The sequence below is a fragment of the Eupeodes corollae genome, chromosome 3, assembly GCF_945859685.1.
Source record: "Eupeodes corollae chromosome 3, idEupCoro1.1, whole genome shotgun sequence".
Taxonomy (NCBI): domain Eukaryota; kingdom Metazoa; phylum Arthropoda; class Insecta; order Diptera; family Syrphidae; genus Eupeodes; species Eupeodes corollae.
The window spans coordinates 15,212,227-15,284,315 of NC_079149.1; the positions used below are offsets into that span (position 1 = coordinate 15,212,227).

General features: G+C 36.4%; 3 protein-coding genes across 6 annotated transcripts; 2 read left to right on the forward strand and 1 right to left on the reverse strand.

Annotated features, from left to right (window-relative positions):
• Nucleotides 1–786: 786 nt before the first annotated feature.
• LOC129949294 (transmembrane protein 131 homolog) lies at nt 787–12,238 on the reverse strand. The gene is made up of 4 exons (XM_056060666.1): nt 11,045–12,238; nt 4,354–5,694; nt 1,601–4,283; nt 787–1,537 (listed from the first exon to the last, which is right to left on the reverse strand). Exons 1-4 carry the CDS (start codon nt 11,702–11,704, stop codon nt 1,101–1,103), a joined length of 5,121 nt encoding a protein of 1,706 aa, XP_055916641.1. The 5' UTR covers nt 11,705–12,238; the 3' UTR covers nt 787–1,100.
• Nucleotides 12,239–14,738: 2,500 nt separating this feature from the next.
• On the forward strand, nt 14,739–43,626 carry LOC129952712 (ATP-citrate synthase). Of its 4 annotated transcripts, none has more exons than XM_056065500.1 (10): nt 14,739–14,969; nt 20,943–21,128; nt 32,769–32,954; nt 33,019–33,468; nt 33,542–33,815; nt 33,903–34,229; nt 40,621–40,804; nt 40,872–42,105; nt 42,175–42,515; nt 42,639–43,626. In XM_056065500.1, the coding sequence occupies exons 2-10, from the start codon at nt 20,976–20,978 to the stop codon at nt 42,805–42,807; spliced, it is 3,318 nt and encodes a 1,105-aa protein (XP_055921475.1). In that variant the 5' UTR covers nt 14,739–14,969; nt 20,943–20,975; the 3' UTR covers nt 42,808–43,626. The 4 variants fall into 4 exon arrangements, with proteins under 4 accessions (XP_055921475.1, XP_055921476.1, XP_055921474.1 ...); XM_056065501.1 differs by lacking the exon at nt 14,739–14,969 and adding an exon at nt 20,561–20,712; XM_056065499.1 differs by lacking the exon at nt 14,739–14,969 and adding an exon at nt 20,593–20,738.
• A 5,026-nt stretch (nt 43,627–48,652) lies between these two features.
• LOC129951316 (dymeclin) lies at nt 48,653–58,619 on the forward strand. Its single transcript, XM_056063411.1, has 8 exons — nt 48,653–49,094; nt 49,310–49,456; nt 49,522–49,863; nt 49,929–50,033; nt 56,878–57,505; nt 57,576–58,073; nt 58,135–58,257; nt 58,320–58,619. The coding sequence occupies exons 1-8, from the start codon at nt 48,952–48,954 to the stop codon at nt 58,467–58,469; spliced, it is 2,136 nt and encodes a 711-aa protein (XP_055919386.1). The 5' UTR covers nt 48,653–48,951; the 3' UTR covers nt 58,470–58,619.
• The last annotated feature ends 13,470 nt before the right edge of the window (nt 58,620–72,089 follow it).

A 72,089-nucleotide genomic window follows, 5' to 3' on the forward strand; every position in this document is an offset into this window, starting at 1 on the left:
GTTAAAGAAGGATGCTCCTAGGTAAGTCTTGTGTTTCGAGCTAGAGCAGTACATGTACAGAGAAGGTGCAGAATTCTTTCCACCTCTTCATCATCGATACAGCCTTTGTAAGTCATTTGAGAATACGCCTAGCAGAGTGGCTTGCTTTCATATAAGACATTGACACCAATTATCTAAATTATATGCGATTTACTTAGACATAACAAACACCTTGAACGCTTAAAATCCGTGATCTGACAATTGATGATGTTATTCGACCTGATGCTTGCCTCCTTCATAGCGTCTTTCAATAGCAACAATTTACATGTTACGATTGATATGCCAGCATTAGCGAAATGTGGTAGAATGGACTCTACTCTACCATTTGTAGAGATTTCATAAGCCTTACAATTTTCTGGAATGTGTCTATGGCCAGTCAGCCAGCACAGGTGAATGTTAGATTGCTGTGCCATCTTTAGGAGAAACGATCGGCAGTTATGGACTGTTATAGAGTTTGTAGAGATAGAGTCCAGACCTAACTTTCTCAGAAGTTAGTATAAGATGTTGATATCGTTTATTTTAAGCGAACACAAGACTTCTCTTAAAAATTTCACCTGGGACACGCTACAATGATTGGGATTTGGGAAGGAAAGAGAATGACAAAATTTACTTTTGAAGGATTTTTCAATTGCTCGCAAGAGGCAGTAACTGTGAACAGGAACCTAACACCTTTGGCTACTACTATTAGACAAACTTAACCTTTTTATTGGCTTTAAGCAAGTTCCTCTCCTTGAAAACTAACCCAAACATTGAAACACATTCTTGTCCTTGTTACTTCATTTGTTTTTATTTTTGTATATTTTTTTTTTGTTTTAATTTTTGTTTGTTCATTTTGCTTCCACTAAATATGACACAATGATTAAAATAACAATTGTATGGTAGTTAAATCTATGAATGATATTTTGAGCATCTAGACTTAAACTTGTATCAAGGGATTCCGAGAGCACAGCGGGGTGAGAGGAAAGAACTATTAAGAGTGTCCTGTGTTTTATGAGTTAGTAATCAGGGGGGTCAGTAAATTCTTCTTCAATTTTTTCGTGTTTTGTTTTATGTGTTTTCATTTAATTATTGTTATTATTGTTCTTATTTTTGTTCCAATTGTCCGACCAAATATTACTCAAAGAGCTAAAAATCGGATTGAATGGTGGATCCGAATCGGGTTGAGTTTGTTGTTGTTGTCCAAAAGGCGTTGGAGACATTTGATCTTGCAAACTTACAATGGGACTATCTCGTTTAGGGAACTCCAATCCTGGTGGAGGGCGAATTGGTGGTCGTTGCCATGTGTTGGCAGCATTACCTGCTTGCTGATAGCCCATGGGATCCCAAGTCTGACCGCCGGAAGATCCACCATTGCCGTTTGACCAATTTGCTGTTGGATGCTTGTGAGATTCTGCAAGTTGCTGTTGTTGCGAGGCAAAGTATTCATTGTTGGGATTCCATTGGTTCTGCAAGTGTCCGGGACCGGAGAAGTCCTGTTCATAACTAGCTTGGTTTCGTCCTACAACAAAATAAAAAGAAGTTATTAGAAACAACCTAAAGAGAAGAAGAAAATTAAACTAACCTAAGTACTGATTTGCATCTCTATACATATAGGTAGGTATGACATTCGAAAAGAAGCTCGAATTGTTGCAAGCAGTCGGTTTGAGAACGTTGAAGGGTTCCCAGTTGGGAGTGGAAGCAGGCGAGCGCTTAGTTCCAATCGGTCCCAACTCATTTGAACCACCCATCTTGTGTATGCCATTTGAGTTGTTTGCCATCGGGGGAGTAGGCACAATCATGCTATCACCAAAAGTCTCATCGTTCTTTAGATCGGCATCGTTCCATTCTGTATTTTCCATCGGCAGATATTCGCTCATGAAGTCATCGCAGTATAACGTTGCCATATCATTTGTTGAAGGTACCTTGGCGGCAGCTACGACATCTGAGAAACTTGCCTGTTGATTGGGATCCCACATTGACATCGGTGCTGGGCCGGTATTTGAAACAGGCGAAGAGAAATGGAATGCATTGGGCTTGAACTTGGACACCTTGCGATCGAATCTCTTTGACTGACTGCTTCCATTGGATTGTTCCTTTTTGCGTTCACGGCCTGGTGTTTTTCCATACTTCTTTCCACCTCCTGATCCACTGCCACCTCCTCCACCAACAGAACTGTGTGTGCTACTTATAGGCGTGGAGGAACCATTTATGGATCTACTATCCACGTTGTGGATCTCAGGAGTTGTCTGTAGTTTTACTACTTGTTCAGACTTCTTTTCAGCCGAGGTTTCAGTCTTGTTTGTCGTCTTGGGACTCTTTGTTCGTCTCACTGGCGTCGGACGATCATCTGTCGGCTGCTTGGACTCAGTCACCTCTTTGACAGGTGAAGTTTCACTCGGAACTGCCGATGTCTCTTGGGAAGATTGACTTTGGATCGAGTTTGCTTTGCTTTTCTTTGCGCTTTGCTTCGGAATCTTTTTGATGTCTGTTGATGGAGTCACTTGCATGCTGCTGCAGTCAGACTTTGAAATGATCTTTGGCGGAGAAGACTTCTCCTTATCGACTGGACTGCTCTCGGGAACCGTGGAAGCTGGACTTTTCTCCGACTCTTTTGGGGAACCTTTGGACTTCTGGAGTTTGTCTGTTGGGGAAACGCGATTCGGAGCCACTGGTTGTTTGGATGGTTGAGGGGTGGAAACAACTTCTTTTGGCCTCACTCCAAGTTTGGCGAGTTCCTGAGCCCATGATCGATCGGGAAGATTGTTGTTCAAGACTGGGAAACCTTTCTTATTGGAGCGCTTCCTAAACGAAATCGCATTATTGATCCCTTTGCCCATGGCAACTCTACTATTCCGGGCTGTGTCACCTGCCTCATCGTACGAACTCGCTTGCATGGCGATATTTCGCAGATTAAGCGTCGGCTGGAGTGGACCCTTATCCCGCGATATATTCTGAACGTGGTCGGTCAGGACCTTATCCGAATCCAAGTGCCCGGCGATTAAAACAAACACAAAAGCCGTCGCCAGCATAAATATGGCTATCTGCTTGATGCGCGACTCCCACGGCGGCCGCTGAATTGACTTGGAACAGTGCTCCAATACCGCTGGCGTCATGGACGCCATTAGAGTATAATTAACTAGGTAGGATAGATTTGTCCTTATGATCAACGGCCGCATTACCCGTGCCAGTGTAAAGTCTGGCGTGAAAGCGATATCGATCTTCTTAGAAGAATTCGATTTAAGTGCGAATCCATGGCAGTCTATGACTTTGAATCCGTAGCCTTCGCAGTATTGATCGTCGATCATGAATGTCAACACCAAAATCGGCACCTCGCCCGTATTTCGAGCAATAAATGAGCGCCGTATACTCACAATCTCTCTGGTCGTGTCGGGATTTTGTTGCTCTTTCAACAAACACCCGCTCATGTGTTTCTCTCCGACATCGAAAGTCAGGGCAGCTAAGGAGCCTGGCTTCTTGTTGCCAAACTTAAATTGAGATCTCACAGCCTTGGCAGTCACCCAAACCGCTTCGTACAGTGTCAAATTATTCCTTATGTGCATAATAGTAGAAAAAACTCCCGGCTCCTTGGCCATAAATTCAATGTTCGCTGAAAAGCTGGATTTCGGTTGAATAACTCGAGGCTTATGAACCCCGGCCAAGCTAAATACGTGCTTATCGGTGAGGTAACAATGCGGACATATCTCTACCACCTCCAAGGGAAGCGAAAGCTTTGTGTTCTTTGAAACCGTCGGATTTGATATGAAAAAGTCTACAAGCAGCGGCGTATCGGAGGGATTGTTGAGAACAATCTGCGCCACATACGCCTGACCGATTTCCACAGTGGGCAACGTTTGGACGCCACTCACCAGCTTCGGCCAGATTATGTCGACCGTTAGGTTGAACTTGAACAAGCGTACTTCACTGGTGTTCACGGTGAAGGTGATTGTTTTCAGGTAATACTTAAAGTGGCGGAAGATCTCGGTTCGTCTGCGAAGCTCCGTCTCGTCGAAATTCAAATGGCTCTCCAGGGAGGTGAACAACGGCGCAAGAGTCTGATTGAAGGGGATGTAGCAGCGAGACTGACACAACGACCTCGGATCGAAGTAAATCTTCCCAACATTCGTCACCGTATTCGGCATGATCCAAGTCCCCTCCGCATCGTTATCTTCGAACTGAAGCCCCGAATCGCTGAAGATAATCGAGTTCACTCGCATCGGTTTGATAAAGGTCGAGTGGAATGATATTTCGGCTGAACAGCGTTTGCCCTAAAAATACAAACAAAATGTGTTCAAGAGAAATTCAGGATGAAATTTAAAAAAAAAAAAAAAAACTCACTGGAAAACAATCACCAAAGTGTAATTTACTCTGATCAATCTCCAGACGTCCCATGATTGTGTCAAACTTCACAGTCACCACAATCTGTTCGTGTTCAGTCCTAATCTTCAGATTTCCCGATAGCGACTTCGCCTGATAGGACTGTATACCAATTTGGTATACAGCCACATCGCCCATGTTCAACTTGAAGCACAGCTCAAACTTGGACTCACTCAGAGGCTTGTTCTCCTCCTTTTTGGTCTTCAAACATCCCAGGAACGTCGAATGGAAATACACACCTTGCGGACTGGAAAAATCCCAATACACCACTTCCAGTGGAATGGGATTTGAATTCTTAATAACAACATAACCTGAATGGGACATCTCTCCAAAAGGAACCGTCCCTAAGTCTAGCACCGAATTTGTTGTCTTCATATTAATATCATCCGTGTCAATTGTATAAAAATCCAGAAGGCCAGTGCAAACGATCACTGGAAGTCGGTAGGTCGTCACATTGGTAATAATTTGTAAAAGCTTTAGATCATTTGCCGTCTCATTGAGCAGCGTAATTTCAAATATTGTATGATTTTGCCCTGGCTGTAGGACAATCGGCACAAAGTTCGATATTTTGAAGGCCGCCGATGTTTCATTTCCATTTGGATTTGGATTTGGATTTATTGTTTCACTGGTGGTGACATTTAAAATTGCCAGAGGCTCTGAAAAATTATTCACCACCCAGAAGTGTCTATGGGGCAATGTGAAGTTTTGTGACTTCGTTATGAATCTTGTTATATTCTTGTTGAATTCAAGAGCACCATTAAAGACCTCTGCTCTCACATAGAGCACCAATTCCATGATCTCTTTGGGACTTCTTGCAAATGCCGATTTCACAACCAGCTCGCCATTTATTATTGTGCTTGTTTGAAATGTGCTTGGATCGAGGGTGATCTCCGAGAATAATCGATTTATGCTAATTGGAAATTCAATGTTGCGCAGTTCGTAGTCAATTATATTCACTGGACTTTTGCCTGAATTTTTAAGCTCTACTTTAAATGTATGCATCTTTTCTTTGGTGGTTAATCGACCGAAGTCGATAACCGGCATTGGGGAGAACAAACCGTAGGTGGTTAGTATTTCAAATTCCACAGGAATTACCAGAATATTATCACCACCCAGGCCGTCGTCGTCACTGCCGGCTATTTTGATGCGGATGTATGCTGTGTGATTGCCCGGATTGATGCCATTGAATCGAATCCGAATTATGGGCTTTGTTGAGTGCGGTGGAATCTCCCATAAGTCTTGGGGTCCTTCTTGGCCACCACTGGGTAATTCCAGTTGGAATTGACCACCACTGCTATAAACCTGAGGAAAGCGAAAAAAAAAATCAAATTTAATAATTGATATATTTGGTTTAATTTGTATTTGATTAAAATATGTTAATTACTTTCGAGAATTAGCTTCAGTTGATATTTTTTTGGAAGTGGGGTTTGTCGTCCTTACAAATATCGGGTCATTTTTACATTTCTTCTCTTCTTATAAAGATAGAATTAATGTTGATTACCACATTGCAAAGAAGGGGAGGTACATTGGCACATTCGTCTTTAAGTTTTGAATATGTAAGATTTGGGTTAGTAATTCTACATTCGTGTAGTGCGACAAAAAAAAAAAGAATCTCCGAATGTTACAGTACCTCTGATATTGGGTTCAAGGGTAAACGGTCGAGCATTCCTAGAAGATCGGGTATAACAGTTGGAGATTATTAAGGGAAGAAATGCAGCTGGCTATTTCGGTAGAGAATTGTTTATTAAAATAACGATACAAATGAAACCTTGCGGACGCTGCACGTTAGGTTTTAGGTTAGGTTAAAGTGGCTGCGAACCATTTTGAGGTTTTAATAAAGCGAAGAAGATATTTATATCTTTTTTAGCTAGTTCACTGGGATTTTCAAAAGAGTAGTCTCCCAGATAAAGTTTGCGTCTTAGTGAAAGAGCAGGGCAAGTGCAGAGAAGGTGAGAGATTGTTAACTCTTCTTCCTCGTCCATACAGCTCCTGCAGAAGTCATTTGAGGCTACACCAAGTCGTATTGCGTGTCTGCCTATAAGACAGTGTCCCGTAAGGACACCTATTAGGGAGCTAATATGAAGTGTGCTTTGGGATAACAAGTCTTTAGAGCGCTTTAGGTCCAGTGAAGGCCATATGAGTTTTGTGGCTGCGCATGTTGGTAAATTGTGCCACCTATAGTTTGTTATCCTAAGAGCTGTTTCTTTTAGCAAAAGTTTACATGCAGCTATCGGTATACCTATCTTCTCCCTTGCATGTGAAATAGGTATGACGGTTCCATTTTTAGCGATTTCAACGGCTCTACAATTTCCTGTGATGTCTCTGTGGCCCGGCATCCAACATAGGTAAATGTTAAATTGCTGCGCCATCTCCATAAGAGACGGTCGACAATCGAGGGCCGTTTGAGATTTGCTTGAGACACCGTCAAGAGATTTAATAGCAGGCTGACTATCAGAGAAGATGCGGATATCAGAAGTTGATATCAGGTTTTCTCTTAGCCAGGGGAGAACCTCTTTAATCGCTAAAATTTCCGCTTGGAAAACGGTACAATGATTAGGGAGGCGGAATGAGATGCTTAGATTAAGCTTTTCTGAGTAAACACCACCACCAACTTCCTTATTTGTCTTGGATCCATCTGTATAAAAATTAATGCTTTTGTTATCCAGGAGTTTTTTGTCTTCCCATTCATCTTTCAATGGAATGGATACCTGGAAGTTTTTTCCAAATTCGGGTTTAGGAATACTGTAGTCTGTGTACTTTGATATAGAACCAAAGAGGTTGGTCCATTAAGATGAGGCGTTGATTCTTATAACTTTACTCGCTGCCACTTGTTTGCTGAAGATGTCGAGGGTTGTCAGATGGAGGAGAGTATCTAACGCTGCTGAGGGTGTGGTTCTCAATACCCTGCTTATGCAGAGACATGCAGTGCCTTGGACTCTTCTGAGTTTTTCGTAGTATGTGACTTTCTCCAGTATAGTCCACTATACTGCAACCCCGTACAAAGTATTGGTCGCATGACCGATGTGTATAGCCAATAGGTTATGCGAGGTTGAAAACCCCATTCGTCCCTATGGCTTTCTTGCAAAGGAAAAGAGCTACTGTAGCTCTTAACTCTTTCCTGCATATTAGGTTTCAAACTTAGTTTTTTGTCCAATATCATACCAAGATATTTGGCTTCATTGGTAAAAATTAGTGCTACACTTTTTATTAAAGGAGGTACAATTAGTGGGATCTTGTAGGCGGCACGTAGGTGGTGCTCAAATGTTTGAAATCATACGCTTCTTTGATGGTCCACCTTCAATAATATAACACTTAAACTTAAGGTACCTCGGTCAGAACAATAATTGAGTTGATTAAAAGTCTCAGACATAAGGTGATTTTTAAAAATAATAAGAGAATAGTGTCGGACCAAAACCGATCCCTGAGGCACACCATCGATATTTTCTAAATATCAGAATTTAACCCGTCCAAAATTCTTGTGTCTGTAAGGTAATTTCTGAGCAAACGTAGAAGAGATTCATAGAAAGCAAATGCACGTATTTTCAATAAGATAGCAAGATGCTAGACTTTATCAATTGCTTTTTAAATGACAAAAGGAATAATCTTAATCTACCCAAAACAACGTAAGGATTAGGTTAGGAAATAAACTAAGAGCAGCTTCTTTCTTCAATTTTGTTATGTTCAACATTTATCAGCGTTTTTTTATGTTCAACATTTATCCATGACATTGGAAAGCACGGACGTAAGTGCAATTGCACAATAGGTAGAGGGGGAGGAAAATTCAATTCTTTTAGGGACAGGCTGGACAAATTCTGCTATATATCCACTCGGAAAGATATCTGTAGATTAGGACAGATGGAAAAGCTTACGCAGTGGTTTAACCAGCGTCAAAGAACACCCTCATTAAAACAATGAAAATTCGGGCCAGCGAATTTATGTAGGCCAAGATCGAACTCTGGCAACTATACGAGTGCGAATAGAGAAATTGAAGAAGTGTGTCTGAAATAGATGAAAAGATTTATTGAAGGAGTCAAAACAGAATTTTGTTGGACGAGAAGTAAAAGATGGTTTTAAGGGCCGATGTTGAATGCTAACCACACCTAAAAGTCAAGGTTTTGTCTGCATTTTATTTGATATTTCTTAAGTTCAGACTTCCTCTATTTGAACGATGACACAAACGAACAACGCGTTAAAGTTATTCAGGCTTATTAAGAAAATGGTGGTTGAAGTCAAAATGCATCATTTCATTATTTGTTCGCCCAATTGTGCGTAAAACCGTAAAAATCCTGCATAAATTTGAGCAAACCGGTTCTGTAGTCTGTAGATGTGAAAACACCAGTGCATGCTCGTACATCTCGTGTTGCAGAAAATATTGCTGCTGTTCGCGATCGGAATCGTGTGGCTGTGGCGAGAGCTATCCATCTCAATTCGACGTTGCGGATGTAGTTTAGAGATTTTTTGTTTTGATACGTTTGTAAGGTATTGAGGGTAGGTTTTATGTTCGTTAACTTTTTTATAATGGTGGTGGTATAGGCTCCATTTGATTTCTTGTTTTCTTCTCAAGGTGTTCAGTATTTGAGTTTTCAGGTCTTTTTTGGTATGTATATTGAATTTATACACTGATGATTTGTTGGAAGAGGTTGTTACTTTATCATCTTCTTCGTTGTCACGTATATTAGAATGTCCTAGAGTCCACATCAGTTTTATTTTATTCGTCTTTATTATTATCTTGTTACTTATCGCGGAAATAAGATCTGATTGTTTGGATTTTTAATTGCTTTCAGGACTGATATGCTATCAGAGCATATTACGAACTTGTCGTTGGAATTCCTTATTAATTTAGCTGCTTGCAGAATAGCAAAGGCTTCTGCGGTGAAAATAGAAGCATATTCCGGGAGGATGCCAATATTGAGGATTTTTAAGTTCTGATGAGATACTTGAGAACAGTGATTGGTATACTGCATTGCTTGCATTTGTTTTACTGCAGTGAGCAAGTCTCAATACAAATAAATCGGCTTTTATATTCCATGGAGGATATGATAAAGTTGAGTATTTTGGAGTTTTTGTTGGTATATCCATTTCTCGAGCTTTGTTGAGGATTGTTTTCAAAGCAGATGGAATACGTTTCTTGCACTTAAGGTTCATGGCTTGATGAATGTCTTTATCGATAACTGAATTTCTGGAGAAGACCAATTTTACAACTAAGTTCGAGATGCTTTGTTGGAAACGTTGCACAACAGAGGTAAGACCTGTTTCCACAAGAATATTTTTGAGTGGTGTTGTAGGAAAGGCGTTGATGCTCCTTCTAGCTTATTGGTGGTAGCTTGGATGTATTATTCTTAGAGTTGTTTTTGGGGAAATGCCGAGAGTGGTTTTCGAAAAACAAGACACTCACAGGAAGTGACTGTTTGGTGCAGTTTTTGGTCTGGTGAAATTATGGGGCCGTATTTTTTCCCAAATAAAGCCGTTCAGGCAGTTACTGTGAATGGTATTTACTATCGTGAGATGATAACGAACTTTTTATGGCCCCAATTGGAAGATATATGGATGTGGACGACATGTGGCTTAAACATGGCTTTCTTATGCAACAGATTCAATGGCTGCGTTGTCTCACGTGGAGGTCATGTCAATTGGCCGTCAAGATAATGTGATTTGAAACCATTGAGCTTCTTTCTTTTGTACCCAGCAATTCAAGAGCTAAAGGATAAGATAATTCGGTATATATCAACGGCATAGAAGCTCAATTACGCCTCAGCGTCCGAGGTCACGGCGGCCATTTGGCCGATAATTTTGTCCACACATAATTAAACCGTACCAATAAAAATTAATGACAATAAAGTTCAAAATAATTTGTGTTTAATTTAGAAAAAACAGCAACCCCGAAAAATTAACCATCCTCTAGAAGACGAAGATTTCTACTTTGAAAAATGATTTTGAGATTTATTGTTAATAAATAACTATGTTAAGTTTAACCTTAATCTTAGAAGCACTACGTTTGGTTGCTCTTAAAAAATCATACGTCAGAAAAATTCTAATGGCAGGTTCGAATTAAGAACAAGTTGATTTTAAAAAAAAAAGTAAAGGTTTTAGTTTGTGGAGCAGAATACAAATAACATTTTTCCGACAAGTGTTTCTACTTAAAGTTCTCAAGCTTTTAAAAAAACACCCACTACAAAAACACAGCTCAGATTTTATGATTAAAATCTCAAGATCGATTTTGTTTACTTATCCAAAACAAAAGAAGAGAAGTCATCGCATAAGTCATTGTAATTGGATAGCTCTTAAAAATCATTTGATCAGCAATGGTCGTTCTTTAAATCTATAAGCAACCAAATACAGTCCCAAAAAAAAAAACAAAATAACACACCACAAACATTTTTCACAAGACACATTAAGCTCTGATAGCGTTCGTCGTCGTAGTTCATTTTGGTGGAGTACGTTATTATTCTTTGAACTGATTAAAATTTGTTTATTATTAAAGAGATAAGCTAAAGCCCAGAACTCCATTTCGGGGAGGAAGAACAAAAAATATTATCAGTAAAACCAAAAAAGACTTGAAACGACCCCAGCAGACTACTGCTACTCTTCTATTTATTTCTACATGTATATATGTATATATATCATATTTACAACAATACAAAAAAAAACTCACCTCTACAATCTGCAGTGGCTTCGTATGTGGATTATACATATGAATCTCGGGCGATAGCGTTGAATTCAATGGGGCACGTATGCCCACCAACGGCTTCAGTCGATAGGGACACTCTCTCCCTTCGCCCTTGACCAGTAGCCTGGCCTGGCCAAAGGACGTGTGAATGAGTAGATTCGTTTCAACGGCTCCATGTGACCGCGGCAGAAACACAACATTAAATGTGGTATTGCCCCGAGGCGGTACGACTTTGTCTTGAAAGAACGAACTATAGAAGTCGGCAGTCTTGCCCGACACCGAACTCAGGTAGACACTGCTGTTTTCGTTTTTATTAACTAAGGTCACAACATGTGATTGGGCTGTCCCTATTGACCACGCTCCGAAGTCGAGGCTTGACGGCTGAAAGGACAAACTGCGATACAATTCGGAGGCTATGTCGGTGGTGACATCTATCGTGGAAGATGAAGATGACGACGAGGTAGCCGCAGCACCGTCTGTGTTTGAGGATGAGGAGGAACTGAGAGGAATATTTTCGACATAAATGTCCTGATGGTGGAGAGGTTGATTTCGGTGCTGCTGCTGTTGATAACTATTATCAACCTTGTCCAGTTGACAATCGATAAGTGCACTATGCAAAAGGCATAAAAGGGTTAGCAACAGCATGATTAGGGCTATGGGCTTCTCCAACGCGTGGGGTCTTTCTGCTTGCTTTTTTTTTTCTTCGCCGTTCGCCGTTTGTCTCTTCGCTTCTCTTCTGTTTTAATGCTGGACTATTTTGAAGGCTCGATTTTTGGAATTGAATGTGATGAAAAGTTGTGCGCTTGCAAATTGTAATATCATTGCAGTTTGCAGACAATTTCAGGTTTTAAATTTAATTTATATTTAATGCAATATATTGAGAGTTATTTTGTAAATAAATTTAATTTGGAAACTGTTGGTTTTTTCAATAGAATTTGTATATTTTTATTTTTATTTTCTGAATGCGTTTCCGCAAATTCTGCAACAACTAATTAGCACTGTTTGTTTTTTCTTGAATTGAGATCCAAAGCAAAGCTGATATTTCGCGGTGACGCAAAATTTTAACTTGTGTGACAGCAGCTGTGAGATGAGTGTGTTCGATGAATAGGAACCAAATTCGATGTTAATGGGTAAGTAGCACTTACTGGGACTTTTGTTTTTTATTTGACAGAAGAAGAAGAGCAACTATGAATGAGGTGTATTAAAATTTTATTTTATGTAAATTTGAAATTTCGTTTAGTGTTTTTATTTTGTTTTTAGAATTTACGTTAGTTGGAGTGTTTTTAAAAGAATGTATGTCGAAAATATATAATATAATAATAATGTTGGGGTTAAAATTAAATTAATAAATTGGGCGCCGCAACAAACTGTTTGAGAACTAGGGCCTAGTGACTGACAACTCTCAACCATTCTTGTGTGCGAGTACTGTTGTAGGGGTTTACTTACTTGGGGTAAGAACTGGTGAAAGGTCTTTGCATTTAATTAGACAATCGTGAGTTTTATTTAAAAAAAAGTCAAATTTTCTGAATCCTCAAGAGTTAAATGTATAATTTTCTGAGAGAGAAGGTAGATCCATATTAGAAAAATTGATTTAAACTGGGATATATTTTTTGAGGACGAAGAAACAGTTTGTACAAAAGATGTAAAAGAAAACAATTTCAAAAAATATCAACTTAAAGTCTTCGAATTACTTTTTCACTTGTGTGTTGTATAATATGTAACAAATTGCTTGTTAAATTAGATTTTCATTTTGAATTTAAAAATAGCATGTTTAAACACCTATTTCAACAACAAATATGATTTTTGACGTTTCTATTATTGTAAAAGTGTCAAAAAATCATTCAGAAACCATCCACAAGATATTTACGAGATTTTTAGATGGGCACGTGTCTGAAACTTTACTAAGAAAATACTTTTCTGGTGATTTACAAAACCAAAAGAATATTACAAATATTTGGATTTTCTTTTCTGTGGGTACAAAAACCAGTGCAAACACCATGTTCTACGATTTCTTTAGGCTTCAGTGTAATAGAATGTTCATAGTCAAGAATTTCACAAATGAACTTGTAGTTTTTTTCTTTATAAAGGCATAAGTAAACTTAAAATGTATTGCAAGGCTAGAAAAGGGAAAAAAGCTTTTCCTTAATTAAGTAATACATAGGACAATAAAATGTAAATTTTGTCTGTTTTTATGAAAGTATATATCCCCTTAAGCTTGAGTTTGAAATTTTTGCAGTAATTTACGAGTTTTGTGTTCATGTACCGAATCGGAGCCATTTTGTTCTTGGGCTCGATTTTGTATTGCAAACTTAAGTGATCCCCTAGAATCGCAAAAGTGTTGGTCCAAAATATTATGGTCTGGAAAAACCTTTGCGTTCTCAGTATTTGAATTTTATTTTAAAAATCATTTGTTTAGTTGTTCGAGTTTTGAATATAAAATAATATTCACCCAAAGGTGAAAATGTGCCTCATGGCTGAAGGTGATTTTCTTCGAAAATTGATCATTCATTGTTGCCATTTCTTGCCACCATTGACTTCGGCTTAAGTTCTCAAGTTAATTTCACCTTTTAAGCGTGTTAAAGCTTTATGTATAATGTTTATCAACGATGAGCACGAGAAAAGCAATTGTGGGGCACAATGAAGAGGAATTCCACGCTGTCCCGTTCGCAAAAAACAGCAATATTTTCTGCAGTAAGATCATACAGTGGTGTTTTCACATACCCTACTGAAGCGGTTCACTCATATTTTTTCTCGATTTTTCTGATTGTACTTGCATTTGGACAGTTAAATTACCCGAAAAAATCACGAAGTGCCCGATATGCATTTTGATTTGAACACCCATTTTTACAATAAGCCTGAATAACTTTAACACGTTGCTCGATTGTGTATCTTTTCAGGATTTTAATTGAGTTAGTCTGAAATTGAGAAATGTCAAAAGAAATGCAGGAAAAAACTTGATGTTTAATGGTGGTTTACATTCAACATCGGACACTATTTTCGAAAAAAAACTTTCTCTTTGAAAGTATGTAAAGGATTTTTTTAATTTTTTCATATTTGATTTCGTTTAGACATTTATCTGACGATTTTTAACTCAAATGCACCGTTTGTCCAAAATCAATTCATCGCAAAAATTTAACTAATTATAATATACAAAAATGAAAAGTTACATGAGCTATTTTTCACCTCCACTATGCACAAAAATTGTAGCCATCAGTTTCTCTTATGTATCATATAATCCAGTTTTGTCAATGTCGACTTATTTTGTAATGTCTGTTTCAAAAAATCCCTTAAAAGTTTACTTTTTCTGCATCTAGGGTGGCACAACCCCTTCAGCCTTTCTACAGTGAGATTTGCTGGGCAACTTTGAAATTTCTATTAATTTTACAGAACTCATGAATTGGCGTTTAACTAATCCATTTATTTGAGAAATTTGCTGTTAAATGTGTAAAGGTTTTTATAAAAAAAAAAACTAGTTGAATACATATTGAGAGCACAGAGAGAATACACTCAGGGCCTAGTTGGTGCTCGCATTTATTTACCTATCTGTTTCGCTCATGTAAATAAACCACAATTTCGCAAAAAGAATTCAGTGCTCAAAACAAATCAATGCTGCCAATAAGTCCCAAAATCCAACATCAGAGATGTCAGAACAGGTGATGACAGTTCAATTTGGTGTTTCGTCGAAGTCTGTAGTGTAGTGGATTTTCCACAAGAAAAAGAAAATTCCAAAAGATATCTTAAATAAACTCCTTCAAACAAAAATTAAATAATTTACCCTTAAACTAGTTTTTGATCGGCCCAAAATTATAATATTCATTTCAAGTAAAAGCTATTAACTTACGAACTTAAATAGTTCTCTCTTCCATACTAAAAAGAAAAGTTCTTCAAAACTTGAAAAGGATACAATAATGTAAGTATTCAAATAAATGTATAATTATAACCCATCCAAAAGAAAATACTCATGTTTTCATAACCCATAAAGTCTATAATATTATTCTTCTATTGGATTTTATGGGAATGTTTTCATAAGACCCTAAAAATATGAATAAAAGATGCATTCTGCATATTGATTTTGGTCAAAATTCACTTTCTCTTTTTTTGTTGTTGTTACATCTTAGGTAGGTATAAAGCTAATTTATTATCCGATCCGATGTCCGATTAGCTCATTCTTTTGTTTTTTTTTTTTATTTTGTATTTTTAACTGGTCAGCGATTTTCACTTTCACTTGATTCGTTATGAATTGTATTTCCTTAAGATCAACGAATATGTAATTAAATCACCCTCATGTTCATAGGTGAAGAAATAATAATATAAAAAAACATCCTTCAAGTAGGAAAGGATAATTGAGTTTTAGTGCGCAGTTAATAATATCCTTGTCCTATGAAAGTACCCAGAAGCATTTAGTTGAATGCCTTGTCGCCTTTTGCTTTTTTTTAAATTTGATTCGATATCATTTTAATTGATTTCAATGTTCACCAAATTTGTGCGGCATTATTACTTATTAACACGCATTAGTTGTTTTTGTTATTTTGTTCTCTTTTTGTTTTGTAAGCAAAGGGTTACCACACACCGGTATTATGTTATGCACCAGAGATAGGTATAATTATGTGGGAATGAGGTAAATGGTTTTCAATTCTGATAAGAATTCTTTTAGTTAGGTAAATCGTTTATCGGTTAGATTTTTTTTTATGAACGTTAACTTTAACCCTTTTACAAGTGTTATGTAATAAGTTTTCATAATTCAATGGGGCATTTTCACAATGACTGGTTTTGTTTCTCAATGAACTAACACCCCAATAAATGCAAGTTGTTGTGTAACAGCTAGTTTAACTGCCTTTTACGTAAGTGAAAACCCATTCAAGAATAATATTTTTTTTCATGAGTAAATAGTTATGACAAAAATATTCAGAATCTCTGTTCATAATTAGGTATTTAGATCCATGAAATGCTGACAATAAAACGTCATGCTTCCAACAGTATGTGTCATACAACAGAGTTATATGGTTTTTTGTATACAATTTGCATTGATTAAAAAGGTTATAACCCATAACATATTAAAATGTTAAAAACATTTCAAGCAATAAGAAAATAGCTAATTTACTTTATATAAAATTATATCTTAGCTGTAAAGGTTAAAAAAATGACCTAAAACTCTACATACAAATATATTTTGAATTTGAATGTAATCTAGACTTATAAAATGTAACTAATAAAACTTTAACTTTAACTTAACTTCTAAAAAAAAATAGCTAATTATTTAAGGAGATATACAGGTACACATAGGTCTTAAAGTTTTGAATATCCAAATGCTAGGGAAAAACAGGCACACATTCTTATTGTGTCGTAAAAAAAAAATAGCTCAGGGGTAAACTAATGAACATTTAAGGAATTGCGAGTATTACATTTTTTGTAATAATATCTGAAAACAACGTATTTTAGGATTAAATTATTTAGAATGTTTTTGAATTGTGTTTTTTTGTTTTAACAGTTAAAAATAACAAAGAAAGATAAATTAAAGAACCTGAAGTCGCCTTCTGTTGTTTCGCTTCATTTGTTGGCCATTGAGGCTGTCTTTTAAACCTTTGCACCAAAAATATGTTTGTCTCACAGTCCTAAAACAACCAGGGCCTAGTGACTTAGAAATATCAACCATTCCTGAGTGCGATTCATGTCATTGATGGAGACGACCTACAGTTTAAATGACGAATCCAAATGGTTAGTTTGAGAAAGCACTTTTCATGACAATTTACTTGGATAAGTTGTCAATTCCTGACAGGAGCCAGTACCCGTGAAAAAAAAAGTTTTAAGTGGCACAAGCAGGAATTGAAACCAAGAACTCTTACATGACTTTCGTATTGTGTTTTCTGTATCTTTAAGCAATTTAATCAAACTTTAGGCAGTTCAACATTTATTTATTATGTAAATACACTTTTTGAGAAAATTGCGATTGGGAAAAATGGAGAGACTTGTTGAATGCCCCACATCCCGGTTTTCGAACCGATGATACCTATGGTTAGGTAAAGCTAGAAACTTCGTTATGGCTTCTATCAACAAGTTTCTCTACTTTACCCTATAGCAAATCAATGTTATCGATGGTTGTCTGAACTCTAAGTACAAGCATTGTATATCAGCTAAAATGTGTCCCTTTTCGTGACAGAGTTAAGTGACTAATTGTTGATACACAGTTCCTAATCTGGTTTTTTATAAAATTATTTCTTCTCTTGTACAAGGATCCTTAAGATTTTTATTTTGAACAGCTCAGAATTTATAGATAGGTTTTTAGATTTAAACAGCCTAAAATTAGATGCTGCCTCAAGAAATTATATCTTATTGGAACTAAGTAAAATCTCTTCAAACTCGAATTGTATTCAAAATGAATACATAAGTCTACTTATTTTATAGATGCTGTAAAAAGAATTTATTGAAAAAAAATATCCTTATTCCCACCCAACCAATCGCATTTTTGTTGCTATATCAAATTTAAAGAATATTAAGGGTATAAGGTGCATTCGTTTTGCCTGAATTTTTAGTACCGATTTCTTTCAATTTTTTGGACTTAAGACAAAACGAACTGATCTTTAGATAATAAACTTTCCCCTTAAAAATAAATTGAGCATACATCGTTGTTTTAGACGTTATGTTAGAAAATGTCAGTAAAAAAGTTTCACTTATGAAAATAAATGAAATCCACAAAATGCATGTTCAAGAAACCCTTAATTTAACGAACTATTCTCTAAACAGTTTAATAGTAATACAGGATCCGGCAAAAAAAACCTCCCGTATTTTTAGACGTTTATATTTAAAGCTTTCTATAGATAAAATGGTATTCCGGGTAGAAATAGAGGTCTACATGCCGTTTTTAGGAATCATAATGGCGTGGCCCTTATGTGACAGTTTGGTGTGCTGCTGCTGAATTTGGTGTGTTAGGTCCGTATTTTTTCGAAGACATTTTTTTTTTTTAATCACTTTACTAGAAAACACAAAGAAGTCTGGTTCCCATTGAAAAAAAATTCAATACAATCTTTCTATTAAATTGTTTATTTATTTGTCATTGTCCTTTAAAATATGGGAGATCTTAGAGCTGTCAAAGTAACGTTAAAATGAGTACCCGTATGTATACGTTACTTTTGGTATAAATATTCGGTACAAATGTATCGTTACTAGTTACTTTCGTTGAAATTGGTATTTTCGTTAAAAATGTATTAGGTACATATTTCAGATGCACAAGAGCACAAGCCAAATGATACATTTTTGTTAAAAATTGTACATAAACACAAAGATAGTTTGTGTATGTGTTAATTTGAATGCAGCTGATATCAGGATATTAGTTTTCTCAGCACAGTGAGCGGAAAATATGAATAAATATTGAGAGAAACTTAAATAAAAGATATTAAATGTGTTGCATTGCAAAAATATATATTTAAATTTTTGTCATTTTATCTTTTTGATATTTTTTCTTTTAAAGAGCCAAATTATACTTAAATTGCATTGGCTATTGCATTTGCATTACATTCGTTACCTGATATATTTGGAATTTCTTGGACATCTTCGCACGTTTCTACGTCTAGAAGGCATTGGAGAAGGTTGCACATTTGGGATTGAAATAGATTCATACGCCGATAAATGTTTAGACAGTAAATGTTTTTTTAAATTTGTAACTGAACCACCTATAACAGAATAACATGAATGGCACAAATCACGATTGTCTTGAATTGGACTAAAAAAGTTCCAAAGTTTACTTCTTCTTCGCTCCATTTGAATGCACTTACTAATTTAAATTTGAGATTTTCCACTTAAAAAACAACGACGCCAAAGTACCTAAATTCAGTTAGAGATTTCCCACTAACTAAAAAAGTAACGACGTTCAAAGTAACTAAATTCAAAAAATATCAATACTGACACAAATAACAATAACACCAAAAAAAGATATCAATACCACATATCAGAGAAAGGTAGATAGAAAACCAAACTGTCAAAATAAATTTTTGCCTACAATTAGAAGCTAGTGCAGCGGAATGTTGTTTTTTCTCATTTCAATTTGAACTCCGCATTGTCTATCTCTCATCCTACAACCTATAACAGATACGAAAAATGAAAAGAGACGTTACCCTACAATAAAAACGCACACATAACTTATACTACTCAACTACTTAGCTATATGTACATGTTAACTCAACTCACATATGACACACACAGTTCACAGAAAAGAAACACAGCACACTATCACAGGATACATTATCACAGTGTAATACCACTTTCTATGCTGGTATGTAATGCGTCATTTAGTATGAAATAACTATCTAAACAAAAGTAACTAGATCATAAAAGTAACGACATTTATTTCAGAGTACCGAAACGTTACTCGGTACAAACTAAAATACCCGTTACTAAGTAACGAATACATACGGTATGCTACAGCTCTAAGATCTATTTGATGGACCCTGTACTACCGCTTTAAGAAATGAAAATCAATTTAACCTTCATCCCAAAGTTGTCCATTCTGTAAAGTACAGTAATTCGTTTTCTAGACTTATTTCGCGAATGTGCAATGAATCTGATGCAATGTTTAAGAATTAAAATCTACATCAACACCTCTCTAACCTGTCCCTTTTTCCTAATGCTGAAAGGCCTCATAAATGTAATCTTTCCCAACATCAGGACTTTTCAAAAAAATATTGTCAATTTTGTATGTCAAATACTGAAGACATTAGAAAGCTTGCTAAATATTTGATATATATGCTCTTACCCAGTTTTTTTTTTATTATTTATTATGATAAAAGAGAGAAAAGTCGAATTTTTGAAATTAGTTTAAAAATATCTTTCAATATAGATAAGACTCAATAAAATCTCAAAACAATTAAAAAATGACGGTTAAATATTATCTATAATTAATTGAATAAGTTGCTGAATGTAATCTTAATTAAGGTATCTTATTTTTATTTCTTTAATCATCTTTTATAAATATAATTCATTTAAATCTTAACCATTTCGCTATCGATTTTTTGACCATATTAAAAACATTATTTTGATAACAGATCATAACCACAGATTCGATATCTAAGAGATTCGTCAAATTCATATCAATATATCATCAAAATCAAATTCGCAAATAATCTTAAAATCTGCACGATCACTTACCTTGAGCAGATAATCATTATTTGTAATGGCAACCCTGTATTTAATAAACACAAAAACAAAAAAACAACTTAACAACTTGCCGCTTGCCGGCAGAGCAACAATTAAACCCCCAAGAGAGCCAAGCCAACAAAAATGAGAGATTCAAAGAAATTTCATTATAAAAAAAAATATAACAAACATCATGCGATAATTTTGCAAAAGCTTTTTTATTCTTCTTCTTATAGGTTCTATAAATTCAAAAGCGAATTGATAAAAAAAAACTCTTCATATCAATTTTATTTTTTGCAAATTCTGTTTCCCAACCAGATACCTCTAACGCTCTACCTCAAGCCCTCTAGCTCTGCCTCTTTGCAAGGTATAAATATACTTGGAACACTTATTTCCCAACTAACTGAGTACATTTCGGCAGAGAACCTCAGCTTAGGTAGAGGTACACGCAACAAGCAAATTATTCACGTAAAAAAAAAAACACCTTAGGGAAGCAGACGGTTTATACGTACATTCTTGGTTCTCTGGTCAGTAGTTAAGTTCAAATCGGCAAGTGAGTAAGGTGTTTTTTTATTTTGTATTCGGTTCCACTAATTCCAATTCCAATCGTTGATTTTCTGTCCATATATTTTATGATTTTGTGTGCTGTTATATTATTTTAGCTGTAAATTCGTCAGACCATGTGTCTGTTCCAAAAAAAAAAAAAAATTGAAAGAAAAAGATTAACATTTTTTGTGAATATCTTGTCTCGTTTCAGAGGGTGTGTTGAAGATTGCATAGTTTTGAAAAAATGTCAGCAAAAGCTATTTACGAAGCAACTGGAAAGGACATATTAAATCGTCATTTGGGAAACAATGTCGCCAGTACATGTCGCTTTGCCACGGTCAACTTGGACACGGACTTATCCAAACTCGTTGACACCCATCCATGGTTAAAGGAGACAGTAAGTCGTTAATAATAATTTTATATATTGTTTACTAAGCAATTTTCAAGTGGAATTAGACTGATTTAAAATTACAATCAATTATGTATACCTACATAAGTAACTTCATAGAAATTAATATTATGATGTCGTGTTGCCGTCGTGAGTTATAAAAAAAAACACCACGACTAAGCTTAAACTAGTATCAGGCCATTAAGATAATACACTAACTAAGTACATTACTATTATGGCGCGGTGAGGGTCGGCTCGAAGCGGCGTATACGAACCGTATACGTCATGAATCGCATGAACCGAAAGCACAAACAAAAAGAATCTTTCGATACGAAGCTTGTTTACACGTAAGATGAGGTGATGAAGATTTGTATGCTTGTTTTGTGGGGGATTCTTTGTACGTAGAGCGAAGGTACATACATAGGTACCTTGCCTAGTTCTTAGATTTTTTTTATAGCAGCTGGAGCAGTAACCTTGGCTTTGAATTGAAGTTACTGAGAAATTTGAACTTTGTTTATTTTTTTATTTTGTGACTCAGAAGTTTTTAGCTTCAAATTAATTTCTTTTTCTTGTAGGTCTTAATAAATAATTAGGTTAAGGTTTAAGGAGGGCAAAGTAACACTATTGTTGTTGTTATTGTTAAAAACGTTTGCATTTCAGGGAAGAATTTTTTTTTTATTATTTTTAAAAGCTTATAAAAATAATTTACTATAATTAAGCTTTGAGGACAGTTTATTAATAGGTTGTTGCAATTCTGTGAAAAGTTCTGATAACACAGAAAATAATTTTAAATCTATGAACTCAAGTTCATATTTTAACTTGAAGTTTGACTAATTGTCGTGATAAATAACAATTACGGTAAAAATAACCTGATGATTGAGAAAAAAATATGAAAATTAGTTTTGAATCAAAATTTAAAATTAATAATAATTTGTTTAAAATAAGGATTTAATTTGTTTATAAAATACCTAATCAAATTATAGTTTTGATACGAAAAATATAAAAAAGTGATTTAAAGTGAAAGTTAAAGATTAAGTTTCCAGAACATAGGTTGGTCCAAATTCACTTGTCCTATGCAAAGTCAGTAGAATTATAAAAGATTTTCTAGATAGGTTATGAGGAATTGAGTTTCTGAACGAACTGTGATAAAGATACTGGTCTGCTTTGTGTTATTTGTATTTGCGGATTGGTTTTCAATGAGTGGAAATGAAATTAGAATAATCAAAATTTCATATTCTTGTAGTGCCGCTAAAGAAAGAATATCTGTAATTTTTTTTAATAATAACGTTACTGAGAATGTGAGCTTTAGGAAAAATTGAGAGGTTAGAAAGAAGGTGGTTGTGTAAATTTATTTTAAAATTATTGAACAATGCTGGATTATACAAAGAATTCGATACTCGCATGGTACGGCTAAAGAACAAATCAATATACTTCACAATACAGTCTTATGATTAAACTACTAGAAATACTTAGAAGCGCGAGTACCCTTTTGCAGGCAAACTATTTGAGGTGATATAAAATAAATTAGAACGAATTTTATGTGATGTAATTGAGGCAATGATGTTTCTTTAACCAAAAATTTCCACATTTTTTACTTTACATCCAAAATTAGGCTAAAAGATAAACCCTTGGGCATTAACTAAAATACTTGGAGTCCGTTTGAATTGTTTGGACCAAAGTTAATTTTCCTGAATAGCTGAACTGCCAAAGTGAAACGAATTGTTCAAGTGATTTATGTTTCAATTTAACACAATTCCAATCACGGATTTCTGTCAGTAAACATTTGTCGGTGGAAAGAAAAGAAATTTGTAATCATCGAACTACCAACAAAATTCCAATATAATTTTCCCCAGAAAACACGACGGATCGTATTGATACACGTTTTTCCAATTTTAATGTCAAATATTTTCAAGTTGTTTCCATTGGTTTTTCCACTCTTCTCATATTAATATCAAATATTTACAAAAAAAATGACAATTATTCAACAAAAAAGAAATTTTCTCTGACCAATGTATTAACAATTTTCAGGTCATGTTGCTACTTAGTTCTAAACAATAACCTGCGATAGACTTCTAAGTGCTTTTTTAAGAGGGGAAGCGAAGAAGCAAGAGAAAATGTGAATAAATTGCGTGCGTATTCTTGTTTAACACATTTTAATTTGATTTAATAATTTTTATTCAATAATTTGTATACAATTATTTCAACTTTCGAAAGAAGCATATTTTTGTCCGAAGATATTAAAGATGATTTCAAACGTGAGAACACCAGAACTTTGCCTTCAATATGGTTAAGTTGTCATTTAGTTATCAAAATGAAAACTATAGTAAAAGTATCTTCTTGGATGAATTCAAATTCTTAATAAATATAAAACTTGTAATTTAATTTTGATTGGTGTCATTAATATTGATATTTTAGTCTCAAAGAGGCAACCCGGTTACATCAACTTCTAATACTTGCATTGACCACATTTTCTTGCGTTTTAGTAGGAATATTTGGTTTCATTCTTGTGGAAGTGTTCTAGATTATAAAATAACTGATCACAAAATGATCGTTTTAAAAATCAATGACATGGAAAATATTTCAAATTCCAATAATGATAAAAAGCACCTTATAATAGATTATACATAATTACTTAGCATTTTGAAACATGAATTTTGGGATCAAGTTTATTCTGAAAAGGATCCATCTTCTTCGTTTAATGTTTTTAATAATACAAAACTACACAAATATTATGATTCGTTAAAATTAATATTGAATCAACTCGTGAAAATTATTATTCTAATTTATTCAAAAGTTCGAAAGGCAACAAAAAGAAAAGGAATGAAAATTATCAACGATATTTTAGGAAAGAAAATGAACTCTAATGCAATAGAAACTATTGTTTCAGAAGATATTTCACTATGTAATTCAAAATGTATTTCAAACAAATTCAATTAATATTTTACGGAAATCTCTGAAAAATTAAAGCCGTCTTTTGATTTGTATGTTGATTGCAACTGTTCTGATCAACGAAGTTTAGATTCCGATGCTATTTCCTCTTTTGAAACTTATAAAATTATTTTATCATTGAAAAACAAAAACTCTTGTTCTTCAGATGGAATATCTAGTAATTTACTCAAATAATTGCTTTATATTGTATCAGATGTCTTAAGTTCTATATTTACCTTAAGTGTTGAACAAGGTTGTTTTCCTCAACAATTTAAATGTGCGGAGGTGATTCCTCTTTATAAAAAAAAAGATAGAACAAATATGTCAAACTATAGACCAATTTCTCTTCTTCTCACCTTTTCAAAAATGTTCGAAAAACTAATGAAAAATAGAATTACTTCTTTTTTGGATAAAAATTGTTTTTTTAGCAAAAATCAATTTGGACTTCGCTCTGGAAAGTCAACCGAAGATGCAATTCTTCGACTTTACAGTCAACTCTATGGCAGCTTGAATCATAATAAACCGACTATGGCTCTTTTTATTGATATGAGATATGACTAAAACCTTATATGGTATGGTTTAAAGAAGTTATCTTTTAATGGATGAAGTCATATTTAAAAGAAAGAGTTCAAAAAGTAGTATTTAATAGTGTTATCAGTGAAGATTGATATATAAAATCTGCAGTACCTCAGGGCTCCGTACTCGGCCCCTTGTTTTTTTATTTATATTAACTCTATCTTTAGGTTGCGCAGTTGAATGACCTTCCTACGGCTTTTGCAGATGATATATCGTTTACCTACCAGTCAAAATCAGAACATAATTGTAACAACCAAATTGAAGAAGATCTTGAAATTCTCTGTTCATAAGTAAATCCTTAGTGAAAAACTAAAACAATGTCATTCAAAACTTCTAGTCATCAGCTTTGCAATTACAATTTTATATTTCATGGGTCGAATTGTAGACAATTCACCTTTCCTTTACATAGTTGTCGTAGACCTTATTTTCCAGCAGCGGATTCTTGTTCCGATTCAATACACAGTTTTAAATATCTAGGAGTTACAATCGATTTTAATCTTAACTGGAAAGAACATATTACTAGAAAAATGTATCTGTTAAAACCATTCTGCTCAAAAAGAGTTTTAACTTTAATTTATTACGGGCTTGCACTCTGCAAAATTCAATATGGTTTGTCTAGCTGGGGTGGTTCATATGCTACTACTTTAAGACCCTTGTTGATTGCTCAAAAACATCTAATTAGAATCATTTGCAACAAAAATCGATTAACTGAAAGTTGGCCCTTATTAAAGGATTTGAGAATTCTACCTTTGAGACATCTTTACATTTTTACTGAAAGAATTTTTCAAGCAAAGTGGTAACATTCCAAGTTGGAACTCGCAGTTATACAATCTACGCATAAATAATATGCATCTTGTCAATATTCCCACTGCTCATAAAACTCATTTCTCTAACTTTTATACTGTCGCAACGCCCACGTCATTTAAAAACTTACAACATCTTTTAGAACTTCTCGAAATTTAAACTCTTTTCTGAAAAAAAGTAAAAGACAGGCTTTAAAGCTAAAGGATGAAAACTAGTATTTATTTATTGTAAACATTTTATTAACTAGTTGTAAAATTAAAAAGCAATGCAAAAAATGTATTTCTAGTTCTAATTCTAAGCTTGTTGCTACTTAAGCGGAAGAAAGACTATTTAGGACACTTCGGATACCATCCAAAAGCTCCCTAATCTTCACTTTATATGCTGGAGAAAATTGTTGTGAAGATGTATGACTTTGACTCCTTAATGAGAAAATGTACACACAAAAATATTTCAATTAAGTAATTCAATAACAATTAAAATTCTCAATTATTTATTTATGTTCTTTTTATGTTATTATAAACATTTTCAAACAATCCGCCAATCAGCATTTTCATATTCCACACCAAGCGTTTTCAAAACGTATTGAAGGAATGATGTTTAATTGCAAAAGAACTTTCGCTTTTCATTTGTAGTCGAATTCGAACTAAGTTGAATTTAAGAGAAGAATAATCTGATTGAGTTTTACAAAACCTCTTTTTTTTATAATTAGCAAACACTAAAAGGGTTTTTTATACCTTTAATATGCCAAAGACACAGTGTGAGCATTAGGAAAAGAGGGAAGGGTTGGATAGGAAGTGTCGGTGTACATTGGTTTTAAATTTCTAAACATTGCAATGACAGGGGAAGATAGAGCGTGGCAAGGCGTTCCACATTCACGTAGTACTGCTTAAAAAAGAATCTCTGTACTTCATAGTACGGCCGATGTTGGGCTCAAGGGTAAATTGATGGACATTCCTAGAAGCGCGGGTATTACGGCTAAATTGTTTAAGGGGAGGAATGCAATTGGCAATTTCACCAGAGCATAGTCCGTTAAAATAACGGTAAAAAAGGGTGAGGCAAGAAACCTTGCGTCGATGTTCGAGTGATGTAAACGAGTTAATGATGTTAATGTCACCAATCATTTTAAAAGCTCTTTTGAATACTGTCCAAGAGGCTTAAATAAGCAACAGTCCAGAGATGAGAGTTATATTAAAGTTTCGGACGTATATAGGTTTTGTAGATTGTAGCCAGATCAGACGGAGAGAAAAATTTCTTGCAACGTCTCAAAAAACCTAGACATCTTACGGCATTATTGGCAACATCGCGCATGTGATCGCTCCATTAAAGATGGTTGCTGATGCACATTCCGAGGATGTGAAGATTTTCCGTTTCGCTGATGCAAGTGCCACTCATAGATAGTAGCAATGAGGGTTTATCTCGCTTTAATGATGCAAAACAGCATTGCGTCTTCGAAGCATTAAATTCAACACGATTTTTTATTCCCCATTGTACAATGCTGAGTAGGTCGGAATTTAATGAGCTAATCATATTTTGCCGTTGCTGTTCCGCATCCGAAGAGGAGGGTTGTGAGTCTGGATACGAATATGAAAAACTACGAGTACTATCGTCAGCGAAACAATGTATTGGATTAGAAGTAACAGACAGGAGGTCATTTATAAAAATGAGGAAGAGCGTGGGAGACAAAACGGAGCCCTGGGGCACACCAGCGTTTATTTTATGAGTTTCAGACTTGACTCCATCCAAAACAACATGTTCGAAAGAAAATTTCTAATCCAACGAAGAAGAGATTCATCGATACCGAAAGCACGCGTTTTCGATAAGAGAGCAAGATGCCAGACTTTATCAAATGCCTTTGAAATATCAAATGAAATAATCTTACTTTCTCCAAAACGATGTAAAGATCTGTTCCACTGTTCGGTGAGATGAACCATAAGATCACCAGTGTACCTATTGCTACGAAAGCCGTATTGCCGGTCATAAAGAAGCTTCCGTTCCTCAAGATATTTCTTAAGCCGATAATTAATCAGCGTTTCCATGACTATAGAAAGAAGGGACGTTAGTGCTATCGGTCGGTAATTTGTGGGAGAAGAAGATTCGCTTTTTTTCTGGGGAGCCCAGAAGAATAGGATAGATGGAAAAGCTTACGCAGTGGTTTTGCTAGCGCGGATTTATGAATGTTGAGATCATAAAGATTGGTTCCATAGAATCAAACGGTTCTCTTTGGAGCTCTTTCTTTAACTGGATTTGACTGTGGTCCGATGTGCCTAGAGGCGTCAATACACTGATTGTGTACTTATCAGGATCAGAAGTAAGAAACAAGTCAAGTATATTTTCTGCTTGGCCGCTAACGTCAGATATACGAGTAGGCTCATTGACAAGCTGAGTAAGATGGTTAAACTCAGCAAAAATCTCAGCACACATTCCTTCGGGAATATTTTAAAATGCGTGTGAAACAGACAGCAAAATCTATTTTAACTCATTTTGGGACGTTAGTGGTATGTTTTCATATAAATTCTGTTTTAAATATCGAATATATTTAGAGAGTCCTATTCAAAGTTTTGAATCATTTCTGTGAATCACCCCACTAAATGTAATTGTGTTGAAAACGAATTCCAAAGCCGGTATTATTAGATTTATCTATTCTCATTTACAATTCCTTCAATGAATCGTTGTAATATTTTTGCATATTTCTACCCATATACTTGATAATTCATTTCATTCTTGATCATGATAAAATTGTGTGATATGAAATATTAATAGAGTCTAAAATTAGGTGGTGAAGTTTCATAATATGTAGATTAATCTAGTTGACATTAATTGATAACAAGTTTCCTGTTTACTTGAACAATATTTTTTAATGATGTTTTTTTTTTAATATGTTCCTTCCTTTCGATATCGATATCTTTATCTAATGACTACAACTAGTAAATTTAAATGACTTAAGTTATTTATGATCTCAACAAAATTAAGCTCGTTAGAACTTTCCTATGCCCCCAAAAATTGCGCTTCAACGTGTGAAAGAAATTTACAACTAAAATTTATTCTCAATCGTACATAAATAGAAATTATTTTTTTTCCCAAGCACGCTTCAAAGTAAACGATTGTAAAATTGTGTTAAACGAAAACAATCGAAAATTCTAAAGTTAAGGAAACTATTTCACCTCTTGAACCCTAAATATTTACAATACACTTTAAGCTCTCAGAAAATCACAAACCAATTTGAAAAAAAGTTCAGTTCCTTTCTGTATTAGAATAGAAATAAAAATAGGTACAAATGGAATATTTTAAACGATATATAAAACAACTTTTGTGTGTTTTAAGAAAAATTTGTCTTTGTTCCCAAAACAAATGTTTTAAAATATTGACCTTTCACTTTTCTCTTCTCAATAAACCAGACTTGAGGTTATTAATAAATTTAAGAGACATAAAGGTATAAAAACTTTCTTCATCTCTCAAGCTAATTTAATAAGTCTTGAAAATCTGGTTTTAATTTCATTTTTGATTGGAAAAAATCGAAATTTGAACTTTAATCATGAGATTGAAATAAATAAATCATATGAAAATGTTATAATGCAAGACTCAAGTGTTGTTAAGTTAAGTTAAACATGTAAAGCTGCATCTGGGGGTAGAATTTATTGTTTTTTTTATTTATTGTTTAATGCAATGACTTGTATAATTTGTTTTATTAATTAGCATATTCGCGCCGTGAGCGGCGGTGTTGTCGTCGTTCATCGTGACAGAAAAAAAAGTACAAATTTAAACTTCTCTCGAACACTTTGACTAAATTAATGGTGGGATTTCGATTTGTATTTGTATTTAATGATTTGAATTGCAAATATATTTTGTTTGAGTTGTTGTTGTTATTTTTTGTTATTTCGGGATAAAAATGATAGAAGCTTTTAGAAAGTAGGTATTGTCTTAAATCAAACACACAATTTTGTTAACCTCAATGTGTTCATTTAACAACAGCAACTTCAACAACAACAACTAAAAATAATACTAAGAAAAGTAAAATTTTTAGTTAATGTACAAATTTTGCACTTAGTATGAATTAAATTTACACTATCCACTTGTGTTTGTTTAATGTCAATGTTAAGGCAACTATATCATGGTCAATTGAATATTGAAACCGATACGATAATCACTTGGTTGAAAAGCTAAAGCTTAGAATTTTGTTTAGTTCTGTGAGTTGAATACATTTTGGAAAATAGGCAATGAACTTTGAATATCGGACAAGGTCGGTCGAGCAAGGCAGATCAAAAAAAGGCTCTTAGTTTTGCGTCTTGAACTGTTAAAAATAAGCCCACTTCAAGATATGAACCAGAAGCGAATTGACCCATTGACAAAAGACGACGATAAATTTATGTCTTCATTCTGAACTAACTTACCTAGGTCCTCAGACCTGTTTAGTCCTTTGGGGCATAGGGCCTCTACTAAGCCTACGAGCCATCGTGTACGGTTTCCGGAGATGTGTTTCAGTTCCCTCCAACTCTTGCCTAGTGACGCTGATTCCGCCTCGTCCAGCTCTTCTTCCTTCTTGTGTGAGCGGATTCCATTGCCACTTACGTCTTCGTATTATAAATTCTATAGGTTCCCAACCTGTCCTTTTATGAAGAACCACATTTGATACTAGGTTTGGCCAAAAAATCCTTAGGATGTTACGAAGAGATCTATTCACAAAGGTTTGTAGCTTTCCTGTTATGTCTGAAGTAACCTACCTGCACACAAAAGAAGCACAGATTCGACATTTGTGCAAAACAGTCGTAGCTTTGTCCTAAAGCTGATAGAGTGAGCGGATTCCATTGCCACTTACGTCTTCGTATTATAGATTCTATAGGTTCCCAACCTGTCCTTCTATGAAGAACCACATTTGATACTCGGTTTGGCCAGAAAATCCTTAGGATGTTACGAAGAGATCTATTCACAAAGGTTTGTAGCTTTCCTGTAATGTCTGAAGTAACCTACAAAGTGCTGCACACAAAAAGAAGCACAGATTCGACATTTGTGCAAAACAGTCGTAGCTTTGTTCTTATGCTGATAGAGTTAAAAAAAAAATTGGGTGGCGCAACAGTCTGTTTGAGAACTGTTCCTGTGTGCGAATACTGTTGTCAGGGATGGAGGGGACCTACAATTTTAAGCCGAATCCGAACGGCAAATTTGAGAAAGCACTTTTCATGACAAGAATTACTCTTGGAGAATTTGTCAATTCCTCGCAAGAGGCAGTACCCGTGAAAAAAAACTTTATGTGGCATCGGCAGGGATCGAGCCCAAGACCTCTCGCATGACAGTCCATCGCACTAACCATCATGCCACGGGTACTACCTGATAGAGTTATTTCTCCAAATTTTTGATAGCATACCGAACGCCGCTTTTGCTTTGCCGATGCGGCAGATGACGTCTTGTTCGGTTCCGCCTTCGATGGAAACGATGCTTCCAAGGGATTGAAAGCTCTCCACTTTTTCCACTGGTTCGGGAAAATATTTATTTGAGAGGATGGTCGGATTCCGAGGCTAAACATTTTTGTTTTGTTGGAATTAATTTTCAGTCCCACAACTTCAGGTTCTCTCTCCACAGTTGTTGTCATTTGATGGAGATCCATGCTCCTATGAGAGAGTAAACAAACATCGTCCGCTTAAACCAAATGCTTTATATAGGATGTCAAAGTAAATTGGATCCCTTCGCTACCTGATTGAGCTGAGCGCAGTACATCGCTTATCACCAACAGAAACAATATTGGCGACAGAACAGCCTTGTTTGACTTCGGATTTCAAAATCATCTGACAACCTACCATCGTGCAGAACGTGACACTTGGATCCAGTATGATTCTTGCTACTATTTCGGCAACGGCAGGCAGAACGCAAATTCCTTTCTAGAATTCCATCAAGTCCTACCGCTTTGTTGGCGCTTCAGAAGGTATCAACTGCACGTTGTTTGCAAACACTCGGTTTAAAACCGAGGAAAAGTATTCTTTCCACCTTCTGACTTGCTCATCCACCGAACTTATCACATTACCGTCTACTTCTTTCACCAGGTGTTGCTTTAAGCTGTGTGTATCGGTCAGCTCTTTGGTTATTCTATATCGGTCCTGCTGTCGCACCTGTTTGCAACATCTTCTGCTTCTTGCGCCAATGCGTTGATGTAGTTACGCTTGTCGCGGTGCACACTGCGGTGAACCTCTCTATTTTTCATGGGATACGAGGACGCCAGCTCGTTTCTTTCTTTCTCTTGTGCAGCAGTTATTCGAGCCCTTAACTGTTTGCGTTCGTTGACCCTTGCCCATGATTCTTCTGAAAGCCAAGTGTTGGTGCTTCCTTTTTTTCCGACCGACTATTCTGTCAGCACCTAAAGTGAAAACATTTTTCACAGCATTCCAATGGCTTTCGATGTCGTCATTCTGAAGATAGGCTTCTATTTTATTTTTATTAACGCGTTTTAACGCTAATAGGGTTTTGTATACCAGATTCACAGAGTGAGCATTAAGAAAGAAGGGAGTTAGGTGTCGGTGTGCTTTGGTTTTGAATTCTTAAACATTGCACTGGCAGGTAAAGACAGAGCAGTGTAAGGCACTAACATTCCTGTTGTACTGCTTAAGAACGAATCTTTAAACTTCACAGTAACAGACAAAGTTGGGCTCAAGTTTGAACTGATGAGCATTTGCTTCTATGCATCGTGCGTAGAAGCACGAGTGTGACGGTAATTCTATTCAAAGGGACGAATGCCAATGACTGTTTCACAAAAACATAGCCCGTTAAAAACGTTAGTGTTTCAAAGTAGAGCATACAGTTCGTGATTGTAACTTCTCCGGAATCAACCTTCCTCACATACAGGGTTAAAAATTCTCAGTAAAATTTTCATTTCGAGTTCGCCCAAGAAGTCGAGTCCCTTTTAATAAGCGCCCAGGTTTTAGAGCCATCATATGATAAGATTACTGTTAGAACCATCGTCCTATACAGCAGTAGTTTAGAAATTATAGCAGTTTCTGGATATAAAAACAATTTTGAGAGACCATATTAGGCTTTGTTGGATTTGAGCAGCCGCCAGCGTATTTCTTGCTCTATGTTATTATTGAGGATTGCTCTACTTCTAATTCATCCTCCGCTACCTTAATTCTCTGAGATCTTAAGTTAGAACGTCAAATCCAAGACATTTTCCCTCAACTGCCTAAGAGCAAAAATCTAATCGGTTGTTGATTTGCATGGGATGATGCGACGCTAGTTTTGTCCTATGATGGTCTTACGGTGTGAGGCTCTTCTAGCATGGATGTTTATCTTCTCTTTTAAAAAGTAAAGTGCACCAAAAACACGTTCCTAATATCTCATTTTTGTATTTTTCCTTTTCAGAAATTGGTTGTAAAACCCGATCAACTGATTAAGCGTCGTGGAAAGTTAGGTCTTATTGCTGTTAACAAAACCATTGACCAGTGTATAGAATGGATTCAGGCGCGAATGAACAAAGACCAGCAAATTGGAGCTGCATGTGGAAAAATAAAGAACTTTATTATCGAACCATTTATTCCACATAAAGATGTAAGTTTTTTTTGAAATCTCATATTTTCAACCTCATAGTGATTCATTTCAAACTAAAATTTAGGAAGAAGAAGCTTATGTATGTATCTATTCACATCGTACTGCTGATACGATATTGTTCCATCATCAAGGTGGTGTAGATATTGGTGATGTTGATGCCAAGGCACTTAAGCTCGATATTCCCGTTGGTCATAGCACTTCGCTGGATGAAATCAAAAGCAAATTATTGGTCAATGTGACGGCAGATAAAAAAGATCGTATTGCCAATTTCGTACATGCTCTCTATCAAACCTACACAGATCTGTACTTTACCTATCTTGAGATTAATCCGCTCGTCGTAACCGATGATGGTATGTATATTCTTGATTTGGCTGCCAAGCTGGACTCGACAGCCGATTTTATTTGCCGACCAAAATGGGGTGAAATTGAATACCCACCACCATTCGGCCGAGATGCCTATCCCGAGGAAGCTTATATCGCTGATTTGGATGCTAAGAGTGGAGCTTCATTGAAAGTATGACTTGTCTAAACTGAAAAATTCTTTGGTTCTTATTTTTTGAGATGTGTGTGTTTTTTTTATGATTTAGTTGACCATCTTGAACAGGAATGGTAGAATTTGGACAATGGTAGCTGGTGGTGGTGCAAGTGTTATCTATTCTGATACAATTTGTGATTTGGGTGGTTCTGAAGAATTAGCTAATTATGGTGAATACAGTGGAGCACCATCTGAGCAACAGACCTATGAATATGCAAAGACAATTTTGAATTTGATGACTTCTTCACCTAAACATCCTGATGGAAAGATTTTGATCACTGGAGGAGGAATTGCTAACTTTACAAATGTTGCTGCTACTTTTAGAGGTAAGTCAGAAAGGAGCAGAACTAAACAAACGAGAGAGAGAGAAAAACTAAATGACATTTTTGTCTTTTTTTACTTTTCTATTTTAGGTATCATAACCGCCTTGCGAGAATTCCAACCCAAATTGGTCGAACATAATGTCTCAATCTATGTCCGACGAGCTGGACCAAATTATCAAGAAGGTCTTCGTAAAATGCGAGAAATCGGCAGTTCTTTGGGTATTCCATTGTTCGTATTTGGCCCAGAAACACATATGACTGCAATTTGTGGCATGGCTCTGGGCAAGCGGCCAATTCCCAAATCGTGCAATGTTGAATTCTCAACTGCTAATTTCTTGCTACCCGGTGGACAGCAGGAAGCTTCTGAGAATAAAAGTGCAAAACTACCAGAAGTAGGTGATTTGGATGCAACTAACGGTAAGTGATTGGAATTTGTTGTGTTTTTTTTCTTTACTATCATAGAAATCAGATTTTGTGTGAAATGTGTGCAGCAACCAATTGATTAGTTTTTCATTAAATGTTAAGTGTTGTAAGAGGTATTGGGAAATTTGTTGTCGAGGGTTTTTGTCCACACGTCTGTAATCAAAATTATAAAAGTTCGTTTTTATCTATAAACAGTATTAAACAAACAATAATAATTAAAACCAAAACAAATTGAATCAATTACTGTTTTCAATTATTGCAATTCAAATGCTTGAATTTGTTTAAAAGATAATAAATGAAATACAAAATTAAATCCTAATCAGAAACAAAAACTTTTATAGAACGAGGAGTTAAATTAAAAATGATGATATTTCTTTTTATATCTTTTAAATGTGTGTTTAACAAGAACACTTGAATTTTATATTTTTAAATTTCCCTTATCAGGGAAACAGATAATCATCAAGCGTATTCATTTTTTTTTGTTTTTCAAATATCAATTAAATAAATATATTTCAAAACCGTATAATCTGGTTCTTGTTAAGGTGGTCTGATTTTGATTATGATATTAGTGATAAGACAACAGTTGTGTTATTATTATCACAGATGGTCCATATTAATTCACAAGACACATAAAACATATTTGAAGTAAGCTACAAATTGCTTCTGAAAGTAGATTCCTGAATATCGAAATAAATTCAAATGAACGTAACTTTTAAAATAAAAATTGTAGATAATGTACCCTTTTTGTTTAAAATACATCCACAAAAGTTAAGTTTTAGATACAACAACTTTGTGTTTAAAGTGATTTTTATTTGAAATAATGTGTGAAATTAACAAACTGCTTGTCATTCATTCATTGTTTTTCAATTCAGACACATCCGAGTGGATGGAAAACTGCATTTGTACAGCCTGTCCCTAAAAAAGGTGAATCCATCACCATCTAACTATCGTCCAATTGCACTTACGTCCCTTCTTGCCAAGGTCATGGAAATGCTGATCAATTTTCAGCTTAAGAAATATCTTGAAGAATGGAAGCTTCTTAATGACCGGTAGTATGGCTTTCGTTTCGTTATGTCCACTGGTGATTTCACCCGACAGTGGAACAAATCTTCACATCGTCTTGGAGAAAGTAAGATCATTGCACTGGATATTTCAAAGGCATTTGATAGAGTTTGGCACCAAGCTCTCTTATCGTGCATTTAATATTGATGAATCTTTTTTTCGTTGGGTTAGAGATTACTTTTCGGTCCGTTCAATGCAAGTAGTATTGGACGGGTTCAAATCTAGTATCCACAAAATAAACGCTGGTGTGACCCAGGGTTCCGTTTTGAATCCGACGCCCTTCCTTATTTTTATAAATGATCTTTTCTGTGGAAACTTCTAACCCACTAATTTGTTTCGCTGATGACAGTACCCTCAGCTTTTCATATTCGTTTTTAGATTTTCATCGTTGTTCTTCGGATGTGGATTATCAACGGCAGCGTATGATAAGCTCATTGAATTCTGATCTTGACAGCATTGTTCAATGGGGATTCAAAAACCGTGTAGAATTTAATGCTTCGGAAACTCAATGATGTCTACTGTTACAAAAGTGTAACCCTCCCCCAATGCCACTATCCATGGGTGGTACTTGCATCCTGGAGACTGAGCAGCTATCAGTCCTAGGTATGTGCATTACAAACCACTTGTTGTGGAGTGATCACATATTTGACATCGCCAAGTGTTTAGATTTTGGACAGTTTTCAAAAGAGAGCTCTAAATTGATAGGTTACCGTTGTCTTAATGAAACTTTTGCATCTCTCGAGCACCGTGCGTCGTAAGGTTTTATGTCTCTCATAATTTTATCACTACTTCCATAAGTAATGCTCAAAAAAAATAGCCAGTTGCATTCCTCCCCTTAAACAATCTAACCGTAATACTCGATCTTTTAGGAATGCCCATCAGTTTACCCTTGAGCCCAATTTCGGTCGTACTGTAAAGTATAGAGATTCTTTTTTAGTAGCACTACACGAATGTGGAATGCTTTACCAGGCATTCAAAACCAATGTGCATCGGTATCACTTTTCAAATCCTATCCTACCTTCCTAATTACTCTCGCTGTGTATAATCATTATAAAGGTATTCAAATCCCCTTGAATGCGCGTACAATATAAAAAAAACGATGTTAACCCCATCTCAAAATGGGAATTTACTTACTTTTCTTTTCTTTTTTTTTAAGAGGGTGAAATTGAAGAAAAAGTAGGAGTTAGTTCCTGTCACGGATATGCTTCTTTTATTTAAATAAAATATGACGGAGGTTCGTAGTGAATAACTGAACTAAAAACTCTAGTTGCATGACTACCCCAACTAAAGCGGATGAAAGCTCGTTAAACCCCGATATTTTGGGAGTTTAAGTCTCGTTTGCTGATACTCTTCTTAAAATCTGTGCCATAACTAAGTACATCTTAAATTCTAAGATAAGATAATTTATTGTTGGTTGTCAGAAAATTTGTATGTTCCACTTTACTAAGTTACACATAAAATGAAACGCATGTGTGGTTTTTCATAAACGGTAATTTTATGAAAAGATTCTGAAACGTTTTGCGTTAGTTCAACATTAATTAATAATGTCTGACAAGATAACGACAAGAAATCCCAATTTTTCTCTAAAAGAAACACTTTTAGAATGTGGTAACTCTTGAAACTATTCTTGAAACAGTTGAAACATACATCCCTCCAAAATCAACAATACTTAAAAATTGATTGCCTATACAAAGAATCGTAGAGCTACCAATAGCTGGTTTATAGATGCAATTGAATTATTTCTATAAGAGGGGAAGTTTTGTTTAAAGATTTGTTATAAAAATCTTGAAACAAACCTATTATAAGGTCGTTCTAGATCCTACTCGATTTGTTCTAATACATGGATAGTAATCTTTTTAGTCAAACGAAATCTTTTGTAGGCCGCCAATTCATCAAAACTTAAAAAGTATTCATTCCTATCGTAAGCCTGACGGAGGACTGCAACTTCGGGAAATCAAAATTCATTTATTTTATTTTATTATAGTTTGAACAATGAATTAGTTTTTTGGCAACAATTTACTGAAATGTCATCACACAACATTATCTCCTAAGTGAAACTTAAGGTGTTATGTCCTACTATTTCATCCCCATAAAATAAGTTTCACTTAGGTTAATTTATGTCAAACTTTGAGTTCTGTGCAAACCATTAAGCAGTACTTAGTAACTTATGTGAACTTAAATAGTTATGAGTTGTATCAGCAAACCGGCCTAAAAGTTTTAATTTTTGTATGACCCTTTTTTATGAACTATATTTACGCAAGTTAAGTCAAAACTGTTGGCTCTTCGCAAAAAATTCTTCTTCATCTTCTGTGCTAACGCTTGTTGCCAAAGAAACTTTTGTTAGTTCTATTTGAAACGCTAACCCCGTATAAAGTAATTCGTTTCCGATTTCTGATATTTCCATGGCTCTATCAGTTCTTGAGCATCTGAAAGATTCAGTGGGACCTTTTTTTTGTTCCAAGGGTGCTTAAAGAAATCAACACACATAAATCCTTTGGCCCAGAATCCTTTTTTTCTAGGATCATTCCAAGTAGTTGAAAAAGAAGAATCCCTTTTTTCTTAGGTTAAACAGTGGACAAAATCTTTACATCGTTCTAGAAAGTAAGTAAGACCATTAGAATTGATGTTTCAAAGACATTTGAATCCCTTCTTTGATTGATAATACATTTTCTTTTGAACCGTAAAGTACAAGTTTTTCATTTAGAACGGTTCTAAACTCCACAATACAAATGCTGATATGCCTCAGGGCTCTGTTCTTTCTCCTACACTTTAAAAAAAAAATTGTATGACCTCCTGATCTACAAATTCTAATTCAATTCAATAAGTTGTTTCGTTGACAATTGTACTCTGAGCATTTTTATAATCGTTTTCAGAGTCTTATCCATTCTCTTCGGATGTGGAACTGCAACCACAAAAAAGGATAATCTCATTAGATTCCGACGTACAAATCATTTTACAATGGGCAAGAAAAAATTGCATGATAAGCACAATGCTGTCTTGTAATAGTGATGCAGTTTCATCATTTACTGATGCTTCAATATCTTACCTATCTCTTTTAAAAGTATTCAAAAAAAGAAGAAGAATAATAATAAAATTATTAGTGACACTAAAATCATTGACTCATTTACGTAACTCTAACATCCTCGTAATCAGTTATTTTATGGGATTATGCTTCAGTGAAACAGCTAGATGTATTCCTTCCTTTGAACAGTTCAACCTTGATACTCACGCTTCTAAGAACTGCGAAACGAAAAAAAAAAACATTCGTTCCTTAGCCGTACTACGCGGATAAAAAATGTCTTAACACGTTCTTCTTTTCTTTAAATCCCCTGTCAAAAAGCACAATCACAAATTGAAATGGGAATACAAAGAGTCACTTTTTCTGGGTGTATTATATTTCTACAATCACTCGTGGTTGATCATTCGTCCAAATGCGGCAATTCAGCTTATTGACGAATCCACTGTTGTCATTTCTTGTCATCATTCCATTCATTACCATTGGCTACGTGAGGTTCGAAAGAAGCATTAGTTCTTGAGTCACTTGCACCTTGATATCGTGTAAACGCAAGTCTTTTTCAATAATGTTCATCAACGGCGAGCGTGAGAAGTGCAATTGTTGGGCACGAAGAGGTGAGGTGGACGGCTCTGCAGCCACGCTATCGCGATTGCGAACTGTACCAATATTTTCTGCAGTAGGAGCTGTACGAGCATGCAATGGTGTTTTCACATCTTTTAAAGACCCGTTTTGTACGCACATTTGGACAATTAAATTGATAGCATATCATTCAATGGTTCATAATGAATTAGTCTGAAATTGAGAAATGTCAAATGAAAACAGAAAAAACTTGACGTTTAGATGAGGTTCGCGTTGAAAAGCGGCCTTAAAATTTAACCACCCTATAAAAGACAAAGATTTATACTGCGATCTGAGATCTGTTCTGTTTTACCTTAGTTTAAAAAATGTTTTTTTTAGTTGTATTTTTACATTTTTAAAAAGCTGTTGCGCTAGATAACTTCTCAGGCGAGATTATTCTGCTATTCATCGGGAGGAATCTTACTTGAATTTTCACTAATCATTATTCTACTATTCATTCGAAGTGAATCTGTGTATGTCGGTAACGTCGGTAATACTGCGAGGTATTCTTCTATTCATAAATGCAGCGGATTTTTAATTTGATGTCTGGTTTGTTAATTTTTGTAAGCAAAATGAAAGTGAAAAATAAATTTTGCTAAATTTAGAATATTTGTTTTATAAATAAAAGAATAATAACATCTTAGGGGAAGGAAGACACTTTTTAACATTTCTCCGAAGCTCTCTGTTTGAGGATTCTCTTATTCCTAAATAAAAAAGTCAAATACGGCCCATTTCTAAAAATTACACAAATTATTCTGTTTAGGTGGATTGATTAAACTTAATTTTTGTATGAATCAAAATTTATCCAACATTCCCAAGATTTGTACATGAACAGCTGTTTATTTGAATGTCAAATTGGTTTGGGATAATGTAGTTCACCCGATTGATAGCAGAATGCAAAGGCAGTGTGAAAGGGAATCGAATATACGATCCACGTGAATAGCAGAATAGGGCTGTAAAGCATACTTAGTCCTTTAAAAAAGTATTGCTTTGTCTGTAGGACAGATAACAAACTTAATTTGGCTAGCTGTGTAATTTATATACAAAGGCATTTGGTTGTTGTAGTTTTGCAGTTTATTTAATGTACAATATAAATATTATGTATATCTCGATAAAGTTTGCCTTGCCGAGGAAAGTCTGCATGTTTTTGGCTTCTTCTTGCTGCAAGTTAGCCTGAATTCGATATTGCACACAAATATTATACCTACTCTACATAATATGTAAATACATTATTTTAAAATTATATCGATTATATATTTAATTGCAACTTTTTGCATCTTATTTTATTTTATTTTTTCTTAATGTATTTCATGTTTGGCATGTGTCACAATATCACCGTCATAAATGTATGTTTTATGTCTACATACGTTACGTTAATGTTTCGTTTCGTCCGTCTAAAATACGCAATTGGCTCCAAATCAAAATTTGCATCAATCGTCACATAAAAACAAAACAAAAAATACAAATTACATACAAAACACCAAATAAATTACAAACATTTATTACGCTTGCAATAATTTTTATTTTGTTTGGATCATGAATTGGAAATTTAAAAACACAAAAACTGAAAAATGTGCTCAATTGTTTGTGGAAACGCTTGATTTGGTTTGAAAAAAAAAAAAACAAAAATAACAACAAAATATTTTGGCAATGATTTTTGTGTGTGATCATTTGGTGTGTAAACTTTAGGTGCAACCAAGCACTCCATTAAACTACCCCCTCTCTTGACAGATTGTCAGAAAAGCGATGTAGCTGACGGTTGTCAAGCCGAGGCGCTCTCCAAGAAGCTCTTCTCGAAGAATACCTTTGCCATTGTGTGGGGAATGCAAGCGAGGGCTGTGCAATCGATGATGGACTTTGATTTCATATGCAGGTGAGACAACGTGCAAATTTGAGGACATGCACTTTATTTTATATTGAAACGGCAATAAAATTTGCAGGCGTGAAGAACCATCTGTTGTAGCTATGGTCTATCCATTCACCGGTGATCACAAGCAGAAGTTCTACTGGGGACACAAGGAGGTCCTGGTGCCGGTGTACAAGAATATGTCTGACGCTGTCAACAAGCACAAGAATGTCGATGTTTTGGTTAATTTCGCTTCGTTGCGATCGGCCTACGATTCGACCATGGAAGTTCTAGAATACCCCCAGATCCGCACAGTGGCCATTATTGCCGAGGGTATCCCAGAGAACATGACCAGGAAGATGATCTTGGCTGCCAACAAGAAGGGAGTGTCGATCATTGGTCCGGCGACAGTGGGTGGAGTTAAGCCAGGATGCTTCAAGATCGGAAACACCGGAGGAATGTTGGACAATATTCTGCATTCGAAATTGTACCGTCCCGGAAGTGTGGCCTACGTCTCGCGATCGGGTGGTATGTCCAACGAATTGAACAACATCATTTCCAAGGCGACAGATGGTGTGTTGGAGGGTGTAGCCATTGGTGGAGATCGTTATCCCGGAACCACCTTCATGGATCACATAATGCGTTATCAAGCAGATCCTGAGATCAAATTGATCGTGTTGCTCGGTGAAGTTGGAGGAACTGAGGAATACGACGTTTGCAAGGCCCTAAAGGACGGTCGCATCACAAAGCCAATGGTCGCCTGGTGTATTGGAACCTGCGCCAGTATGTTCACCGCCGAGGTACAGTTTGGTCATGCCGGTTCATGTGCAAACTCTGATCGGGAAACTGCTACCGCCAAGAACAAGTCTCTGCGAGATGCAGGAGCGTATGTCCCAGAATCATTTGATTCCTTGGGTGATCTTATTGGCAGTGTCTATAATGAGTTAGTGAAGTCAGGACGTATTGTTCCCAAAGAGGAGGTGCCACCACCAACCGTGCCAATGGACTACTCCTGGGCCCGTGAGTTGGGACTTATTCGTAAACCAGCAAGTTTCATGACATCGATCTGTGACGAACGAGGTCAGGAATTGCGTTACGCTGGCATGCCAATCAGTGAGGTTCTGAGTAAAGATGTCGGAATCGGAGGTGTTATTTCGTTGTTGTGGTTCCAGCGCTGTCTGCCACCATATGTGTGTAAATTCTTCGAGATGTGCCTCATGGTAACCGCCGATCACGGTCCTGCTGTATCGGGAGCACACAACACGATTGTCTGCGCGAGAGCTGGAAAGGATTTGGTATCATCTGTTGTTAGTGGTCTGCTCACAATTGTAAGTATTTTTTTTTATATAATGTGGCTTAGTAAAGTTCAAATACAAACATGTATTTCATATTTTAAGGGTGATCGATTTGGAGGAGCTTTAGATGGAGCTGCCAGGCAGTTCTCCGAGGCATACGATTCAAATTTGCATCCAATGGACTTTGTCAATCAAATGCGCAAAAAGGGTCAACTGATCATGGGTATTGGACATCGTGTGAAATCGATCAACAATCCTGATGTTCGAGTGAAGATCATCAAAGAATTCGTCATGGAAAACTTCCCATCTTGTCCATTGTTGAGATATGCTCTTGAAGTTGAAAAAATCACAACAAGCAAAAAACCGAACTTGATTTTGAATGTCGATGGTGTTATTGCTACCAGTTTTGTTGATATGTTAAAGAATTGTGGATCATTTACAAGGTAAGGTTCCTAAAACATTTCTTAGTTTCATGGAAAATGCGAAGGAAAATTATATTTTGAGCAGATCTAGATTCTTGGCTAGAACCAACGATCATTTATTTATTTATTATTTTTGTATTGTAGTGAGGAAGCTCAAGAGTACATTAACATCGGTGCCATCAACTCATTGTTCGTTCTTGGTCGAAGCATAGGATTCATTGGTCATTATATGGATCAGAAGCGACTTAAGCAAGGACTCTACCGCCATCCATGGGATGATATCTCATATGTTATGCCAGAACAATTCAACTAAATTCCATCTTTCTTTTCATATTTATTTATAAAAACAAAACAAAACAAAAAACCTTAAACTGTGTATTTAGAAGAGTAAGTCTTTTATTTTCTGTCGCTTATCGGTCCAAGATCCGATCAAAATGTTACTCTATAAAGAAAATCAAAAAATATATCTCAAAAAATTACTTACACTCCATAATTATTAAGAAAACAAAAAAAAAAGAAAAGAACAAAAACAAATTGGTTTTCAGATTTAATTTAATTTTGTTTTGCATTTAATATTTTATTTTAAACTTTTTGTTTTTATTTTTTATAAATTTGTTTGTACCTCTATCTATCTTTTTATCTTCTTCTCCTCTTGCTGTCCTATATATCTAAACCCTCTCCCCCTATTAACTGTATGAAGGGAGCCATTTTATGGGTGCAATTTAAAAAAGAAATATAAATATAAATAATTAAATAATATTAATTATTAAAACAAAATAAATGTATTTGGCAGTTTTACAGCCAATCTGTGTAAAAAAAAAGAGAATTAAATTTTAACTGCTTGGCTGTTGTATCCTTGGCATAATTTAAATTAAAGTTGTGTCTAAAATTAATTAAAAAAAAAAAGAACATAGATAAGAAGAAGCTTTTGCTACTGTTAATATTCGTCTGTCAAAAACCGAACAAAAAAGAAATAAAATGATAATAATAATAATAATAATAAAATATATAAAATGCATGTAAATTAAAATTGAAGATGTAAGAAGATTTGTTAAGAATAAATTATACTTTTTATTGCACAATAGAGTATAAAATAAAAAAAGCACCTTGATTGGAGATTTCTAGACATTTATTCAAAGTTTTAAATTCATTAATTGCAATATTAGTGCCAAAAGTAAGTATTTTATAATCAAAAACGTGACTTGAATTTCCATCGGTTTTGATAAGTTTGAAAATAAAGAAATACTAAGTGCGTTTTTAAATTTTAGATTAAATTCGACTCCAAATTCAATCTATCAGGTGGCTGTACATTTATTCACTTTTATCGATATTGATTTAATTTTTTTTTTTTTTCGAACTAAAAACGAAGAGAGGAATTCCGCCAAAAATTGTTGCTATTATAAAAGAGTCCTACAACAATGCAAGGTGTTTCGTGTTGCATAATGGGCAGCTATCCGACTCTTTCGAAGTGCGTCAGGGTGTGAGACAAGGGGTTGTTTTATCTCCAATTCTTTTTCTGCTGGCAATAGATGATGTTCTGACGACAAGCGTCGGTACAACTGAGAGGCAAGGTATTCAATGGAGAACGTTTGAAAGGCTTAGCCATTTAGACTATGCCGACGATATATGTCTTATGGAAAATTTCATCAGTGGGCTGAACTAGATGTGTCAAACATTACGGGTGAAAGGAGAATCACCGAATTATGTCGAAGAGGTCGAACAATTTAATTACCTCAGAAGTATTGTATCAGCAAATGGTGGTAGGGATCTGGACATAAAAAGCAGAATAAGTAAAGCTCGCGTTGCCTTAGGTGCTCTGTCTCAAATTTGGAAATCCAGTCAAGTCTCCTTACGCAGTAAACTGAGATTCTTCGAAAACAATGTGAAATCCGTGCTATTATATGCTTGTAAAACATGGAAAGCCTCGACCACCATCTCGAGAAAATCGCAGGCTTTTGTGAACCGCCGTCTGCCTCGTATCCTTAAAATTCGCTGGCTACAAACAATATCTAACCAGGAATTATGGCGTAGGACAGTTCAGAGGCGCTTGGAGATCGACCTCAGAAAGCGCAAATGGCAATGGATTGGTCACACACTGAGGAAACCAAACGATGATATTGCGAAGCAGTCCTTTGAATGGAATCCTCAGGGTTTACGGCGGGTTGGAAGACCAAGAACAACATGGAAATCTACAGTGCTATCGGAAGCTAACTCCCAGAGAAAGACGTGGCCAAAGTTAAGGTATCTAGCTGCAGATCGAGAATGATGGAGACGTTTTGTTGACGCCCTATGCCCCGTACGAGGTTAGAGGATCTGATGATGATGAAAAACGATTTTTACGGTTTTCAAGTAATTTCAATTCTACTAGATTAAGTTGATGTTATTTGAATTCGACAAGAGCAAATCATTAACAAACAGTAATAGTTTCACTAAAAGGAAACCTTAACTTTTATATGTAATGTACTTGAAGTTGCAGCTTCCGTGTTGCATTTGAGGAAACGGCTAAACCATTTAAATTATTTTTCAACATACCAAGTGTCTCCTGCATAACATTCTTTAAGAAACATTAAAAAACTATGCTTTAATATTTGGGAACTGCTTATCGCAATGAATCGCAAATCTGCAGATGGTTGTTATATGCATCAAAACATTTCAAATACACAACTCTGCAATTTAAAAAACATAAGAAATAAAAATTATTGTAAGCTGCTTTAATTTCAGTCGGAGCATTTTCGAAAAATATTCGAAGTTATGAAATCGATCGAAAGATCGAAAACCCTGAAAACATTTTCACTCGATTTTCAATCAAGATTTCGATTTCATTTTATTCCATTTTGGGAACCTAGGTGTATCACATAAGGTTTTTGAGATATTTCAATTTGAAATTCGAAAAATAAAACGAAGTATTCCTACAATTTTCAAAAAATCTTCGTAATTTGTGAGATTTCAACTATCTTAATAAATCTAAAAGAAATGCTAATCCATTTATGCTAAAACAGTTTTTAACAGAAAAAAGTAAAACGGTTTGAAAAACATTTCTTTTTATTTAACGAATACGTCGTCTTATATCACATCAAATTTTGCAACAATTGAAAAATAATTTTGAAAATGGGTGTTTTTAAAATTTGAACAAATAGTTAAAATCCAATTATTTTCAAAAGCATAATAGCATTCCATTTAGGTTTATCAAAACTTAACATATGTTATATAGAGTCAAATGATTACTCATTGCCATAATCTATGAGAATTTAAAAGAACTAAGTAATTGGGTTTTCCATGGGCAAAATATATTAATTTATTTTTGATCTAAATCTGTCAAAATACAATTTTCCGCTGTCTTTTTGCTTTCCATGGGACAAAACAAATATATTAATTTTTGATTAAAGATCAAATCTGAGAATCTAGATTTTTCGGAAAATTTATCCTAATAGTAATATAACTTTTTTAAATGTTAAGCTAGAAATTGACAGTTCTATAAATCTCACACAAAGTTACTCTTTACAATGGGCAGCTTCAGACATAAGGTACTTCATTTACAGTCAAATTCATTCTTTCAACGTACATTTTGACCGAGGCAACTAGTTAGTTTTGCAAGTGTCATACATTTTAAATTCTGAACATTACTTCACAATTCCTTCCTTAAGTTCATAGTACAAAAACTACCAAAAACATTTATGTTTACAAAACTCTCCTTTCAGGCAGGCTACAAGTCCATCAGGATATGTATTTCGTACATTAAAGAATTATTACTTATTTCTTTGAGAAATTGACAAGGAACCATTTTACAAAAAATATTAAATGGAGTTGTGCAGAAAATAAATAAATCATAGAGTAAAGTCCTAGTTCACACAGGACTGTAGTGCCACCTTAAGTAAGTAAGAGTAATAAAGTTCAGCTTCCAGTTGAAAAATCTGATCAGTTGTCATTTTTTTAGAAGAACCTGGGCTTAATAGAATGACATTTTTCTTGACTAACTTTCCAGTCAACTTTCCATTACCCTGAGGCTCCACAGCTTCTCTTCCGCAATCTCATCCGCAATCCATTGTTTTTTTTTATGTCTTGCCATGAGCAACTTCAAATGTCACATTTGACATTAGAAACGGTTAATCTGTTGTTTACTTTTTCGTTGATTTACCTTTAGTGTCGGTAATTATTGTTTTTTACAAAATTAAATGTCAAACAAATCACATAAAATGCCTTTGAGTAAACAGCCCTTTAAAAAATGAATGCTGGTTAAGAAGCTGGAGGAACTACAACAGCTAACTATTGAAGAGGATAAAAGAAAATACAGGTTTTGGGTGAATCCATTTCTCGAAGTAAGGGAACTTCACGATTTGGAGGCGCACATACTCAAGGACTTGCTATGGGAGGACGGTGCAGACTATTAGAATTATCGTAGGATGTCTGTCGACAGCTTTGAAGCTGTTCTGTGCCTAGTAAAGATATCTTTGAATAAATGTATTTAGGCAATCGACGACAAGACTGTAGAAAATGGACGCTCACCACTACATACAACACAAAAGTCAAATTTGATGGAAGGATTTTGATCCACTCGAAAAATCCAAACTGCGATGACCGGATCATGGACTGGATGTTGGATTGTTGGTCTCTATTGGATTATCTGATGACTGGCCGATAGTCCTGTCATCGGAAATGTTTAATGGAGACCCCAAGTTAAGGTTGACTTATTTGGAAGTTTTTTTTGGCAGCTGGTCAATCAGATACTAGAAACTTGACTTCCTTTAAAGTCAGTAATGTCATCTGAACCTGCCCAATGAAAAAAAAAACATTTCAAGCGTGTTCCATGCGCCCCGAACAAAACTTAATTTTTAAAGGAAATCGAATTTACCCGTGGAAAACTTCATAAGATGCTCAAAGATTTGTACTTTGCAAAATTTTTAGTCTGAATTTCAATGAACTAAAGCAACGGAATTAGATGTTATAAAAACTTTGCTGGCATTCACTTTTTTTATGAAGGAACAAAAACTGAGGATACATTTGTCCTGGAGAAAATAAAATTCATGCCAAGAAAATTTTTTCCCAATCTTTCTTGATCACAGTAAACATTGAAATATATAAGCTTATCAGCTGTCATAAAAATTAAGATGACTTTTTTTAACATTTAGCTATCTGAATATTCCGATAAAAATCTTTTGCGAAAATTCAAAAGTTTATAACAATCGGCAGGTTTAGGCGACATAAGAGATTTCATTGGCAGTCAACTGAATTCTTTGAACTCAAAATTAGATTTAGGCAGCCTGTTAACTTTTCAGATGTCCTTAACTTAAAACTAGATACTTTACTTCACCAAAATCTTTATTATATATAAAAAACTCCTTAGAAATGTTACAAGTTCATAATAAATTTAGTTATGTATTGTAAAGGAAAAGCCCTTATTCCTTTCTGAATACGACAAAAAATCCTTCTAAACAAATCTTTGATTAAATTGTGCAATTAAGAAATAAATCAAGAGTTATAAAGTTCAGCTTTAAAAAAATATGATCAATTTAAAGTTTAAAAAAACATGATCAGCTGACGTTTTGACTTAAGTAAACTTGAATTGATAGTAAAAGAAGATTTTTTAATAACTTTCTTATAATATTGCAAGTTTTTGTTAGACTTCAAGTCTCTTATATCGCCTGAACCTGCCCAATCCCAAAAATATCATTTGACACCTGTCAAACTCAGCTGTCATTTGAAGGCTCATCATATACCAGAAATTCGTGGATATCTGTTGACTTCTTTTTTGACAGCTCAACTAATAAAAAGGTTTCGAGATATCTTTGCTATCTGAGATTAATCACAACCAATTTAAATGTAACGAGACGTACAATTGTTGTTTCTATTTAATTTAAAACCTTAATAGCTTAAATTATAGTTTCACTTTGGCTTTCTTCAGTTTTAAAGTGAAATTTAAATTATAATTCATCAAATATTTACTTCAATCAACTTGAATCAACAATCAACCTACTTGGTTGAATGGAAATCAACATTAATTTGAATTACTTTCTGAATGCGTCCATTACACTGCCAAAAAGTCACAATTTATACCTTCTACTTGGTCTAAGAACACCTGCTGTACAGAATTTCCAAAAAAATATCATGACACAAATACCCACTAATGTTCCTTATGACGTTTCATGTGTCAAAAAATTCTTTATTATCGTTCTCATATCTTTTTCCATTAGAAACAGAAAACGAAACGAAAAAATTAAATTGATAAAAATACAATTTTCTCTCTCAAAAAATAATCAAATGATTTCGTGTCTCTTTTTTGAGTGAACAATATAAAAATTCTACTTTCAAATAAAGTCTAGAACATAAATCCAATGCAATTCTAAATCAAGAAAAGACCTAAAACCCGGCCTGAAAAAGACACGACGACGACGACGACGGAATCGGACGAACACACGACACACAAAACATCACATTAATCGGACGGAAGGAAGAAGAAAAAATGGGTATCAACGTAAGTCGGCACGAAGATCTAAGCGAAAACGAGTATCTCAAGAAATTCGTCGGTCGCACGCATATTCCCACAGACGATTTGAGTTTCTGGAATGGCATCCTCAACTACAACATTGTTACTCCAACAAATAGGTAGGTTCTTGTGTCCAAAACACTGAGCGTCGTTGTTGTCTTCGTCGTCGCCCAACCCAACAAACGACAACGAGTGTTGTGTTGTGTTGTGTTGGCAGTTTCTTGTCATTTACTATTTTTCTTTTCTATTTCGATTCTAAATCCTATTTGACCTGACCTCATTGTTGTCTTGTTGTGTCTATTGTATTTTTCTTTAATTCCATCCTCTTTCGCAGCCAGGAACAACTTAGTCTAGATTCTCGCATCGAAACATTATGTCAAGCTTTTTTGGCCCACAATTTGAAGACGGGCAATTTTGGTTCGTTGATTTTGGTGTTTCTTGACAAAGTTACCGAATTGTTGTCACTTTCAGACCAAGAGAGGTAAGTAACAGAATTCTGGAGGTCATGATAGTTATTTGAGATGTTAACATTCTTTTTGATTCCAGTACAATGCACATTTGGCAAACTTTCAATGCCTTGTTTATCATCCGATCATTGGTAAAGTATATAAACGAGACTGGTACGGAATTCCAGTTGCTTCAGCATTTCGAAGCTGTTCCAACACATGATGCTCTCAGTTCGAGTGTTGGTGACGGTGAAGGAAGTGGTGGTGAAAACACTGCCGCCACCGCCACTGATAGTACATCAATTGCTATAGAGGCAAAGGATGAAGGACATGTCCATCAGGGACAACAGCAAAAACCGAATGCAATGATTGCCATTGATGGATCAAAGTTCGAGACATTCTTTGATGCTATTGTCAATATTATTGTCGTCATTCCAGTCAAGTAAGTTAAGAGGTGTGATTAAATAGAGATTCTAAGTTAACATATTTGTTTTTTTAATTTTAAAGGGAATTCACATACCATCTCCATTTGGAGGCTATAAATTTGATTATAACTCTACTTTCGGTGCATCTGTTTTCTTCTCAGCCTGTCGAGAAGTCTGTTATCTTCAGGTAAGTTGTTTCAATACTTTAAGGATTTTCTTGTTGTTTAAATTTTTGGTTTATTTTTTTTATTCCATTTTCTGGTAAAAATCTAAAATAAAATCGGTCTAGTTAGGTTAGGTTTTTCGGTGTAAAACATCCCCAAACATTCCCACTCGAATCTCTGTGGAGGATGGATAGAGGAAGATTAGTGTGGCTTCAGGCTGAAGACGCTTCCATAAGTCATCCTGATTTTTGGAAGAATTTCAGAATATTCGTCGTTAGAAAATAGGAGACGTTGCGAAGATTTTCATTTCCTTGGAAAGCTTGGCAAAATATTTCTCAAAATACTGACATCTTCAAGAGTTGACTATCTGCTGCTAGCAATTTCGAGGAAACTCAACTCTCATTGGTCCGTTTTTCGTACCCATCAATGTCACTTTGTCTTGGGTTTCAACGGAGGTGAGGGTAACGTGTTAGCTTCTGAGATTGGCGGAGATGGTCTTCTTTGTCGCTTGGCTTTTAATGAATAACAAAATTGTAGTTTACCAAACGGTAAAAAAAGCCTATTTACGCCTCTTTCAAGGGGACGATTAGAACAAAATATACCAGTCTCTATCACCTTCTCGGTTTTGGAACAGTCAGTAACTGGTGAATACTCTGTGTATGCCTTGTCTGTTTGAGTGGCTATGTTTTCGTCCCTAGGGTTTTTTTAGTTTCTTTCATCGAAAAAGGCCATTTATTTGTTAACTCAAGGGTTGAGCAGGAACATCTTCAAATCCTTTGTAAATGTATCGACCTATCTATAATTACAAAAATAACCAGCTGTCAAAAAATTGCCTTCCAATTAAGGAAACTTTTTTGGAAAGTGAGTCAAGAAAAATCTTCCTAAGTGTGTTATTACACTCAGACGTTTTTTGAAAGACGCAAATAAGTGCGAAAGAAAAAGTAGGTGAAGTATAAAAACTTTGAAAAGTCTTAATACGCAGATTTTTGGGTTCGGGATTGGTCGCATTCACAAAGCTGGTGGCTACGAAGTCAAGGGATTCTGATTTTGTAAATCTAACTACAAGAGTAGTTGAAATTTCCCCTCCGACGTAGTGTAAAAAAATCGGCTACAAAGTTAGTGGAGAATTATTTTGACGTTTTGACAATCAGCTGCTCGGTAAAAACACACGAATTCAAAATAAAATAAATCGTTTAGTATTTAAATACAAATATAAATCATTCAAATTGTATCTTAAATTTGATTTTATCGAATTTAAAAACAATAAAGATAAGTTAAAGTTATCAAATCAAAAATGTTTCTTATTTTATATATTTGCATTTGTCAATTATATGACAGTTCCAGATTGACTAGCTTTTTAGTGTAGTTTTGCATTCAAAAAGCTAGTTGAATTTTGACTACGTAGCCACTAGCTTTGTGAATGCGCCCATTGTCTTAGATGGTTTTCGACGTTTCTTTTTCTTGCCTTTCTTTGTTTCTTATCGTTGATTTATTATTGTTTCTAGTGTTTCCGAGTAAACAGTAAATATGCCACCGGACAAATAAAAAAAACGAATTAATTTAAATGAAGGAATGGTTGAGAGAGACTAGCTTGGTAGTTTAAGCATTGCATTCCAACCCGTTGAAACAAAGTGGAAGCCAACTGATCACCTGGCGATATTGTGTCTCTCAATTTTGTTTTAAATGTCGTTTTGAATGAAAGACAAAAGTAGGTTTAAAGTTTCTTCATTCATCCTTATATAATTTAAAAACAATGCTTTATCATTCGATTTAAGTTCTTTTGTCAAAAAAGTTAAGGATCCGGAGTCAGATCTATTTTCTCATTTACATTTCTTCAACAAATGAAAGAAAAGTGTCAAAAACACGCAACCGTAAAACCAAAGATATAAATCCTCGTTAGCCATATTGGTTTGGAAATCGGACTTATAAAATCATTTCAGTATGCGTGTCTCGTTTAATTTTATTAAATTTTGCCTAAAAACTTAGTAACTGATTCTATGTGTACGTGAAAACACGTCAATTTTTCTCGTTGAATTCGTCCACATTACAAATACAACAAAAAATGGGTTTTGGAGTATGATACGTACGAAGGATTTATATCTTCATATAGAGTGTTTTTGCGGAAAACATCAGAGTGTAATATTGCGAGATTTTCGGGATGAGTGTTTAAAAGAAAATATGCGAAACACGCAGCATACAGAAAAGTCTGAGCGTAATATGACACTAACTATCAAGTCAAGTCTACTTATTACCCTGGTTACAAGAGGAGATCGAGGAATCGAATCGAATTGAGATTTCGATCCAGGTATATGGTGGCACTGAATCGAGGTATCGAATTCAAATGGAATCGAAAGAACATTTGGGTTTTATTTGTGTGCGTACTGCTACGTAAATAACTTTCATATAGATTTTAAATTTTATAACAATGCTCTCAACACAAAGACGAGCGCCAAATTAAATTTACCTTAGAACCAAACATACTCCATTTAAATGGAGTATTTTTGCTTAAAACAAACAAGAGGGAAAAAACTTATCGCACGCGCACAATCAAAACTTCAAATACCAATAACTCGATTCCTTGATTCAGGTTTACAAACAAATATTCGATTCGATTCACCTCTTTCAGTGGGATCGGATCGAGTAATCCTATTTCGATCCGATCTATACGGTGCTATATTTAATATTCACAAGCACTCAAGGGGTTATTAGTACCCTTTATATGTTTATATTTAAACAAAGTGCGAGCGTTAGGAAAAGAGGGAAGGATTTAAAAGGAGATACCGATGCACATTGGTCTTAAAGTTCTGAACTTCAAAATGGGAGGGAAAAACAGAGTTGGCCAAAGCATTCCACATTCTCGATGTGCGATTTAAGAAAGAATCTCTGTACTTGACAGTACGCCCGAAATTGAGCTCAAGGGTAAATTGATGAGCATTCCTAGAAGTGCGAGTATTACGGCTGAATTGTTTAAGGGGTGGAATGCAACTGGCTAATTCGACAGAACATTGTTTGTAAAAATATCTATAAAATAACGAAAGGCATGAAACATGGCGACGGTGTTCTAGCGATGTAAATGTTTCGATTATAGTTCTGTCGCCTATCATTCTTAAAGCCCTTTTTTGAATTCTATCCAAGAGATTTTAAACTTGTTTTGGGGGCAACTGCCCAGATATGCGAATTATATTCAAGCTTTGGACGTATAAAAGCTTTGTAGATTATAGCCAGATCAGAAGGGGTTGAACAGTTTCTTGCATCGTCGGAGAAATCCTAAGCACCTAGCAACATTTTTGGCGATATCGAATATGTGATCATTCCATAAGAGGTGATCTGTGATATTCATACCGAGTACTGAAAGTTGATTAGTTTCCTGGATGCAAGTGCCGCTCATGGATAGCGGCATCGAGGGTGGGTTACGCTTTAACGACAGAAGATAGCATTTCATTTTCGAAGCATTAAACAATGCTGTCAAGATCAGAATTTAATGAGCTTATCATACGCTGCCCTTGAAATTCCACATCCGAAGGACAAGGATGGGAATCTAGAAACGAATATAAAAAGTTGAGGGTTCTGTCGTCGGCGAAACAGTTTAATGGATTAGAAGTGACAGACAAAAGATCGTTTATGAATATAATGAAGAGAGTCGGGGGCAAAACGGAGCCCTGGGGTACACCAACATTTATTTTATGAATTTCAGACTTAAAACCATCCAATACAACTTGTATTGAACGGTTAGAAAGGTAATCTCTAATCCAACGAAGAAGAGATTCATCAATACCAAAAGCACGCATTTTCTACAAGAGAGCTTGGTGCCAAACTCTATCAAATGCTTTTGAAATATCAAGTGCAATAATCTTACTTTCTCCAAAACGATGTAAAGATTTGTTCCACTGTTCGGTGAGATAGACCATTAGATCACCAGTTAATTGCTACGAAAGCCATACTGTCGGTCACTAAGAAGCTTCCGTTCTTCAAGATATTTCTTAGAAAGAAGGGACGTAAGTGCAATTGGACGATAGTCCAATGGACAAATGCAGTTTTTCATCCACTCGGGAAGAAATCTGTAGAATAGGACAGATGGAAAAGCTTACGCAGTGGTTTTGCTAGCGTTGAAGAACACCTCTTCAGAACAATAGGGGGAATACTATCCGGACCACCGGATTTGTGTATGTCAAGGTCTTTCAGTACTCTTTCGACTGCACGAGTGCGAAAGAAGATTCGTCCCATAGAATCATTTACGCTCTCAAGAACAGGAGGACTCATGACACTATCCGGTAGCGTCGAATTAACACCAAAATATGCTGCAAGCAAATTGGCTTTATCAATCGAGCTTACATAGTGAGTGTCATTGTGGACAAACGTTGGAACCGAGGATGACATGACGTGGTGTTTCGTACGTTTTTTACAAATGACGAGAAATTTTTACTACCTTTGGGACATTGTAGTATTTTTGCCTTAATTTCTGATCATGCAAAAATTTGGTTCGTCGAATATGACCATTACAGATCTTTCTAGCTTGTTTAAACTTATTCCGGTTTTCCTCAGTCGGGTTGGCTTTATAACAACGAAAACTTACATGAGTTCTCTTTGGGTTTGATAGATTTCACCCTTTTCGGAATAAAATTTCTCATTCCACAAAGAACTAAATATGTAACCATATCTGCGCTGGAATCCACGTCACTATCAAGGAAGTATTGTGACCAGTTAAAGTTCCTGAAGAATTCATTGAGACCGTCCCAGTTGGTTTTCTCATATTGCCAAACGGTTCTCATAGGAGGTTTTTCTTTAACTGTTTTTTTTTTCGACATGAGAATTTTGCAGATACGATACAATGGTCTTATGTGCCTAGAGGCGGTAATACACTAATTGTGTATTTATTAGGGTCAGAGGTAAGAAACAAGTCTAGGGTGTTGGCGGATTGACCTGCAACGTCAGGGATTCGAGTTGGCTCATCGACAAGCTGAGTTAATTGATTTAACTCAGCAAAGATCTCAACATACCTTCCTTCCGGTGTACCGGTGTTGCGGTATATGTCAAAATGACAGTTGTTGTTTTTTATTGAACTGAAAGTTGGTCTTGGGTTCGATCCATGCCTATGCCATCTAAAGTATTTTTCAATTCCGCGGAATTGACAAATTCTCCAAGAGTAATTCTTGTCATAAAAAAGTGCTCTCTCAAAATAGACCTTCGGATTCGGTTTAAAACTGTAGGTCCTCTTCATCCCTGACAACAGTACTCGCACACAGAAATGGTTGAGAGTTGTCAGTCACTAGGCCCTAGTTTTCAACGGACTGTTGCGACACCTAATTTATTCTTAGAAAGCTGAACTTTATTACTTATTCATTTATTTATTTTCAATTCACAATTGCATTTAATGTTTTGTGTAAAAGGGTTTCTTCAATACAAAATACAAATCTTGGTGGACTTGTAGCTTGCCTGAGGAGTGTTTTGTAATCAATAATGTTGTTGATAATTTTTGATGAACTGGAGGTAGAGCTTAGTGAAGTAAAGTTCCAAGTTTGAAATGTATGATACTTGAAAAACTAACTAGTTGCTTTCATCAAAATGTTTTGACAGGGCCCAGGCCTCAGCGCCATAAGATGCTCGAGAGAGGACTTTACTTCTCAATTGCCTTCTAAGTCCAAAGAAGCAGCGATTTGCAAAAGTTATTCTTCGTTTGATTTCAGTGCTGGTGTCGTTGTCTGTGTTTATAGCGGTGCCTAGGTAGTCCTTAACTACCTCAAAGTTATAGCTGTCCATGGTGACGTTTTGTCCAAGACGTCGTCGTTCAGTGTCATTTTTTGATGACAGCATATACTTGGTCCTGCCATCATTGACCACTAAACCCATCTTCTTCGCTTCCGTCGCAATGCTCAAAAACACTCCACTGACATCACGCTTTGATCTTCCAATTATGTCAATATCATCTGCGTATCCGAGTAATTGGATGGACCTTTGCAATCGCCTCTAGTATTGACGATTGATTTTTGCACAATTCTTTCCAGAACGATGTTGAAGAAGTCGCAGGACAGTGCATAGCCTTGTCTAAAACCTTTGTTGCGTGCATTCTCCATCGTCATTCTGCACAAACAATAAGTTTAACAAGGATGCCAAAACTAGACATTGCTCTGTAGAGCTCTTCCCTATGGATGCTGTCGTACGCGGCTTTAAAATCGATAAAGAGATGGTGGGTATCGATTTGAAGTTACTGTTTTTTTTCGAAGATCTGCCGTAGTGTGTCTATAGTGGACTTTTCCGGTCTGAAGCCACACTGGTAAGAACCTATCAGGTTGTTGACGAACGGCTTCAGACGTTCACATAATACGGCAGAAAGAATCTTGTATGCAATGTTAAGGAGACTGATGCCAGCTTTGTTTGACTTCAGTTTAGATATAGCTATCTTCAGTCGAAATAGGATAGGCGAAATTGTTGATCTGCGTCGCCTAGGTTGAGTGGTTATATCTCCCCCACAGGGGAATTCGGTTCATCATTTCGTGCTAAGCTGTTTGAAAGTATTTTTAATATCTTCAACAAATCCGTCGTCTTCTTAACAAGTCTATCCCATCGAGTTTAAAAAAAAATAAACTGAAAAATATAAAAATAATTTTTAAATTTGAAGCTATATTTCGAAATCAGCACTAAAAATTAACTCCAACAAGGATTTTGCAACACCATGAATACGTAAAATTCAAGGTTTCTGAAAACAAAAAACCATTCTTGAAGTTTTTATAGAAAAATATAATAAAGTAAATTGGAGTTTGTCGTTGTATTGTTATTTGATTTATGTTTCTGTTAACTTTTTAAAATTAAGGAATTTTGTGTCATGAAATGTTTTAATGCCCTTTCTAATTATTTTATTCTATCTTTCAGAACTATTTACAAATGTCAACACTCGAACGTGCTAATGAGTGCCCTGCTTCACTTTGTGTCGCGCATGGTCGAAGTGCCGAGTACAATGTTTGGTGCTGGTCACTCTGGCTCCTTTGTCTATGGCATTGCTGAGTCTCTGATGTCAATATTCACATTTCGCAAACCCCAAGATGCTCTTGCCCCGAATTTGGCCGGCTCCGAGCTATCACAACAATTTCGAGAACATTATCCTTTGGCGAATCAAAGTCTCCTCTTAATTCTTATCCTAACAAATCATTGCACCACAAAGGACAATCCCTATCGAACAAGTTTATTTGGCTGTTCCGATTCGAAGGACTCGCCCAAAGATGGTGCAACATTTAAAATCGATTTCACAGCCGTCTATGACACCCTGTGTCGTATTGTGACAATAGATCAAGCAACACTGCTGCTGTACTTATTGCTGCATAGAAACGAGAGGTTCTTTAGATTTGTGATGGTGCAAAATGATTTGGAGCATTTGGTGGTGCCAATTCTACAGACTCTGTACAATGCGCCCGACAGTACGTCCCATCATATTTATATGTCGCTAATTGTGCTCTTAATACTGAGCGAGGATGATGCATTCAATAAAAATGTTCACACTATTGTAAGTTCCCTAAAGAAGATGTCTCCAATGTGAGTCTCATTATCAAAGTGTTTTTTTTTTTAAATTTTAGTTACTTAAGAACATCGGTTGGTATACAGAGCGAACGATTTCTGAAATTTCCTTAGGTGGCCTGCTCATATTGGTGGTTATACGAACGATTCAATATAATATGCTGAAAATGCGGGACAAGTATCTGCATACGAATTGCTTGGCGGCGCTGGCCAACATGTCTGGACAATTCCGTTCCTTGCACCCGTATGTGGCTCAACGTTTAATCAGTCTATTTGAGACTCTTGCTCGAAAACACGCCCGTGTCGATGCTCAGCTTAAGGAACCCGTCAACGGATCAGTGGCGGTGAATGTGGCCACAACACCCGAGGACATGCTGGCGGATCTTACCGTTTTGGAGGAAGTTCTTCGGATGGTTCTTGAGATTCTGAACTCCTGCCTGTCAAATCAATTGGTCTATTGTCCGAATTTGGTTTATACGTTGCTCTATAAGCGAAGTGTTTTCGAAGCTTTTCGCAGTCATCATGCCTTCCAGGATATTATACAAAATATTGATATGGTAAGGAATTTTGAGTTGTAAAAAAATTGTTCGAAGATGAAATAACTATTCTCGATTAAAGGTCGTTGGGTTCTTCTCATCTCGCCTTCAAAGAGTTCAAGATCAACGCGGCGAACTTGGAGTGAGTGAAGTCTTCGAAGTGATTTCGAAAGGTGCTAGTCAATGGTCTAGCGATCGCCTAAGGGTAAGACACATTTCACCTTCCTTTACTTTATGATTGTTATTTATATAAGGATTTCCTTTTAGAAATTCCCTGACCTTAAATTCAAATACGTCGAAGAAGACGCTCCAGAAGAATTTTTCATTCCTTACGTTTGGACCTTAGTGTGCAAATATGGATGCGTGCACTTTAATTCAGAGAGTATCAAAGGAGTGACGACCGATATAATTTGCTAATATTGACCAGACGTAAAAATAAATTGAACGAAAAATCAAAATAAATAAAACATTCTCTAAAAACAAAACGCATGGAATGAATGAGTGATATTTGACTGACGTTTTATTACATTCAAACACGAAACACACTTGCAACATGCAACAAAAACACACATAATATAATTTCTCTACTTTAAGTTCTTAGCCATCATTTATAATTTTTACTTAACCTTTCTTTTGTTTTGCCCTTTAAACGATGGAAAATAATTTAAAAAAAACCTTTTTATTTCAAAATACCATCCTGGCCCTTGGTAAAAATTAAATTATTGATTCCTGCAAATTATTATAAAAAGAAATAAAAATAGAAATCTAAAATAAGAACAAACTAAAACAAAAAGAAATATTTTTTGCTACGATGAAAAAGAAAAAAAATAACTAAAAACAAAATGAATGTAGAGAAATTTATTTAACCAACCCCCTTTCCCTCTTAAAATCCAAGTCAAGAAAATAATTAAAACAAAAACCCAATAAAATTATTTTAAAACCAAAATATATACAACATTTATAAATTATATATTATTAATTATACGAAAATTTAATATTGGCAATACAGATTTTTAAATGTTATTTAGAAATACATACAAAATAATAATAATTTTATTTTTATTATTTGTGTTGTTACTATATAATTATTATTATTATATTATTACTATTATATTATATTTCTCGTATGAATATGTTTAATTGTAAAAATAAGAAAAATAAGCAAAATAAAAACCATGCTTTGGAAATCCAAAAAATATAATAATGAACGTTTTTGTTTTTCTCAATTAATTAAAGGGAAGACCTATAATACATAAATTGTACCCCGGTTTCAAAGTGCAGTTGTGATTCCTGAGTACCCAGCCTACTTCCGTGAGTTCCAGATAAGAAAAAGAAAGAAAGTTATGTAGTGCGTAGTTTTTCGAAAATATTATTAAATTAAAAAAGAGCCTGGGAGGCGACCCACACTGATAACTTTCCATCCCGTCTGTCGGTTTGTCTTGCTTAAAAGTTTGTAGATTTTTGCGTTTTGTTAAAAAAGTTGTCAGTTGAATTATTTTTTTTAATTCTTAAATTTCTATATTTTTTTTTCATATAATGAAATAGAGATTTTTAGTAGAAATCCAATTTTTACCAATTTTAGTAGCATTTCTTAAAAGTTTTTATTTCTTATGTAAAAAATATAAAATGTTACTAGCCTTATTGGTTCGTGAGATATTTAGGGTTAGTCAAAATGTTAACCTTTTTATAAATTGCTTTGGTAAGAAACCACCCACGCAATTTTCTGCATTATTATCTGTATAACAAAATTTATTTGAAATCGATATCTTTACTGGTTCTTGAGCTATAGACGACGAAAAAAACGTCACGAACGTACGTACGTGCACACGCACAGACATCTCTCTAAAAATCTTTTATGTCGACTCTAGGGACCTTGAAACGTCAAGAAATGTCAACATTTTCAACTCCACAAATCCGACCGATTAAATAACTTCCTATGGGATGATGTTCAAATGGTAGACATGTGCAATTGTGCATTCAAGAGGACACAAGCGTCCACAGGTCTTTCTCACAACCAACCTCTGTCTATCAACTCCTACTCTTACCTCCCCACGGTAAACTTTGGGCCTAGTACCTCAACTGGAGATTGGATTCCAACCCCAGTGGAAAGTTGTTGGGGGCACCAAACGAGAGAGGGGGAGAGGTGTTTAAACTAAGGCACCTCTCCTTATCCAGGCGGCAGCGGAGAAATTCCCGAGATGGAATCAACGGTGGCGTCTACAGTTCCAGTAAGGTTGAACTACTTAGTGAACACCTTATAGGGCTTCTTGGAATTATTCGGAGCCCAGGCCTATAAGTAGCGGTTTTATCCGGCTCCCCATCCTTGGAGTTTTACTTAGGATCTGGCCCTCCAGGTTTGGGGTTGTGTGTCGGGGTGACTTCCTGGCCACGTAAACAACAAGCCTCGGATACGGACGGATTTACTGTTGACAACCAACACAAACGAATAAAGGACAACGAACTTCGGATATGTACGTGAAATGTTAGGTCCCTTAACAGACTACGTGCGGCCGAAGAATTAGCGGAGGCCCTAGACCGCTATCCAGGAAATACGATGGGATGGGCCGGGCAAAAAGATGATGAAAAACTGCGATATTTACTATGGTGACTGCTACCACGAAAACCAACTGCGCTTATTTGGATGCGGCTTTGTCATTGGAGCCAGACTTAGGCAAGAAGTCTTGACCTATAGGTGCATCAATGAGCGCCTCATGACCATAAGCATCAAGGCTAAATTCGGCAACATAAGCCTAATATGCGCGCACGCCCCCACAGCAGAGAAAGACGACAACACCAAAGATATGTTCTTCGAGCTCCTAAACAAAACATATGAGCAGTTTCCGCAAACGGATTCAGGCTCATAGATTTTGATGCGGGGCGAAACGTCATGGTAGCCAGTACGCGTTTTCCACACCTCAACATTCACAAAGGAACTTGGACTACTCCAGATCAATCTATTGTCAACCAGGTTGACCATATTGCGATCGACGCCAGACACGCTTCCGGCATTATGGATGTACGAGGAGCTAACATCGACTCGGACCACTACCTCATTGTAGCCAAGGTAGCACTTCAGGTTTCCAGACCCAAGGCAAAACAGGGAGGAGCTGGGAGAAGATACAACGTCGAACGGCTACAATCACCAAATCCTTTTCCGACTGAGTTGCAAGTAACCTCTCTCGAAGTTCTCTGCCGCCAACAAAATTTATCGAAAACCAGTGGCAACATTGCCAAGATGCAATCAGAGAAGTCGCCTCTAATGCGCTGGGTTTCAAACAGCCACCAACAAGAAACCCCTGGTTTGATGAAGAATGTCGGCAGGCAAATGTAGCCAAACAACAGGCACGCAAAGCGGCGCTGCATAAAAGGACAAGAGCTGCTTATGAGCTCTATGAGCAGAAGAGGCGAGAGGAACGCCGACTTCTCGAAAAAGAGAGGGCATGAGAAGCGTGCGGTCGAAGATGTTTCAGAGGTTTAAAAGCAGGAATGAAATTAGAAAGTTTTATGAGCAGGTGAAACGGAATTCACAAGGCCATAAACCTAGAACCGAAATTTGCAAAGACGAAAATGGAAACATCATAGTGGAATCGCAGTCAATGCTGATATGGATATGGAAGGACCACTTCTGCAGACTGTATAACGGCGACTACGAACTGAATTCTGCTGTCAGGCAGGACGATCTATTCAACATAGATGACGAAAGCCAACAATCCCGTCCTCCCGACTTAGATGAAGTAAAGATTGCCATATCTAAGCTGAAATCTAATAAAGCCGCTGGAGCGGATGGCTTGAATGCTGAACTCTTTAAAGCAGCTGGAGATAAGTTGATTAGGAGCATGCACCAACTTATCTGTAAGATATGGTCGGAAGAAAGCATGCCTGATGAATGGAACCTCAGTATTGTTTGCCCGATCCTAAAAAAGGAGACCCTCTAAGCTGCACCAACTATAGAGGAATCAGTCTACTTAATATTGCCTATAAAATCTTCTCTGCCGGAATATGTGAACGTTAAAAGCCCATCGTAAAGAACTTCATAGGTCCTTATCAGCGTGGTTTTAGTTTAGGAAAGTGCACAGTCGATCAAATATTCACATTACGGCAGATCCTGAATAAATCCACGAACACCAAATCGACAACCACCATTTTTTCATCGATTTCAAGGCCGCATATGACAGCATCTAAAGAGGCGAACTGTATAGAGCCATGTCTAGGTTTGGCATCGCTGCCAAACTCGTCCGTTTGTGAATTTGGAGAATTCATGCTGCTCCATAAAGGTTGGAAACATCTTAACAGAACCTATTGATGTCAAAAAAGGTTTTAGACAAGGTGATGCGCTGTCATGTGATTTTTGTAACATCGTGCTTGAAAGAATAGTGCAGAGCTCACACGTCAACACTAGAGGCACTATCTATTAAAAGTCTGTCCAATTACTAGCATATGCTGATGACATTGACATAATCGGAAGAACTCAGCCTGATGTCAGTGGGGCTTTTGTAAGCATTGAGGCAGAGGCGGAAAAATGGGTTAAACGGTTACTGAGGGTAAAACAAAGTTCATGCTGTCGTCAAGAAAGGACATACAACACCGGCGTCTTGGTCAAAACGTCACCATCGACAGACCTAACTTTGAGTTAGTCAAGGACTTCGTCTATCTAGGTTCCGCTGTAAACGCAGAAAACAACACCACTGCTGAGATCAAACGAAGAATTACTCTTGCTAACCGCTGTTTCGTTGGCTAAGAAAGCAATTGAGTGGTAAAGTCCTCTCTCGAAGGACCAAAGTGTTGCTATATAAGACCCTTATTATTCCCGTCCTGCTATACTGTGCATAAGCATGAACTATGACAAAAGCGGATGAAAGCATCTTGGGTCTGCTCGAGAGAAAAGTTCTTCGTGTGATCTACAGTCCCGTTTACATCGAAGGGGTAATGAAGAGAAGATAGACGGCTGTACAGCGACGTAGACTTAGCTAGAAGGGTAAAAGTCTAATGACTATGACTTAGGTCACGTGGAGCGCATGGAAACTAATGCTCCGGCCCGGACAGCGCAGTAAAGTAGTATTCACATCAGCGCGACAAACGAACGACGAATGAATTACAAAATGTTACTTTATATACGTTTGAAGACATGTTTCCACACAAATTCCTAACAAAACGATAGCAATATAGTTTCTATTTGATTTATGATGAATACTTTTACTTTTCGGTATCATATATCAATAAATTTAATAAAACAAATGTATTCGTCGCGAAAAAAATGGTAGTTGATACGAACTGTCAAACTTTATTCGCATTCCACATTATCCATACTCTCAACGAATAAAATAATCGTGCGTAGTTAAACTAAAAAAATCATTCTTGTTTTGGTTTCGGTTCCTTGTCAAACTTCATTCGCGACGAATTAAAAACTCTCATGTGAATGAAATGTCAAAATCGACGAATATTCGTTCATTCGTTGGTCGTTGATGGTGCTCATGTGAATAGTGCTTAAAGGAAGACCGTTTATCAGGTGGCATTTTGTACATATATAAACCTAAAATCTCTTAAGGGAAAACCCTATTGCTGTAAATTACTTATTCAGTCACAAAATTATTTTCAAGGATAACCAATTTCTACTGAAAGTTAATTCAGTTAATGGGTAGGTAGAAATGGCGATCTCAAAGCAACCTAGCCTGAGATCCAATTAGCGCTGTAGTGCGCCGTTTTAGTACCAAAAACTCGTTTGACCTTTGATTGAAAGAGATAGATTGATAGAGAAGCTTCATAGCGATTATGTTAGAGCCATTTTGACACATTGAGAAAAAAGATTAGGTCTCTAATCTTTTGTCTCAGATAGCTCATCAAGTTCTTGAAAGAATGCTTTTCCAAAGCATTTTATTCTGGTGTTTGCCAAACCAGGACATTTGCAGAGGAAATGGATTATGGTTTCACCTTCTCTTTGGTCAATACAACTACGGCAAAAGGTGTTGTAAGAGATACCCAACTTTTCTGCATGAACTCCTATAGGCCAATGTCCGGTAGAAACCGCAACAATCCTGGCTATATCTTGCCTTGGCCTGCATAGAAGATCGTTTGTACGGGTTTTGTTATAGGTGGGCCATATCTTCCTAGATATAATGCAGTTGGGTAAATTGCTCCACCTTCGGTTTGATTCAGTTTGGTAGATAGAAAAGATTTTACTCTTCATAGCACCAAGAGGAATGTTAACCATTTTCGCAAGTGAGCTATGAAGGGCGGATCCTTGCCTGGCTAGCTCGTCAGCCCGTTCATTTCCCACGATACCACTAAGGATCGGAACCCAGATCAGGGTGACACCGAGGTTAATACTCAGGCTCGCAAGCTCATCGCGATATTGCTGGACCAATTTAGATGAGGAAATGGCCGAGTTAATGGCTTTGACAGCTGCCTGACTGTCTGTAAAGATAACCGCATTTCGGTTTTGGTTTGGGTTTTGTTTAAGTATCTTACATGCCTCCCTTATTGCCAGCAGTTCAGCCTGAAAAACGCTAGCAAAGTCAGGAAGCCTAAAGGATTTGGATACATTTAGGGACTCAGAAAAGATCCCAGAACCAACTCCGCACTCCATCTTTGAGCCGTCAGTAAAGATGGTTGTGTCGAAACCTATCATCACGATGTCATCCTCCCAATCTTCTCTGGATGGGAAAATAACCTTAAAACCCTTACTAAGGCTCAAAGTAGGAGTGCAGTAGTCAGTGTCTACCGAGGTAGTATCTGAGGGAATCAATTTCGTTGTGTCGCTGTGACAATAAGGTTTTGACAACCAGCTATTTGATTCCTTCAGCCTAATAGCGCTGCAGGAAACTATGTATTTAATAAAAAGGTCTATTGGTAGAAGATCCAAAATAACGTGTAAGGCGTCCGTTGGGCAAGTACGCATGGCCCCTGTGGGGCCCACGCAAGCTGTTCTCTGAACCTCCTTAAGCTTATCAATATTACAGGCTTTGCTAAGAGCAGGCCACCACACAATCGACCCATATGTTAAGATTGGACGTACTACGGCTGTGTACGTCCATAAAATCATCTTCGACTGAAGTCCCCACTTTTTGCCGAAAGTTTTTCTGCAGGCGTAGAAGGCAACACAGGCCTTCTTAGCCCGTACTTCAATATTTAGTTTCCAGTTTAGTTTAGGGTCCCAAATATTTTGCACTCGAAGACAATGATAGGATTTGACCGTTGAGTCGAGGTAGCATGAAAGGCGGTACTTTAGTTTTGGTGGTAAAGAGCAACAGTTCAGTTTTACTTTGGTTAACTCCTAGTCCACAACTCGTGGCCCAGTTGCTAACTTTCTTCAAAGCTGACTCCGTGATTTCACTAATCACAGAGGTGTACTTTCCTGACACCAATAGCACTAAATCAACCGCGTAGACTACCGCCTTCACTCCACATCTCTCTAATTTAACGAGAATTGTATCTATGACCAGAAGCCATAGAAGAGGCGAAAGAACACCACCCTGGGGTGTTCCCCTACTCACGTGTTTTGTTGCGATTGTATTGCCTGGAGTGGCTCGAATCTTCCTACCACTGAGCATGGAAATAATCCATTCTAGAATGAAGTCTTCTACACCGAACTTAACGAGCGATTCTTCTATGGATTCGGTAAGGACGTTGTTAAAAGCACCTTCTATGTCTAGGAAGGTGGCAAGAGTAAATTCTTTATAATGGATTGTTTGTTCTACAGTACGCACTACCTCACGGAGGGCAGTCTCCGTAGATTTGCCCTTAAGATAAGCATGCTGAGAGCTTTCAAGAGGTCGTTCAACTAGGATTTCTCTAATATGGTAATCAAGAATGCGCTCCAAGGTTTTAAGCACAAAAGATGTTAAGCTTATTGGTCTGAAATCCTTCGCGGATTCGTGACCTCGCCTACCCACTTTCGGGGTAAAACTGAACATGTTTGAGAAGGAGACATCCTTTGAAAATTTGTTCCAGCCAGGAGCTGCCACATCATGCAACATTTGAAGTATAACTGGCAGTATGCCATCCATGCCTGGGGATTTATATGGAGAAAAAGTATTGACGGCCCACAAAATATTTTCCCTGGTTATAACGGAATTGACTTGCTCCACATGAGCTACGTTTAGCTCTCGCAACCCGGAAAGTGCGTCTTCATCAGTAGCTCAAGAGATTCGGCTGGAGAGGCTGTCCAGGTTCCATCAGGCTTTTTTTTAGAAATGAAGGATTACAATGTTCCTTCTGATAAAACTTTGCTGAGCCTTGCGGAGTCTTCGTCTTTACGTCTTCGATTGATAGACAGTATTCTCTCCAGCCTTGTCTTTTGGCTGATGACAGGGCCTGCTTGTAAATTTTAAGAGAGTCTTTATACGATTGGTAAAACTTATGTTTGTGGCAGATATTGAAAATTGTCCTCGTCATTTTCCTAAGACTGGACAGTTCTTAATTCCACCAAGAAGGAAGGGTTTTACGGCTATATTTAACTGGGCAAGAGACTCTAAAAGCTTTACTTATAGAAGTTTCAAAGGTTTTCACCTTTATTTCAAGGTCTCCTATCGATTCAGTTAGATTCGGTAAGTTACAAATTTAGCTCTTTTTTATTGAATAAATTAAAGCCCTGAGAATTCCAATTAAAACCCTCTTATGTGAACTTTCGATTGTAAAAATGAATATTTTTCAAAAAGATCTTTAAAAACGCAACTTTCATCCCTTTAGTTAAAATTTAAAACAATGTCAACATAAAAATTAATAATTCTTTATAATGAAACAAATACACCAAAAATATAATAAATAAAAAGAGAAATAAACAACCCTTCTTTTTATACGTCCATACATTGCTCGTATAATACCTATTTCAAATAAATCATATGAACTTGTTGTTGTTGTTGTTATAGAGCTTCACTGTCGTTGAAACAGCGTTAAAGCAAAACCCCACATGGTGTTCAAATGAAAATAAACCTAAATTACCTACGGAAATATGGTATAATGACCTAATTATTGCCACAAAAAATGAAGCTGCCTCTGCTCCCACATCCATAAAGGTATTGCTTTGCCAGTGCTGCTTGCTATAACGGGTGGGAGATTCGTACATATTATATACGACAACACTGATGGGTTCTCGAAATTTTTTCAGGCATATACTTCATCCTAAATAATAAAATTGATGGTAGCTAATTAGCTCCAGCAAACACCCGTACAAAAAAGCCTCTGGTTCGTTTCAGCCGCCAAAAAAAAAGAAAAAAAACGTTAAAGGCGCAGACACTTCTGAATGCACTGAACCGGATTACAATCATAATTAATGACACCACCTGTCAGGGTACAACAAGAACCCTACGTAGCGCCATCCAACGCCCCGTGCGTCGTCCTCAAAGGTAAGTGGGCTGATGGCTATATGAAGGTACAAAGGGCGCCAGTGATGGTGATGGTGCGGTGGGCGAGAACAACTATACTCGGTTGTGGACTACATTGAGAAAACGAAAGATATGCGATACCATAATATTGGGCACTCTCCATTTCCATCTCCAAGTGGAAGTGGAAGTGGATGTGATTCATGAAGTGTGGCGCAAATCGAAAGTGAAATCTACCAACAAACTAAACTGGCTGAGAGGCCGAACGCCGAATGCCGAAGCAGGCTTTTTTGTTGGCACACATCGGAGGTAAACAAAGATGAGCTCTGTGGTGCACGAGTGCCTCTGGGGCCTGATGTATGATGAGGAGCAACTCGACCGACAACAACGCCGCCGGCGGCGATGCATGGCGCGGCACTGAGCGGTGGCGGCGCTTTGTCGGTTTTGTCACCATCGATTTGCGGCTAAGTGAGCCGGTACGGTCGGTATTGTGATGATGGCATTGTTTTCTTGACCATGTCTTGTGGAATTTCCAATTAGGTTTATCTTTTTTCGTTGTTTTGTTTTGGACACACCTTCCCGATCCGGGTCTGGTGGTCGGTCGCTAAGGTTGGTTGGTTTGACGAATTTCAACATCATTTTATCAGGTTGAAAAAAAAGAGTTAAATGGAAATTCCATCTCATACAATGTTTTGGTTTAACGTTGGTTTTGTATATCGATCAACCGTTTGGGGGGATTCCAAGGCATTTAGGTATAGTCGCTCAAAAGTACTTTCTGCAAGCGTGAAATGTTTGCTGATTCAAGTCACGTCGCCTGCAGCAGTAGTGCGCGAAGGCGCACGCACCGGCTGTGGTACATCCTAAAAACAAAAATGCAATTTTCAATATTTCATGACGAAATATTTGTACACTTTAAGACACTGCAGGTCCTATGTGCATTTCATGATGAAAGACTGTTAAACATTACACAGTAAAACCTCGTTTAATCGGACATTAAGTTTTAGGTTGGTTCTTAAATATATTGGTCAAAGGATGTTTTTAAAAGAGCTTGAGAACTTAAAATACTTGACATTAGGCGTTTTTTTTTTTAAGCTCAGAACAGAACACTTAGCAGAACCTTCGGCTTACTTACGAAACACACTTGAAAAATAAACTGTCAATAGCTTAAGAATTTTCCATCTGCCTTTTTCATACCACACGATGTCAGCCACGTTCAACCATTTACTCTATTTGCTCGGTCATTTTATTCAGAGCTCATAGAGCGTTCTCCGAGCTAGCTGAAAAACGAAACATAAACCGAGCGTTTTGATATCTCTGAGCAAAAAAAGAAACGCAGATATTTTTTTTATTGGCTCAGTTCTCTGCGCGGAGCTTAAAATTAAAAAAGCCTGTTATGACAAGTGGCTGTCATTATTAACACTGACAGCTGCCAAAATATAATAGTTGGAAAAATGTTCATTGCTCTCTGGTATCCCTCACTCATAATGAAAATGCACAAGATAGCTCTGATGGTTCTTTAAAATTATAATAAAACATAAACAAAAGAGTGTAGGTCCTAGGACACTGCCTTGTGGAACACCATTATTCATTTCAGTTCTGCATGCTTTTGTATCATAGCATTAAGTCTTGCGTCTAGGGAATCGATTAAAACTTATATCGAGCTTCAGAACTTTGAACAATAATACGACACCGAATAATTGTTGAAATTACTTTTGTATGATTACAGTCTCGTTGGTTATTATTTTTTAAGCATGATTTCTAGCATATGTATGCCGGGTCCACCAAGGCTAAAAATCCATTCTATGGGCCCAATTTTTCATTACATTTTCCTATGAATATGGCCATTACTTATAGACCAGTGTGAACTAGAGCCTCACCCAACAAACTTCTCCACCTAGCTCGGTCTCTAGACGCTAGATGTCTCCAGTTATGCGATCCAAGTTGGGTGAGGTCACTTTTCACTTGTGCGCCACTTCCTCTACTGTCTGTCCTGTGGGTGTGGTTTCGAAGACTTTCCCTTCCGGGTTAAGTTGTTTTCAACCTTTATGGAGCAGCGTGGTCATCCTGCACAAAAGGACGAGTTTGGCAGGGATGCCAAACCTAGACTTGGCTCTATACAGCTCGTCCCTATAGATGTTGTCAATTGCGGCCTTGAAATCGATGAAAAGATGGTGGGTGTGATGATGATTTGATGTTCTTGGGCTTTTTTAAGAGGATCTGCTGTAATGTAAATATTTGATCGACTGTGCACTTTCCTAAACTAAAACCACACTGATAAGGATCTATGAAGTTGTTGACGATGGGCTTTAGACGTTCACATATTACGGCAGAGAAGATTTTATAGGCGATGTTAAGTAGACTGTTTCCTCTATAGTTGGTGCAGTTTAAAGGGGTCTATTTTTTTCAGGATCGGGCAAACAATACTGAGGTTCCATTCATCAGACATGCTTTCTTCCCACCATATCTTACAGATAAGTTGGTGCATGCTCCTAACCAACTTAGCTCCAGCTGCTTTGAAGAGATTGGCATTCAAGCCATCAGTTCCAGCGGCTTTATTAGACTTTAACATATATATGACATTCCACTATGATTTTTCCATTTTCGTCTTTGCAAATTTCGGTTCTAGGTTTATGGCCTTGTGAATTCCGTTTCACATGCTCATAAAACTTTCAAACTTCATTCCTGGTTTTGAACCTCTCAACAGCTTCGACCGCACGCTTTTCATGCTCTCTCTTTTTTCTTTCAAGAAGTCGGTGTTCCTCTCACCTCTTCTGCTCATAGAGCTCATGAGCAGCACTCGTAATTTTATGCAGCGTCGCTTTGCGTACCTGTTGTTTGGCTGCATTTGCCGATAATTCTCATCAAATCAGGGGTTTCTTGTTGGTGGCTGATTGAAACCTAGCACATTAGAGGCGGCTTCTCTGATTGCATCTTGGCAATGTTGCCACTGGTTTTCGATACATTGTGTTGGCGGCAGAGAACTTCGAGAGAGGTTACTTGCAACTCGGTCGGAAAAGGATTTGGCGATCTCTAGCGATTGTACCCGTTCGACGTTGTACCTTCTCCCAGCACCTTTCCCGATTATTCAACCAATTAAAATCGCTCAAGAAAATTTTAATATCGTAGCTAGGACACTGCTCATATGTTTTGTCTAAGAGCTCGAAGAACACATCTTTGGTGTTGAGGAGGGCATATCAGGCTTTTGTTGACGAATTTAGCCTTGATGTGGGTGGTCATTTGGCACTTCTTGATGCACCTATAGCTCAAAACTTCTTGCCTAAGTCTGGCTGCCGCATCCAAATAAGCGCAGTTGGTTTTCGTGGTAGCAGTCACCATAGTAAATATCGCAGTTTTTCATCATCTTTTTTCCCGGCCCATCCCATCGTATTTCCTGGATGGCGGTGATGTCTGCTTTATAGCAGTCTAGGGCCTCCGCTCATTCTTTGGCAGCATTTGGTCTTTTAAAGGAACTAACATTCCAGGTGCATATCCAAAGTTCGTAGTTTGTCAACAGCAAATCCGTCCGTATCCAAGGCTTGTTGGTGCTTCGCAACTATGATGTTTTTACGTGGCCAGGAAGTCACCCCAACGCAACGGCTCAACTCCCAACCTGGAGGGCCAGATCCTTAGTATAACTCCAAGGACGGGGAGCCGGATAAAAACGCTCCTTATAGGCCTGGGCACCGAAAAGTCGTAGAAGGCCTATAAGGTGTTCACTTAGTAGTTCAACCTTACTGGAACAGTAGACACCACCGTTGATTCCCTCTCGAGAAATCGTCCGCTGCCGCCTGGATAAGGAGAAGTGCCTTAGATGAAACACCTCTCCCTCCTCTCTCGTTTGCTGCCCCCAACAACTTTCCACTGGGGTTGGAACCCAATCTCCAGTTGAGGTACTAGGCACCCGATGTTCACCACGGGGAGGTGAGAGTAGGAGTTGATAGACAGAGGTGGGTTTTGAGAAAAACCTGTGGACGCTTGTGTCCTCTTGAACGTACATTTCTACCATTTGAGAATTTGGCCATTAATGGTGGCTTAAAAAGTGTCAGCAGTTCTCCAAGAGTTTCTTCAATGTCGGCATAAATTATGTCTTGAAATAATCTCATAAAAAGCAATCAAAAGGTGTTAAGTCACACAAATGAGAAGACTAGTTGAAAAGAACACTTCTGAAAATATTAAAGTTGTCAATTAAATGAGAACAAAGATAGTCAGCATCACTTGGTGGCACACGCCATTTTTTCATTTTGAGAAATAAGGGTTTTAATGGATTCAATGGTGATTCATTAATGACTTGAGAATACTTTTTGCTCAATTAATGGACACTTAACTTAATGACAAAGCCATTTAATTAGAAATAAGCTTCTTCGCTAAAAATCACTGAAAAGTAAGTCATGAAAAATCTCAATCAGTTCCACTTATGTCAAAATGACAGCTAATCATAATTTTTCATTCAATTGAAAGCCCAACTTTATTTTTTCTGCGATTTCTTTATTTCCTTCCTTGTCAAATTCGAAAAAGAGTATGTAAAATTTGTAAAATACAAAATACAGGCCCGAGGAGGGTTTCGCAGACAACTATGTTTTTGGTAGTTTTTGTACGATCAACTGAATGAAGAGAGAGTTCCGACACTTGAAGAAGTATCAAGTTGCATTGGTCAAAATTTGAGTTCAAAGAACGTAATTGCAAATAAAAACCTTATGTTATCGGAACCTAATCATTGTCA

What these genes read in the sequence shown, in the direction of transcription:
- LOC129949294 (XM_056060666.1), bottom strand. Translation starts at nt 11,704, where the DNA reads ATGCTGTTGCTAACCCTTTTATGCCTTTTGCATAGTGCACTTATCGAT. An exon ending in AGCCACTGCAGATTGTAGAG is followed by an intron (nt 5,695 to 11,044) that starts GTGAGTTTTTTT and finishes CGCTTTCCTCAG; the next exon opens with GTTTATAGCAGTGGTGGTCA. An exon ending in AGATGCAAATCAGTACTTAG is followed by an intron (nt 1,538 to 1,600) that starts GTTAGTTTAATT and finishes ATTTTGTTGTAG; the next exon opens with GACGAAACCAAGCTAGTTAT.
- LOC129952712 (XM_056065500.1), top strand. Translation starts at nt 20,976, where the DNA reads ATGTCAGCAAAAGCTATTTACGAAGCAACTGGAAAGGACATATTAAAT. An exon ending in CATTTATTCCACATAAAGAT is followed by an intron (nt 32,955 to 33,018) that starts GTAAGTTTTTTT and finishes ACTAAAATTTAG; the next exon opens with GAAGAAGAAGCTTATGTATG. An exon ending in AGAGTGGAGCTTCATTGAAA is followed by an intron (nt 33,469 to 33,541) that starts GTATGACTTGTC and finishes TTTATGATTTAG; the next exon opens with TTGACCATCTTGAACAGGAA.
- LOC129951316 (XM_056063411.1), top strand. Translation starts at nt 48,952, where the DNA reads ATGGGTATCAACGTAAGTCGGCACGAAGATCTAAGCGAAAACGAGTAT. An exon ending in ATTGTCGTCATTCCAGTCAA is followed by an intron (nt 49,864 to 49,928) that starts GTAAGTTAAGAG and finishes TTAATTTTAAAG; the next exon opens with GGAATTCACATACCATCTCC. An exon ending in GGTCTAGCGATCGCCTAAGG is followed by an intron (nt 58,258 to 58,319) that starts GTAAGACACATT and finishes ATTTCCTTTTAG; the next exon opens with AAATTCCCTGACCTTAAATT.